The sequence below is a fragment of the Drosophila guanche genome, unplaced genomic scaffold (assembly GCF_900245975.1).
Source record: "Drosophila guanche unplaced genomic scaffold, DGUA_6, whole genome shotgun sequence".
Lineage (NCBI taxonomy): Eukaryota > Metazoa > Arthropoda > Insecta > Diptera > Drosophilidae > Drosophila > Drosophila guanche.
Window position 1 is genome coordinate 2,409 of NW_022995795.1, and position 55,817 is coordinate 58,225.

Below are 55,817 nucleotides of genomic sequence, written 5' to 3' on the forward strand. Positions count from 1 at the left end.
GCCCTCCTAAGCGACAGCACGCCAAATAACGGAAATGAAGATGAAAACGAAGCACTGGACATGATAACTGAAGATAACTTAACTGAATCTGCCAAGCCGCCACCTATATTCTTATCTGAAGTCAGTGATATAAAAGGAATGCTAGTTTACCTCGAGACTACAATTAAAAAAGAGCTTTTCTTTTATAAAGTACAACGCGACGTCATGTGAGAGTTATAAGAATACAGGAAACTTGTTAAAACTCTTACTAAAGATTCTGTCAAATTTCACACATACCAACTTAAACATGAGAGGGCATTCAGAGTTGTTATTAAGAATTTGCACTTCTCAACGGATATCGACTTAATCAAACAAGATGTGGAGTCCAAAGGTCACGCTGTTAGAAACATTAGTAATATTAAAAGTCGTGTAACCAAAGAGCCATTGAATTTGTTCTACTTAGACATTGAGCCCAACAATAAGAACTTAGATATATACAAAGTTAAACTCATTGGTAACGCAGTTGTTAATATAGAACCACCCCGTAAAACCAAAGAAATCGTTCAGTGTTATCGGTGCCAGGAATTTGGACACACAAAGTCATATTGTGCCAAAACTCACAGATGTGTGAAATGCTCTCTTAACCATCCCAGCAACGTTTGCCCAAAAGATAAAGAGCAACTAGCAAAATGTGCCAACTGCAACGAAGATCAGGCTGCTAGTTACAAAGGGTGTTAAGTCTATTAGGACCTTATATAAAAAAAAATAGTAAGCGGACGCAACCACCAGAGAAACACCAAAGATGACAATAATAAAAATGACCATGGTACATATAAATCATTTGCTCCGTTTAATAATTCGACCCAACAACCCAAAGATTACCAATCATACGCTCAAGTTGCTGCAGGAAATAGTACCTCGAACAAGTCTCTAGAAAGAATAGAACAGCTTCTAGAAAAACAATCTCAACTTACCAATAATTTACTTAACATGATAATGTTACTTGTAAATAAGATATGCAAATAAATCTAAACTTAGGAATATGGAATGCCAATGGGCTTTCCAACCATGTAAATGAAATAGCTTTATTTTTAAAAACGAATGCCATTGACGTCATGCTTATTTCAGAAACACACTTCACTAGCAAATCTTTTTTTAAAGTTACTGGATACGACACAGTAAGAGCTGACCATCCATCAGATAGAGCTCATGGAGGTGCTGCAATTCTTGTCAAGCAGGGCCTTAAATTTCAAATCATGGACAGTACTAGGGAAAACGCTATGCAGGCTGCCACAATTCAGATAAAATGTATGCACGCAGATGTATCAATAACAGCGATTTATTTCCCACCAAGATTCACAATAAAAGAACTCGATTTTAAAAACTTTTCCAAGGACTGGGAACAAAGTTTATCGTGGGAGGCGACTTCAATGCCAAACATCCATGGTGGGGATCCAGATTAACTAACCCGAAGGGATCGGAGTTATACAAATGCATACGAAACAATAACATAACGACTTTGTCAACTGGTGTGCCCACATACTGGCCAACTGATAGTCGAAAAATTCCAGATTTGATTGGTTTCATAGTATTCTCTGGAATCCCACAATCACACATGCGAGTAATGGAGAGCTTTGACCTTAACTCAGATCATTCTCCAATAATAGCAACTTACAGCACAATAGCCCATATGTTGGAAAAGCCCTATAAACTAATAACAGCCTCTACAGACATTAACGCATTTAAAAGCCATTTAGATTCAGCTATAAGCCTGGACATTTCCTTAAAAACAGGAGAGGAGATAGACTATGCTGTGGAGCATTTTACAAATACAATTCATAATGCGAGCTACAGAAACACGAATCATGCTCTTAATCATCAACAACCAAACCAATTGAACCTTTCACCGATCTTCGACAAAAAATACAAAATAAAAGAAATCTGCGAAAACGCTGGCAAGAAACTCACTACCCTGCTGACAAAGGATTATACAACAAGGCTGCATCTGAGCTTAGACAACTGCTGTCGAACTTACGCAATGAATCTCTAGCTGCGTAACTGAGAAACTTAGACCCTAATTCCAGCAACAATGAATACAACCTATGGAGGGCGACTAAATACCTAAAGAAACCAGCTAAAAGAAACATAAATATTCGCAAAAACAACGGAACTTGGTGTAGGTCTAATAATGAACAAGCGGAAGCATTTGCACAACATCTGCACTCTGTGTTTCAGCCAAACGATATAAATAATTATATAACAGAGACTGAAGTAGAAAAATTCCTTGAGTCACCCTGCCAAATGAGCTTGCCTATTAAAAGCGTCAAATATGAAGAAGTTGTGACAGAAATCAAATGCTTGAACAATAGAAAAGCACCAGGCCCTGATAAAATAGACGGTATCACCCTAAAAAGTTTACCACCAAAATGCATTGGGTTTCTCACTCTTATATTTAACGCGATTCTCAGACTAGACCACTTTCCAAGTCAATGGAAATGTGCAGAGATAGTTATGATCCTAAAGCCAAACAAAATAGAAACGGAATTGACATCATACCGTCCCATTAGTCAGTTGACAATATTCTCGAAAGTGTTTGAAAAAATCCTATTAAAGAGAATGTTGCCAATTTTGGACGAACTTTCCATCATTCCTGAATACCAATTCGGATTCAGGAGGGGTCACGGGACCCCTGAGCAATGTCACAGGGTTATTAATGATATAGTTTCGGCATTTGAAAACTAAAAATACTGTAATGCACATTTCTTGATGTTCAACAAGCGTTCGATCGAGACTGGCACAAAGGTTTGTTGTACAAGATAAAGAAATGGCTACCTGCTCCGTACTATTTATTAATCAAATCACATCTAGCTAAAATATGCTTTTACGTGCAGCAGAAAACCGATAATTCATCACTACTTCTCATCAACGCAGGCGTCCCACAAGGAAGCGTATTGGGACCAATTCTCTACACCCTATATACGGCCGACATGCCAGTTACAAACAACTGCACTGTTGCAACATATGCTGATGATACAGCCGTTTTAGCCACAAGCACATCTATAAATGAAGCTTCTGAACTCCTGCAGAGTGAGCTAAGCCTAATTGAAGACTGGTTCCTTCGATGGAAAATTAGAATAAACTCCCTGAAATCCGTCCAAATAACGTTTTCATTAAGACCAGGTAACTGCCCAAATGTTACACTTAACGGCTCACCAATTCCACAAAGTACCNCAGAGATCGTTATGATCCTAAAGCCAAACAAAATAGAAACGGAATTGACATCATACCGTCCCATTAGTCTGTTGACAATTTTCTCGAAAGTGTTTGAAAAAATACTATTGAAGAGAATGTTACCAATTTTAGACGAACTTTCCATCATTCCTGAATACCAATTCGGATTCAGGAGGGGTCACGGGACCCCTGAGCAATGTCACAGGGTTATTAATGATATAGTTTCGGCATTTGAAAACAAAAAATACTGCACTGCTGCATTTCTTGATGTTCAACAAGCGTTCGATCGAGACTGGCACAAAGGTTTGTTGTACAAGATAAAGAAATGGCTACCTGCTCCGTACTATTTATTAATCAAATCACATCTAGCTAAAATATGCTTTTACGTGCAGCAGAAAACCGATAATTCATCACTACTTCTCATCAACGCAGGCGTCCCACAAGGAAGCGTATTGGGACCAATTCTCTACACCCTATATACGGCCGACAAACAGTTACAGTTACAAACAACTGCACTGTTGCAACATATGCTGATGATACAGCCGTTTTAGCCACAAGCACATCTATAGAGTGAGCTAAGCCTAATTGAAAACTGGTTCCTTCGATGGAACATTAGAATCAACTCCCTGAAATCCGTCCAAATAACGTTTTCATTAACACCAGGTAACTGCCCAAATGTTACACTTAACGGCTCACCAATTCCACAAAGTACCTATGTGAAGTATCTCGGCTTGCATCTCGACCGCAGATTAACATGGAAAAACCACATTAAAGCAAAATGTCAACAACTTAGACTTAAAACACTAAAAATGTCCTGGTTGATAAGTCGAAAATCAGAAACCACTTTGGAAAACAAAATTCGCCTCTACAAATCCATACTGAAGCCTGTTTGGAACTACGCTATACAGCTTTGGGGAACTGCTAGCAACTCAAATATTGAGATACTTCAGCGTTACCAATCAAAAACTTTGCGACACATTGTCAATGCTCCGTTTTACGTATCTAATTCAAACATCCACAAAGATCTTAATATTCCAACAATTAAAGAAGAAATAAAGAAAACTAGTACGAAATACATCGACAGACTCCACAACCACGAAAATAATTTAGCCTTAAGTCTATTAGACAATAGCCTAACAGTAAGAAGACTGAAAAGATACCACATTCTCGATATCCCTGATAGATAAATCCAACAAACTGAAAAGATGTTATATATAATAGCAGGGCTCATTGGAAAACTGCTATTTCTGTTAATTGAATAATAATTATACAATTTACTTATTGTTTAAAAAAACAGATTGTAAATATAAAGAGAGAGAAAAAAAAAAAAAATTGATTATCCTTTGAACTGACTGGTGTGTTATCATGAATGTATGTATTTTCCTGGTCCTTGAGAAAATACCTTTCATGTGATACATGGCACGTCCTTTAAGGACGAATTTTAAGGATCTCACTATTTTCCTTTATATTAAGTGTTGAGCTTTCATAATAAGTTGACAAAGTTCAGTCATTGTGTTTCTGTTTCCATAAGTCAGCAATTTGTTTACAGTTAAAAACATAAGTTGTTCATTACTCGCACTGCGCACTTTACTTAAGCTTTTATTACCGAATTCGCTTACCCATTGCACTATGGGAAAATGTACCACTTGTTGTGACCAAACTTAATGAATTGAAAGCGAAACAAAATTTTTCTATGTAGTGTTTTGATATTAATAAGCTCATATTAATGAGACAATGGTATGTTAAATAGGCGTGGCACCACCTTCTCTTCGGTGTAAAATCGGAATTTTTTTTTATTTTGCCGAAAACTAATTAAGGAAGTTTGTTAATCAATGCAATATTATGCAATGCAATTGCAAGAAAAGGCGTGTCTCGATTTTAAAGAAATATTATTTTAAAATATAGTTTTTGCCAAAAGAAATTGTAAAAGTCCCATAGAGCATTGCAGCGACCGTTTTTTTTCAGTTCTTTATGTCACCCTTTTCGCTACTGAAGTTGTAGCATATAAGTGTGTAAACTCTTATCTCGCGCTCTATCCATCGGTCGCGCTATCCAGTCTCAGTTATATAACACTATTTTGTTATCTCTTAATCGTTGGAGAGTCTAAATATAAAGTTAAGGCTTACTAACTTACTAAACATATTGATTGTGCAGTTTACTTTCGTAACGCGTGGTATAAAGGGAAGTTTTCGTAATGGGCCGCAAGCAACATACTATTCAACTAAATAAATATTGAATAAATTCACAATTTCGTTATAATTCCCATTTCTTTCTTTTATAGTAGGTGTTTGGGATTTTTGGGATATGGTTTTATGGTTTTTTTTTTGCAAAGTAATGCACCGCATGGTACTGCAACATATTATGAAAGCTCAAAACTAAATTTAAAGGAAAAAAGTGAGATCCTAAAAATGAGCCCCGCCATCTTCCGCCCCCGCAAAAGGTCGAAAACCACCGAAACCGACAATTTTGAAGATAAAAGAAAACTAATAACGCCATTCCGTAGGAAATGGCCATATCTAACAGATCACCAAGCGAGCTAAAGGAACGTGGTGTAGATATAGATGTAGATGAAGATGTTGATGAAAAAATGTAGAAGGTAAAATTTAAAATTTGAAAGAAACCTTTAAGGTACAGATTTTCTACTGAGTAGAAAAAGTTGTATAAAAGTTGTGACGCGTAAGAAGCGTCTCACACGTCCCTTCTCGTTACTTATCCATCCATTAAAGAAGAAATAATTAAAACAAGTAAGAATTACATCGACAGACTCCACAACCACGAAAATAATTTAGCCTTAAGTCTATTAGACAAAAGCTTAACAGTAAGAAGACTGAAAAGATACCAAATTCTCCATCTCCCCAATAGATAAATCCAACAAACTGAAAAGATGTTATACATAGTTGGCACTCAGGACTACATCTAGATGTAGAAGACATCGCCAACCACTAGATATCGTTCACATTTCAGAACACAAAGTAAAAAGCCTACTAAATAAAATGCATCAAAAATATTGGATCAGTTAATCGTATTTTCCAATTTATGAGATATTTAAAACAGCAATAAAATTGGTTTTTTTCCCCTGCACATTCTGTGAAATAATGACCGCTAGGTTTCACAGCAGATTTTTCGAAAGTGGCGCCATCTATGAACATTTCTTATACGCAACTTTGATGGTCACTCTTTTTCTAATACAGAGCGTTAAAAACCTAGTCTTGGTTTTAACTTTAAAAATTAGCTTTTGGCCACTGTTTCCGCAACTCCTCGCAACCAGTTCAGAATCAAAATCTCGAAATAAAAAGCCAAGTTCTGCTGTTCGGCCGAGTCGGAATTCAAATCAATTTAATGTCTTCTTCTTTTCAATTTCGATATTCACCTATTAAATGCATGTTCTTCCTCTTTATCGTATTCACATATCACATGTATGTTCTATAGCAACAAGCTTCTGTCAGCAGCTTAATGCTACAAAGTCATCTACATCTACAGCACTTCTCACACCAGAATGTAAAAAGAGCAACAAAAGCTGCGGGACAGGGTGGGTTTAGCCACTGGAAATTAATTTCTCCATTGTGGCTATAATAATGATCCGATCGGATCCCAATTTGGTGATCTGATAGATATGGCCATTTCCTACGGAATGGCGTTCTCTTGTATCTTCAAAACTGTAGATTTGGGGGGTTTTCGCCCTTTTGCGGGGGCGGAAGGGGGCGTGGCTCATTTTTGAAATACACTGGTTTCAGTGTGAGCATACAGCAGTCCGGAGCCAAAATTTGGTGGCTCTAGCTCTTATAGTCTCTGAGAACGAGCCGACAAACAAGACGGACAGACGGACAGACAGGCATGGGTCTATCGACTCGGCTATTGATGCTGATCAAGAATATATATACTTTATGGGGTCGGAAACGCTTCCTTCTGTGCGTTACATACTACCGTTATTAGCACAAATACAATATACCCTATTTACTCTTTGAGTACCGGGTATAAAAAGGAGCATTAACAATGTGCCGCATAGTTTTTGATTGGTAACGCTGAAGTATCTCAATATTTGAGTTGCTAGCAGTACAACCAGTAGCAACCAGGAAATTTTTAGTGTTTTAAGTCTGAGTCGTTGACATTTTGCTTTAATGTGGTTTTTCCATGTTAATCTTCTTCACACAGGTACTTTGTGGAATTGGTGAGCAGTTACCTGGTCTAAATGAAAACGTTATTTGGACGGATTTCAGGTAGTTGATTCTCATTTTCCACCGAAGGAACCAGTCTTCAATTAGGCTTAGCTCACTTTCAGGAGTTCGGAAGCTTCATTTATAGATGTGCTTGTGGCTAAAACGGCTGTATCATCAGCATATGTTGCAACAGCGCAGTTGTTTGTAACTGGCAGTTCTGCCGTATATAGGGTGTAGAGAATTGGACCCAAATTCATTCAAATATTTAACACAAAAAAATGACATTAATGCCAAAAATTCGGGCTTTTTACCCATAGTGCAGCGCGCAAAGCCACAGAGGGCTTGCTAGTTAAAATGTATAACTAATAATTTCCCAAAATAACCTTGCAGTCTGAATTGAATCAGATGTTGATCAATAATGTGTCCTATGTTGCGCTTATCCTCTGCGTCTTTAAATAGCTTTTACTTCCTGAAATATATAGGACGAGTTAGTATTATGTAAATAAATTAGAATATTAGGAATACAAAATATGCAAAATTAAATAATTATTTTATTTGGTTCTGTGTTTAACGATCTTTCTCTTTATTTTTGCATATATAAATAAATATATTGGTAATTACAACTAATAACATTGACATTTATATTCTGCACTCGGTTTTGGGTTTAATTAGTATTTCCGTATTGACAACACACACTTCCGCCCAAAGACTCCTTTACGTATTACTATTGAACTTAAATCATCTGAATAAACGCGAAAATTTTTCAGAAATGTATAAGTGTTGATTTAAATTTTAAATCGATATTTTCTTATTTCATGATATTTTTGCTGCTCAAATTAAGGACTATTAACAGTTCAGTTGTTGAGAATTACATATTTGACAACTGGTACAGTGTGTCTCAATAACATGCGTGTTCATTTGGGCTATGTTATTGCTCTAGGATATCCAACAGTTGCTGCTAATCCATTAATCTTCTGCTTTAACCAATATATTAAGCAACTTTGACCATTTCGCACTCTGTTTTTGTAAGCTACGCATTTTTTGTGTACATTCCGCATAGCCAAACGAGTGCCAGGGACTCATGGGTGATGGGACTAGAAAAATAGTTTCTCATAAATGTTTTTTGTGTTGTTGTTTTATGCTTGCGTATGGCAGTGCGAAAAGCACCGAAAATATATAGAGTATACGCTTCAAAGCGATAGTTTTATGATATATTTATGCATACAAAGTTCTTAGGGCTCTCCTTCTCTATCTTGTGTGGCGGGGAAGTAAACACGTAAACTACATATGCGTGAACAAAAATATATGGTACCTCTTTTTGCTTGACACCACATTTCCAGGTTACAGATTGATTTAATGTCATTCTCTCTTTTTCTTCTTTTTTTCTTATATACAAGTTTTGCAGCAGCTTTCACTCTATACACGAAATCAATGTTTCGTCTTTGTCCGAATCGAGTAATAAAACTAAACGTAGAATAATAATATTTCTTTCGTTCCGGTAAAGTGGTAAACACATGGGTAAATAAATACAAAATTGGCAAAAGTTTTAGTAAACATAAAAGTATATACATATGTAGCTGCTTCGGAACTCTGTTGTTTTAGACAAACAAAAACTGGCCATCGTTTGGTATGTTTATAAATTAAAACGAACATAATCGTAATAATAAGCGAAGTACTTGATTAATAACTACTAAATTTAAACATTTCTTTTTCTATATGTATGTACAAATCACAGCTACAAACACTTATTTCTCAATCTTCTCTTTCGAGTGTTTCATTAGGTGGCGATAACAGGCATTGGGGGAGGAGTTGCTTCTGCTGGTGCTTGGCGGCAAATGAAAAAATATATATTTTGTTCTCCAAAAAAAAATCGTTTCCCAGTTGTGCTTATACAAAAAAAAAAACACTAATGTTAAACTCGATCGTAAGGCTTGGCTTTCATTTCTTAAAAGTAAACACTACAGTCCAGAGCAAGCTTACACTTAAAGGAGTGGATGATCATCGGATGATAATCGGATTCCTTCTACAGCCACCCCCCCTTGCGGCCAAACAGCAAGGAACTAACTGAGCCGACAAACGCCTGTGTGATGGTTTGAGGTGCTGTCTCCTCCGCTTCTGCCCTAGCCGCCGCCACTTCCCTTCTGGACGCCGCCGACCTTGGGGTGGTCGCCTTGCTGCCGCTGCCGCTATCTGCTACTCTGCCCAAATCGGGACGCACTCTGCCTCCTCCGCCGCCACCAATAGTACCCAGATCGGGCCTCTGGTTGGCCATGCCGTTCTTAAGCTGCCTACGCGACTTCTGACGCTGCATTTGCTTCAGTCGTGTCTCGCTGGCTGCGGAGGTGGAAGGTGCTCCTGTCGAGGAACTCGCTCCGTCCGTCAGTTGAGCAACCGCAGCCGTCTTCGTTGTTGACGATGTGTTCTTGGGCCTAATCTTCATCATAAGCCCCTGATCATCACTGTCATCGCTGTTGTAGGCGCTGGTACTGCTGCTGGCCGTCGTCGCAGCCACCGCCGCTGCGGATGATGATGAAGGAGTGGGTGACTTTAGTCCACGATGGAGGACACCCTTAATCTGGGCGCGATCAAAGTGTATATCGTCCACGATGCTATTGCTGCTGGTGTGTAGTGTCTGGAGACATCCACTGCTCATCGACGAGCTACTGCGATTCGCAATGCCCGCTCCGAGGCCACGCTGTGCGCTGATTATGTTCTCCAGTCCAATGCTCTCCACTTTCTCGATCAGATTCAGAGATCTAAGAGCGCGCCTCTCCAGATGCGACAGCATGATCTTCTGGTGCTGCTGCTTGCTGAGACTGCTCCTCCGCTGCTGCTGCTGATCCCCCACAATCCTGCGGCGTATCAGATCCGCCCCCGACGAGAGCAGGCCGAAGAGTGGCTCGGGCGACTGGCATCGTGGTGGCGAACCCACAGGACTATTGCAGGGCGTCACTGTGGGCGAGAAGTTTGGACCCGCGGGAGTATTCAAAGCGCTGGGTGTCACTGCCTTAATGCCCCGCTCGTTGAGCATTCCGGCCAGACCGAGGTTCACCGAGAATGTGGAGCAGGAATTCTTGCGCGAGAGTCCAGTACGTGGTGTGACGGGACAACTAATGAAAACAAACAAAAGCATCAGAAGGGGAATCTCTAGTGAAACCAGACATCCGCAGAGACAGGAAATCCGCTTACCTTGGCTGTCTTGATGTCGATGTGGAGGCCATGCGCGAGGACATCTGCGATTGCGACAAGAACGACTGATCATTGACGAAACCATCATCCGGATGCATAACCACGCTCGTTGTGTACGTGAACGTGGAGCCGGACGCTTCAAACTGCTTGCCCGGCAGATCCTCGCTCACATCCTCCTCGACATCGGACAGCGTGTAGATCTGCATGCCCAGATCGTCCAAACCTCGTCCTCCTCGAATGGTCACACCAGGACGCTCGTCCAGCAGTCCACTGAGCGTTGGCGTAGCCAGGCGCGACCAATGATGAAGCGTTTGGGAGCCCTCCATCGGCTTGATGATCTGCAGCTTCTCTGGAAGACGCCACTGATGGGTCATCGAGGCGGACATGTGATTAGAAGAGGCACTCATGCCCGATGATCCCGTCGACATTATGCTATCGGGAGTGCGTACGCCCAGCGGTAAGTTCGAATTCAAGGCACCAGCCCCCCCATGCGTCGGGGGCTCATCATAGTTGTAGGTGCCTGCTGGGGCGTAGGAGAGCATTGCGCGGCGAGCCAGAACCTCACCGGGCGTCAGACGCTTGAGGGCCGCCTCCAGTTCTCTAGCGCCGGGGGCTCCTGGAACACCAGAGGGCTGGACTGGATAGCCGTCGTCGGACTGGGAGTTAAGACTCTCGTTGGAAAGAGTTTTAACGCCCAACGACTGATTGCTACCGCCGCGATAATACGAGCCCGCTGGATAAGCCATGGAGGCCATGCGCGGACCGGAGGAGCTGCTCATGGACATGACGCCCAGGGTGGTCATCGACACATTGCCGCTGTCCATGTAGTGGCCGCTCTTGCCGGCACACCGGACCGTCTCGAAAACCCGCTTGTAGGGCGGCACGAGGCCCGCACCGGCATAAATACTGCCACCGACACCGGACGAGCCCATGCCGCCAGGCATCTGCATCATGCGGTTTATGCGATCCGCCGCCCGCTGGCTGTCCGCGGAGATGCCCGAGTCCAGACTGTTCTCCGAGTACAGTGACGATTCCATCAGTTCGCAGTGAAGTGAGTCCGGCTGCAGCATCCCGCCGCCCGCTCCGCTCGTTCCCATTCCACCCAGGAACGAGCTCCTCGCCTGAGGCTGTGATCGCTTGCGCTGCTGCTTTAGCTGATCCTGGGCCGAGTGCAGCAGGGCCAGTACCTCTTCGTAGCGCTGCTTGAACTCCACCAGCTCCAGGGCGAGCGCATTCTGGTTCTCCTTCGTCACGTGCAGCAGCGACAGATGCTCATCGTTGTCCTGTGTCAGCTGATGCAGCCGCATCTCGGCCTCGGCCAGACGGGCTGTCAGACTCACAATTTGTTCATGTTGCAGACGATTCTCTTCGCGCTGCCTCTCGCACTCGAGACTGATGTTGTCGTACTGCGAATTGGCGTCGTTCAGCTGCGCCCCGATGTCGGCCATCAATTGGCGCTCGTGTTCCTCCACTTCGTCGGTTTTGTGAGCCAACTGTGTGGCTTCGCACTTGAGTGATTTGTTTTCATCGAGCAGAGTTTTTACCTTTCGCTGTAGGAGATCCAGCGTGATGGACTTGGAAAAAGTGGGGGTTTCTATGAGATATGCAAACATTCTATTAGTATACTATTTCCAAGACATTGTCTGGGGGAATGTGCCTACCCATATCAGTGCCATCATCCGCATCGTTTGTCAGCACCGAAATCAGTTCGTTTTTCTTGTGCAGCTCGTGCAGCAGTTGGGCCCGATCATCGTTGGATGACTTGAGATCGGATTCCAGATCGGTGACCCGCCCTTCCAGCGCATTATTCTGTGTGAGCAGCTCCTTACCAATCTGCACCGTCAGCTCGAGATCCTTCTCCTTCTCTTCCAGCAGACGCGTCACGGCTTCAATATCATCGTATGCCCGAGTCATCTGGCTAACACGGTTGCCGCATAGAACTGGAATATCGAAAGTATATAAAGATCTTTAAGTTCCTTGAATGCCAATAATAAACATTCGGAAATTGGGTATAAAGCTAAAGTAAAATTCAAAATGAATCTGTTGTGTGTTAATAAGTGCCTGTTTTGTCGTTTTTACAGTGTTAGATAGTGATGCTATGATCTCTCTCTCTCTCTCAATCAATCCAGGATTCACACACACAAGCGCGTAACTGTGGTTGCCGTGTCCCCTAAGAGCGCTCTGCTATTTTTCTCAAGAATAACTCTTTAACCACCTTCCATTAGTAACTGCTCGTTTTCCTGCTCGAATGTGTCCCCTCCTCCAGCGGCTGGTGCACTGCCACTCCCCACAGAGAGCTCCAGTTCATCCTCGTACTCAAGTTCATCGTCCATGATGCAAAAGTTATCGTGTAATTGCGACCAGTCGTTTGTGGTTGCCTCATCTTGGCATGCCTTAAAGGAAAAGTCTTCCAAGCAGGTTATTGCTGTTGAAGCATCTGCAGCAGAACTGGCGCCGTCACAGCACCCGTCATCTCTCACTCCATCTTGTCTGGTCTTACTGCTCCTGGCTAAAAATCGATGCTGCTCATTAACACTGATGCTGCCGGCAGCAGAGGGCGCCCTGTTTCTCCCTTGCTCATCTGCCATCTCCACCACTATCTCCCTTTCAGCGCTTCCTTCTGCATTGTTTACGTGCGTCATGTTATTTGGTTTTATTTTTTTCTATTGCGATTGTTATTTTCTTAGTCACAGACAAATTTGTGAATTCTTTGCTTAATTTAAGATTGGGATGGATCGGTTTTCGTCTTCATTCCCTTTCAAGCTATGTATTATGTAATTTTAAAGCATTTTTAGAAATTCTTCCAAGGCACTTTTGTCGTTTGTTTAGTGGTGTTGCTGGGGTTGATTTTTTTCTTGGTCGTCGTCGCTATATTTTTCCAGTAATAGTGTTTTTCTCTCCTTGTCAGTCACATGATTTTCATTATTTGTTCGCTTTTTATTTACAACGATGCTCAGAAATGTAAAACATTTAAATGAATTGCTAAGTTAATGCGAGTTGCGGAGAGTCACAGGAGAAACTGAATAAGTGTTATGTCGATGGCGGCGCGCTGCTGTTACGCTCATTTGCTGTTACTCTCTTTGCGTGAGCAACCCACTCTTTTCATTTTTAGGAGTGTGCGCACTAACGCTTTCAGCTTAATTTAGTATTTAAGGATTCCCACAGAAACCTCGCTTGACTGGTCAATGTTATCTTTTGTTGCTTGTATTTTTAGCCATGAGAGCAGCTTGAACCTCCGTTCTCTTCGCACGGAGAGGGACTTCTTGCTTGGGCAGCGCACACACACAAAATGACAGATGCGACGCCAGCCGCGACTGAGGAGAACCCGGCAGAGCAGACAAGCCAAGGCAGCTGGACAAAACAACGCATGGCAGGAGAGGCAGTCGCTGCAGCAGCGCAGCATTTGCGGTAAAAGGCGTTTTTCCAGAGTGAAAGGGAAATGGCAATGGGAAACATTTTTGACCAAACATGTGCCACAAAAATTATCACTGCTTCTCCCTCACACTCTTTCTCTACCTGTACCCGTTTCACTTCACTACACTACAAAATATAATATCCGCCACAAGGCTGGCCGCGGCCTTTCCAGGTCCAAAGGTGAGAGACATTACCCAAACACGCAAATAACTTCGAATCTAGGCAACAAGAAAAAGACAGAAAGAGGCAACAACAAAAACCTGAGCTCAAAACTCGTGACGAAGCACACACCTATACACCAGAGTCACAAAACACAGATAGATACAGTCCCAAGGGGTCACGATTGGGGGTTTTTTTTTAGATTACTTTGCGCGTTGCTGTCTTTGCTTGAAATTGATCAACTTGGTTATTGCTCAAATCATCTTTAATCACACATTCACCCACACAATGGAGTTTCCTATGGCTATGACATTGACAATATTCCACAAATTTATTTGCAAATTCGCAATTGTGTAATTTACAGATACACGCAGTGTGACCGCGGAATTATCGATAAAATATACCGACAGACCCTCGGAAATATACCGGTATACCTTTTCATTTTAAAAATATGCTGTAAGTCCGTAGATCTTTAAATCATTTTCCGCGGCTTTGATCTTCTGTTTAATATTACCAGCTGGCTAGGACTTGGAATCATAATTCAATCCCCCACAAGATTGGCTGATTTTCATGACTTATCTTTATTGGAATGATGGCAAATTAAGGTTAAGCCCGGTACTCAGATGCGAAAAATGTTCTTGCGACAGAATCAGGGATTATATATCCATAAGTAATCATCTCTGTTTTTTGTTCGACAGAATATCTTGCCGCCAGAGTTTTGCAGTTGAGATCAGATCAGCAGAAAATATACCAGAAAATCAGCCGATGAAATACTAGAAATACCGCAGCGAAGGATACAACTAATCTGCCTTTTATCGACAAAATCCAGAAGCACGGAAGGAAACAAGCACAAGAGGGCTAGCTCACTGAGTACACTGTTTTGTGTTTGTTTACAAAATGAAATCCACTAAAAATTTAAATTTTATATGAAAGCAGGACGAGTTTGTTATTTTAGTTTTGAAATGGAGCTTCGAACAAAACAATGCTGGGGAAAGCACCGCATTATTGGATAAGTCCGTTCTGCGGGACAGATATGCAATAAACATGTGTTTAATCTCCTTATAAATTAATAAAATGAGTACCAAGTATAAGATTAATAAACTATATTAATCATATAATAAGTTTTCGTTAACAGCTTTTATTGGTATATTTATTTTTTACAACCCCCAAGGGTCCGGCCACCAACCCCCACCCCTCATTTTGCACATGTTGAGGCAGGTCAGGTTCATACGCCAAGCCACGAAATCAAAATAAAAAAATCGAAACGAATTTTCGTTCCATCGCAGTTCAGAAAGTGAGCACACCAACACATATATTATTTGCAGTGTCCTTGTGAATCAAGACAAAACCGGTTTGGAGCGCTTAAAAATCATTAGCTGCGTGTTCTACACGCACTAATACTTGTAGCTGGGACTTTGGCAGAGGACTGGGACTACGAGACGCACATTGAGCGGTGACGTTTCGCTTATAGGAAGTTGAGAGTCTACTATACTAGCTTCGTCGATAAATTCTCTAAAAGTTTTTGTAGTTTTTATGATTTTCTATTGTTGTATTGTTTCCAAAAAAAACTAAGCTTTCAGTAAATAGTAAAAAAATAGGCTAAAATTTATAAACACGCGCAGGCAAAGTGTTTATAACGCGGAAAAGATAACCTCTACGCCAGGTAAGTATTGGAGTAAAACTGTAACAAGTTACATATCTCGACGTGGCGATTTCCACCTTGTAAAGGCGGGCGGCCAAATAATCCCCCTCTACCCAAGGCTAGAGCGGTAACATAAAACATAAAAAAAAAAAATAAGCTTTCAGTGAAAATGCAGAGAGTAAACTAGGCAAACCGTCTCCGAATGTTTGTTTACCTTAGCCATATATCATAATTCACGTTCGTCAGGTACAGATTCACGATCGACAAGCATAATCGTAAAACTTCAACTGAAACCCTGAACCATTTTCCACATAAACCTGATCCCATTCATGAATAGGTCGCGAAAAACAACGTGGGACATTTTCTGCGTACAAAACCGAGACAAATTTCCACGAAAGTTGGACCAAGTTGAATCTCAGGTAAGATCTCGCGAGGTTAGCGTGGGGTAGATGGTTGATGGATTAGTGGGGATTCAATACCCGAATTAAAGTTCTGTCGGACTGCATTCAAAAATTATAAAAGCTATAGGTACGAGAGATTTTATGGAACGCAAAGTGTACCCCACAGAACGTGTTGCCGATGATCGGTTAACATGCACTTTTTGTATATACCCTGTATACCTCTGTGGACCTGATGATGATGATTATTGCTTCCTCTTCTATTGAGACCCAAATAAAATGTTTATTATGATGGACGAATGTTCTTTTTTGAGACCACCAATGGATCTTGAAGAACCATTGACGAAAGTAGAAAACAGTTAACTCTCAATGTAGCAACATCGTGTACGTTAAGTAATTTATAACCGTAAGAATCTTATTCCAAATGGCTTGGGATATAAACATTTTCGTTTTATGGATCTCAAGCACTTTAGAAACTAAGACTTTTAATATCTGTCTACTTCTTTTTTAGTGATCCTCCAATATTTTGACCTGATGACCTAATTATGTATTGAATATACCATCGGTCTAATCTCGAGTGTTATCTATGAGTACTATAGTATAATTTTTGGACAGCCCTACAAAAACTAAACGAGAAGGGACGTGTGAGACGCTTCTTACGAGTCACAACTTTTATACCCGGCATTCAGTACTACATCTGCACCTTAGCGGTGTTTTGTCAAATTGACATTTTTTCTTCATCTGTCATCTACATCTACAACACTTCTCACACCAACACGCTCCTTTAGCTCGCCCCCCTTCCGCAGACCCACACACTGCATACTCGCGGCAGAGGCAGAGGCCGCTTGCTACACGAAGCTGGACAGAGTGGGCTCGACTCGGCTATTGATGCTGATCAATAATATATATACTTTATGGCGTCGGAAACGTTTCCGTTTGTGAGTTACATACAGCCGTTATTCGCAAAAATACAATATAACCTTTTCACCCTTCCGAGTACCGGGTATAAAAATAGTGGACATTTTGTTTTGTTTTTTTCTCTCTCTCTTTATATTTACAATCTGTTGAAACAAGTAAATTGTATAATTATTATTCAATTAACAGAAATAGCAGTTTTCCAATGAGCCCTGCTATTATATATAACATCTTTTCAGTTTGTTGGATTTATCTATCAGGGATATCGAGAATGTGGTATCTTTTCAGTCTTCTTACTGTTAGGCTATTGTCTAATAGACTTAAGGCTAAATTATTTTCGTGGTTGTGGAGTCTGTCGATGTATTTCGTACTAGTTTTCTTTATTTCTTCTTTAATTGTTGGAATATTAAGATCTTTGTGGATGTTTGAATTAGATACGTAAAACGGAGCATTGACAATGTGTCGCAAAGTTTTTGATTGGTAACGCTGAAGTATCTCAATATTTGAGTTGCTAGCAGTTCCCCAAAGCTGTATAGCGTAGTTCCAAACAGGCTTCAGTATGGATTTGTAGAGGCGAATTTTGTTTTCCAAAGTGGTTTCTGATTTTCGACTTATCAACCAGGACATTTTTAGTGTTTTAAGTCTAAGTTGTTGACATTTTGCTTTAATGTGGTTTTTCCATGTTAATCTGCGGTCGAGATGCAAGCCGAGATACTTCACATAGGTACTTTGTGGAATTGGTGAGCCGTTAAGTGTAACATTTGGGCAGTTACCTGGTGTTAATGAAAACGTTATTTGGACGGATTTCAGGGAGTTGATTCTAATGTTCCATCGAAGGAACCAGTTTTCAATTAGGCTTAGCTCACTCTATAGATGTGCTTGTGGCTAAAACGGCTGTATCATCAGCATATGTTGCAACAGTGCAGTTGTTTGTAACTGTAACTGTTTGTCGGCCGTATATAGGGTGTAGAGAATTGGTCCCAATACGCTTCCTTGTGGGACGCCTGCGTTGATGAGAAGTAGTGATGAATTATCGGTTTTCTGCTGCACGTAAAAGCATATTTTAGCTAGATGTGATTTGATTAATAAATAGTACGGAGCAGGTAGCCATTTCTTTATCTTGTACAACAAACCTTTGTGCCAGTCTCGATCGAACGCTTGTTGAACATCAATAAATGTGCATTACAGTATTTTTTGTTTTCAAATGCCGAAATTATATCATTAATAACCCTGTGACATTGCTCAGGGGTCCCGTGACCCCTCCTGAATCCGAATTGGTATTCAGGAATGATGGAAAGTTCGTCCAAAATTGGCAACATTCTCTTTAATAGGATTTTTTCAAACACTTTCGAGAATATTGTCAACTGACTAATGGGACGGTATGATGTCAATTCCGTTTCTATTTTGTTTGGCTTTAGNAAGTGTAACATTTGGGCAGTTACCTGGTCTTAATGAAAACGTTATTTGGACGGATTTCAGGGAGTTTATTCTAATTTTCCATCGAAGGAACCAGTCTTCAATTAGGCTTAGCTCACTCTGCAGGAGTTCAGAAGCTTCATTTATAGATGTGCTTGTGGCTAAAACGGCTGTATCATCAGCATATGTTGCAACAGTGCAGTTGTTTGTAACTGGCATGTCGGCCGTATATAGGGTGTAGAGAATTGGTCCCAATACGCTTCCTTGTGGGACGCCTGCGTTGATGAGAAGTAGTGATGAATTATCGGTTTTCTGCTGCACGTAAAAGCATATTTTAGCTAGATGTGATTTGATTAATAAATAGTACGGAGCAGGTAGCCATTTCTTTATCTTGTACAACAAACCTTTGTGCCAGTCTCGATCGAACGCTTGTTGAACATCAATAAATGTGCATTACAGTATTTTTTGTTTTCAAATGCCGAAATTATATCATTAATAACCCTGTGACATTGCTCAGGGGTCTCGTGACCCCTCCTGAATCCGAATTGGTATTCAGGAATGATGGAAAGTTCGTCCAAAATTGGCAACATTCTCTTCAATAGGATTTTTTCAAACACTTTCGAGAATATTGTCAACTGACTAATGGGACGGTATGATGTCAATTCCGTTTCTATTTTGTTTGGCTTTAGGATCATAACTATCTCTGCACATTTCCATTGACTTGGAAAGTGGTATAGTCTGAGAATCGCGTTAAATATAAGAGTGAGAAACCCAATGCATTTTGGTGGTAAACTTTTTAGGGTGATACCGTCTATTTTATCAGGGCCTGGTGCTTTTCTGTTGTTCAAGCATTTGATTTCTGTCACAACGTCTTCATATTTGACGCTTTTAATAGGCAAGCTCATTTGGCAGGGTGACTCAAAGAATTTTTCTACTTCAGTCTCTGTTATATAGTTATTTATATCGTTTGGCTGAAACACAGAGTGCAGATGTTGTGGAATTGCTTCCGCTTGTTCATTATTAGACCTACGCCAAGTTCCGTTGCTTTTGCGAATATTTATTTTTCTTTTAGCTGGACACATGATTTAATTTTTTTCGACTTTTTCAGAGATTTTGAAATCAAAATTTCAGAAAAATACCTTACAAAAATCCGAATTTTTGCATTTCAAAGTTTACTATTTTTCAAACGGTAAGCTAAAACCACAAAGTGTTTGGGTACACTTTATGGATGCATTCATTAGCTTTAAAGAATGACTAATGACATTAAAACCAGACTTCATATACTTGAGTTGTGTGAAAAAAGAAGCACTACCTCTAAAAACAAACCGTTACAAAAATAATACCAGATTTGAAAATTTATTTTAAAAAAAGTTGTGCCATAGAAATAAAAATTGATTTTAAACCATTTCTAAGCCCCATATCTTTCATAAAAATTTGGCCTGGATCGAAGCGGCAGTTTCGTGTAGTGTAATGAGGAAAAAAAATTCGATATTGTCGAGTCGTGTAATTCAGAAGCAGAAAATACAACGAGATAGGCCTATGGTGCAAAAACTGGTTGACGTGTTTGTTCACACGTCGACCACAACAGCAACTAGTCAAACAAATAGAAACATTAAAACCACAAAGTCCATTAATTAAGAATACAATAAGCATTTGATAAGATACGCTTCATGCTAACAAAATACATAGCTAAAAGGCGAGGGATATGCAGGCCTGGTACATGCTGCACTCCAGCGATAAGTTAAGACATCCAGATTACAGGGAATATACAGTTTATATCACAATTCAGACGCACTTCCCAGATAAGTTTTAATTGTTTTCGTAAATATGTGGCCCTGAACTTCGTGAAAAGTGAGACCATAATACCAAAATAAGTGGGTCTTACAATATAAATTATCAATAGACCTAAATTTCTAAAATGGGTATTCTAAAATCGAAAAAGTCCCATTTGTTGCATTTTTTGTTGCCAATTTACCATATGCACAGCAATGAAGAATCATTGGATGATTAATGGTTATTCCTATTTCATACATATTTAATCTTACCTTTATTTGTCAAGAGACTTCGTACAACTTTGAGACAGTTTTTGCCATCGACATTCTTGGAGGCATAGTACATGAGCTCCCAGGCGCTGGCCGCCTGCAGCAGCTCCAATGGCAGCTCAAACAGAGGGGCCTCCACGGCACCAGAGATGGGACTCTGGGTAAGTGTCCCTGGAACACTGCTCTTTCGCTCCCCCTTCGAAGCAAAGTCATGGAGCAGGGCCAGCAACGCGGCAGAGACGGACATCGGTGACTCTGTGGTCTTTGGCGCAGACTTCATTTGCTGCACAATGCATCGCATGCGATCGACTGCCTCCAATTCGAGTTCAAGCCGCGTGCGCGGCGGCTCAAGACCGTTGACAATCGCCGACAAGGAAGAGCAGAAGCTTGAAATGCTTTCAAAGTCGGAGCTGCCACTTATTTCCTGTAGCTTGTCCACCGCACGCTGGCAGTTCGTCTGCAGATTTTTGCCCAGCAGTTTGTAGGTGTTTTCAAAGTGTTTGCTGGCATTGGAGGGCTGCAGGGTGATTGTGCCATTGGCAGACTCTTCGGATGTGTTGGGATCCAGGGAACTGCTCGACTTGGCGGTCAGAGATGACTCTATGAAATTATCTTCAGTCCTCAAGGTGCTATTCAATTGTGTTCCATTATCAAAACTTTGGCTATAATCGTCCGCTTCCAGTTCTGTAATGATGGGCAGATTATCGACTCTCTTGAGCAGACTTTGGCTTCCATTTAACTGGTGGTGCTGTGGTGATTCTTGTAGATTGCTTTTACTTCGATAAACAGTGTTGAGGAGTGGCATTTTGGTGAACCTTCATTGTTTTTAAACGCGAACCTTAACTTTTACACGAACTTTGACACACAATTAAAGTTTAACTGAAATTTTTTTTACATTTTGTGTCGTTTAACAGTTTTGTAAATAGGAAGAAGTTTGTTTTTGAGTATTGAGTATTGAAGATTGTGATTATTACAGCTTGTTCGAGAGTTGAAATAGTTTGTTACTTGAAAGGGCACAAGCCATGGTGCTGAGCGTTAAATTCTAATCTGGCTGCCACAACCGAACCGAGTCCGCATCGATTAAGCCATGTCTGTCCGTCCGTCCGTCCGTCTTGTTGCGCGCCTGGATCTCAGAGATCATAAAAGGTAGAGCCACCCAATTTTGCATCCAGATTTCTGTATGCTCACACTGTTACAAGTGTATTTAAAAAATAAGCCCCACCCCGCAAATCGCGAAAAATCTGCGGTATTCACAATTTTAAAAATACGAGAAAACTAAAAACGCCATTCCGTAGGGACGAACCATATCTATCAGATCACCGAATTGGGATCAGATTGGATCATTATTATAGCCAGAATGAAGAAATTAATTTGAAGTGGCTACGCCCTCCCCCTTCAACAGCTTTTTTTTATTTTTTGCCCGACGAACTAACAGAGCGTATTGGCGTGAGAAGTGATGTAGATGACAGATGTAAAAAAATGTTAAATGTAAAATTTGAAAAAAAAAACCACTTAGGTACAGGTGTAGTACTGTGTACCGGGTATAAAAGTTGTGACGCGTAAGAAGCATCACACACGTCCCTTCTCGTTTTTTTCTCTCTTATATTTCGTATTATTAGGCAAACGTCAGCTGCCACAATCTAGCGAAAGTTGTGTTTCCTTCAAAACTACAATGGCAAGTTGCAAATTTGTTTATGCACATAACTCATTATTTAACGTACAATAGGGAGAGAGACCTAAAAAAATCACAAATATTTCACAGCGACAAGAGTGGACTACAGACTGTGGATATTATGTTGAAATTTAGTTTCTAGCACTAGAGAAGAAAAGACGGGACATGACACTCGTTTCCATAAATTAGTTATACCAGCCGCTGGAATGAGAGGCATTGCGAAGGTACCCCAAGCGAGGCATCATTCCAGCATGACCAAGATCACGTAGGTCGACGTCTTCGGGATGACGTCTTCGTAAATCAACCAAAGAGTATCCCTCTACCAAGAGTCGTAGGTTGGGCCTTAGAATGCTGTTGCCTGCTACAAGGGGAAACAGTGCATCTTAAGAAGCTCTGCGGCAATGCTCTGCTGCCTAATCCATAAATGACTCGCCCCTCTGCTCTGAAAACCCATTCGAAGACCACAGCTGAGATCTGCGCTAGAAACAGAGACTAACGGTTGTGCCAAATGAACGGCAAACATAAGATGACCAACATAAAAAAACTTAAAAAAAATTATTCAGAAAGCCTAAGAGAAGGAGATGATTTAACTTATTCGAGTAAAATTATTTCATATTTGCTTCAGAGTTGAGATGGAAAAACAACAAAAAGAGCTTAATCACAGCGGTTTATCGACATTCACAGAGCGTAAGTAGCTTCCATTTGCATGCATTTGATGCGTCACAGACCTTGAAGGCAGAACCACAGGTTGTAAAAACGTATGCACAAATCCCTTATCGCATAGATAAATAATAAAGCATATGACAAAATAAGCAACGACAAGAATCCACACAAATTGATTGGTTGATGGACAAAAAACAGAATTAGCAAAGAAGTGAAATTGAAAAAATTAACCAAGGAACGAGCAAACGGCGGCAGAGGGAAAAGCTAAATAAAACTGAAAATAACATACAACGAGAAGGGACGCGTGAGACGCTTCTTACGCGTCACAACTTTTATACCCGGCACTCAGGACTACATCTAGATGTAGAACACATCGCCAACCACTAGATATCGTTCACATTACAGAACACGTAGTAAAAAGCCAACTAAATAAAATTCATCAAAAAAATTGGATCAGTTAATCGTATTTTCCAATTTATGAGATATTTAAAACAGCAATAAAATTGGTACTTTTTCCCTGCACATTCTGTGCAATAATGACCGCTATCTATGAAAATTTCTTATACGCAACTTTGATGGTCACTCTTTTTCTAAGACAGAGCGTTAAAAACCGAGTCTTGGTTTTAACTTTTAAAATTTAGCTTTTGGCCACTGTTTCCGCAACTCCTCGCAACCAGTTCGGAATCAAAATCTCGAAATAAAAAGCCAAGTGCTGCTGGTTCGACCGAGTCGGAATTCAAATCAATTTAATCTCTTCTTCTTTTCAATTTCGATGTTCACCTATTAAATGCATGTTCTTCCTCTTTCTCTATCGTATTCACATTCTATAGCAACAAACTTCTGTGAGTATGTCGTAAATGCAACAATTCAATATCTTAATGCTACGAATTCATTTTGCTTATACAAAATACTAATTGCTCCCGTCCATAAGCCCCCCTTTGCGCTAATTTGGCGTAAACAGCCACCGAAACTGGTCATTGGGACAATAGTGCATCTGTACCTCAGCGGTGTTTTGTCAAATTTTAAATTTTTTCTTCATCTGTCATCTACATCTACAACACTTCTCACACCAATATGCTCGCCGCCCTTCCCTAGACACACATACTGCAGACTCGCGGCAGAGGCAGAGGCAGCAACCGCACACAAAAAAACAAACAAATATAAGCTGCGGAACGGGGTGGGTTAAAAGACGGTAGAGGCATGGGCAGAGAGAGGGCAAAGGCAGGGGCCGAGTGAAGCAGAAGCAGAGTGTGAATGAGAGAATGTGAAAAGAACAACAAGAGCTGCGGGACAGGGTGGGTTTAGCCACTGCAAATTAATTTCTTCATTCTGGCTATAATAATGATCCGATCGGATCCGGTGATCTGAAAGATATGGCCATTTCCTACGGAATGTCGTTTTTAGTTTTCTTTTATTTGTAGATTTGGGAGGTTTTCGCTCTTTTGCGGGGGTGGAATACACTGGTTTCAGTATGAGCATACAGCAGTCCGGATCCAAAGTTTGGTGGCTCTAGCTCTTATAGTCTCTGAGAATTAGCCGACAAACAAGACGGACAGACGGACAGACGGACAGACAGACATGGCTCTATCGACTCGGCTATTGATGCTGATCAAGAATATATATATCGGAAACGCTTCCTTCTGTGCGTTACATACAAGCGTTATTCCCCACAATGCGCCTTCAGGTGCAGGTGAAGTGTTGCTAAATAGCGCAATGTCAACCCAAAAGCAATGAAAACGAGAAGGGACGTGTGAGGCGCTTCTTACGCTTCGTAACTTTTATACCCGGTACTCCATACTACATATGTTCCTTGTAACAGTGTGAGCATACAGAAGTCGGGATGAAAAACTTGGTTGCTCTATCTCTTATGGTCTCTGAGTACTAGGCGCTCATAAGGACGGACAGACAGACATGGCTCAATTCGACTCGGCTATTGATGCTGATCAAGAATATATGTATACACTTTATGGGGTCTGAAACGTTTCCTTCTGTGCGTTACAAACATCCGTTATTCCCCACAAATACAATATACTTTTCGAGTTCCGGGTATAAAAATCTAACAAAAATGTGTCTGTGCGTCCATTTCGATAGGGTTTTTCGCCACAAGAAGTATATGGCTGGTCATAAGCAGCTTTTGGGTTTAACAAACGTACCTGACACACATTTGTGCCATTTATTTTTGGGAGAAACCTAGCACCAATAAAATATAAAATTGCACGAGAGATTATTGCCTGGGCAGTGGCCATTTAATGTGCCCAATAGCTTACAAAGACACAAAAATACAATTTACGGCTAGCATTAGTGGTCCCGATCTAACAGTTGTTCACTGAAATTAGACCAACTTGATGGAATGTCAGCTAACTTCATTTTGAGTGCTTTGGTTGGCAGAAAAAGAATATTAGGTTATCTTACAATACAATCAAAACGGTCACCAAAATAATTCTAGCAGTGAAATTTGTATACGCGGCACTCAGTACTACATCTGTACCTTAGAGGTTATTCGTCAAATTTGAAATTTTTTTCTTCATCTGTCATCTAAATCTACAACACGCTCCTTTAGCTCGCCACCTTCCCCTAGAGCCACACACTGCAGAGTCCCGGCAGAGGCAGAGGCCGCACACTGCAGAAGCAGAGTGTGAATGAGAGAATGTGCAAAAAACAAATAGAAGACCTCTGATGACTGTCGCGTGAGCAAACACCTAGCACCCAGCGTATGTGACTTTTACGGTTAATTTTCTGCGGAACATAAATGGCGAGAGTATAATCAACGTTGCAACGCAACGTTTTTTTTCAGCACGACAAATAAACCGTTGATTGATGCGGAAGAGCCGCTGGATGATAATGGTGATCAATCATACCAAACTAGTTCTGGAAGCCGGCTGAAAAGCAATTTCAAAGAACTGGACTAGCGGCATTCGTGTAACTGTAGATAATAAAGTAACTCAAAAAACACACACTCGCACACACACATGAGTAAACAACTGTTTGGGTGTGGGGAGCAGACAGGAAATTACGTTAGAGAGGGTAGAGAACCGAAACGAATGGCGCTCCTTATCAGCAGCAGACAAGACGAGGAGAGGCCAAAAAACGAAACAGAGCTGCTTACGGAAAAGGGATTATGTAAAGAGCGGCCTCAGCGCGCATTGAAAAAATTAAAGAAGACGTCGTCACACACACAATAATAAGCAAGCACAAGAACAAATTCAGCTGATAGACGGGGCAAGCCCTGCCCATGGCCATACACTTAACGAACACACAACTGCACAAACTCGATGTAAATATGTAAGAGTCAGCTGGCACCCACAAACCCATTCATTAAACCCCTTTTAAATGTTAACAACAGCAACAATTTTCTTCTACATAATACCAACGAAAATAAAATAAAAGAAATAAGTAAAAAACACACGCATGAAGATATTTAAGTTTTAGTTGTAGTTGCCCTAAAAATAAATTTCAATTTGTATGACGGCACGAATATCTTCCACTTGAAAAAATTCGATTTTCTTTTTGGCACAAATATGTACATATGTGTATGTATACGGTATGAATAATCTAGCCATAAGTGTATTCATAATTTTTCGTGAAATATTTGAAATCATGAACATTTGCCTTTGGCCTCTTTTCTCTAATATATTTTTGGCCAATATTTTACGCGCGCTCGCACAATTTCACTGCCAACAAAACACACAGTTTATGCATCCGCAACTTGCACTTGTGTCTTGTCTTGGTATTCATAAATTATTAATGCAATGTATGGCACACATTCACAATTTTAAAACGTTCGTCAACGTTCGCTTTGACTAACAATTTTTAAATTTAACACAGATGCACGCGGCACATTCCTCCCGGCGACGATCGAAACGAAAATGGGGAAACGTGGAAAATCATATTGCTCTCTTTGATAAGATTGTTTATAATTTAAAAAGTCAACCTTTTTTTGCCCACCAAAGCTTTATAAACTATGCTTCCCCGCGCTGGGGAATCGATGAGCATGAAAAGTGGGTGTGGACAACACGTAAAACAGGCATAGAAAATTCAGAAATGTAAGGCAAAATCCACACCTTTACATGATATTTTCGAAAGCTTTCCGACTCATTTTTGCGTTTTATGATGAGTGGCGCTACCAGATGGCGCGGGAGCCCAGCAGTGTTGCCAACTCGCTGGTCATAAAAAGCTAAGCAAGCTTTAAAATACGCTAGAAATAGCCAAACAAAAATTTTAGAAGCTATACAAAGCTGGAGTAGTGAAGCGATATTTGCAGATTTTTAAAACTTATCAAGCTCGTCAAAAATATCGTCTCCTGCAGCTTAATGTAAAGCCTAATAATCAGATCGAAAAAACACGTTTGATAGCAAACAGTACAATATAGCTGCAGAGTGTGACCAAAGTTGAAAACCGCTTTCCGCTAAGGTTACACTTCTCAGGAAGCCGTTTGGCTTTGGGTACCTTTGTGTGAATATTGAGTCAAAGGTTAATAAAACAATGAATGCAAAATGGATCCATGCGGGAGATTGCAATTGACTTGGCTTTGCAAATATTTTCCATTTGAATATTCAGCGTCCACTGTGTGAATAAACATAGAGAGACACACACGAGACTACAAAACCGACTTGAAAAGAAACAAGAAGGGACGTGTGAGACGCTTCTTACGCGTCTCAATTTTTATACCCGGCACTCAGTACCTTAGAGGTTATTTGTCAAATTTAAAATTTTTTCTTCATCTGTCATCTACATCTATAACACGCTCCTTTAGCTCGCCACCCTCCCCTAGGGCCACACACTGCAGAGTCAGGGCAGAGACGCGGCAGAGGCAGAGACGTGTCTGCGCGAAGCAGAGAGAATGTGCAAAAAACAAATATAGGCAGCGGAACGGGGTGGGTTTAGCCACTGCAAATAAATTTCTTCTTTGTGGCTATAAAGATCCAATCGGATCCCAATTATACAAAGGCCGTTAAAACTAAAAGACATTAGGAAACTTTTGGACTGCTTTTGGATACTACTCCAATTAAATGGAATTGACTTATATTTAAGGACTAGTTTAATGCAAAAACACTCACGAAAATAATTGAGGCACTCTCTAGTCTGTTCCTTGGTCAAACCCAGACCCTCGACAGGTATGGGCAGTGCTGGGGCGGGCACAAACCAATCCTCATTCGCATAGCCCGAGAAACTGGTTAAGAAATCATTGCGAACTTTGTATTTGGGTATCTGCTCCTCCAGCAATGAAAAAATCTCCACCTCCGGCAGATTCTCACTGCTGCACACCTCTGCAAGGGAACACACCAATTAAGCGATTAGCATGGCTATGATAATTGGTCGGTTAACACCCTCCTACCGGTGAGACAACTGGCATCGCAGGTCTGTGGTTTTTGTGGTATGGATGCTGTTGCTGCCGTCGCCATTTGCATAATACGCTTCGTCTGGAGCTTGGGCAGGTGCTTGCAAAGCGTCGCCTGGGCGGAGGGACTGAGCGGCATTTGGCCGCCATTGGCCCCCAATGTTACAGATAGCATTAAATGTTGAATTATCTCTAGTTGGTTGGCCTTGGGTTTTATTCCTGGGGAGTCTTCTGCCTTTTGGAGTCTGTGTAGTCCTCGTGTGTGCTGCTGGCTGCTTCTGGTCTCGTCTTTGGCCAACTGCTTTACTTTCTAGTTAGTAAGTCGCTCAACTAAAAATAAAAACGGGAGAGAGAAATGTGTTAATTGTCTGGAAATCACATGGAACGAATAAGCCAGCTGCCAAGCGACGCTTTTTTTATTCCCCCTTTTGGCTGTCTGCCTTTCATTATTTCATTTCGAATGAGCGAAGGGAGGAATGCCGCGGGCATTGCTTAACTTTTCGCTGATAAATGAATGATTTTTATACCCGGTACTCAAAGAGTAAATAGGGTATATTGTATTTGTGCGAATAACGGTTGTATGTAACGCACAGAAGGAAGCGTTTCCGACCTCATAAAGTATATATATTCTTGATCAGCATCAATAGCCGAGTCGATAGAGCCATGTCTGTCTGTCCGTCCGTCTTGTTGAGCACCTGGATCTCAGAGACCATAAAAGCTAGAGCCACCAAATTTTGCATCCAGACTTCTGTATGCTCACACTGTTACAAGTGTATTTAAAAAATGTGCCCCGCCCCCTTCCGCCCCCGCAAAGAGGCGAAAACCTCCCAAATCTACAATTTTAAAGATAAATAAAACCACTAAAAACGCCATTCCGTAGGGAATGGCCATATCTATCAGATCACCAAATTGGGATACGATTGGATCATTATTATAGCCAGAAAGAAGAAATTAATTAGCAGTGGCTAAACCCACACTGTCCTGCAGCTTTTGTTGTTCTTTTCACATTCTCTCATTCACACTCTGCTTCACTCGGCCTCTGCCTCTGCCGACTTTAAACCACCCCCCCCCCCCCCCCCCCCCCCCCCCCCCCTCCCCCCCCCCCCCCCCCNCCCCCCCCCTCACGCAGCTTATATTTGTTTTATACCCGGTACTCGAAGAGTAAATAGGGTATATTGTATTTGTGCACAAAGTTAATGTATGTAACACACAGAAGGAATCGTTTCCGACCCCATAAAGTGTATATATTCTTGATCACCATCAATAGCCGAGTCGATTGAGCCCTGTCTGTCTGTCCGTCTGTCCGTCCGTCTGTCCGTCCGTCTTGTTGAGCACCTGAATCTCAGAGACTATAAAAGCTAGAGCCACCAAATTTTGCATCCAGACTTCTGTATGCTCACACTGTTACAAGTGTATTTAAAAAATGTGCCCCGCCCCATTCCGCCCCCGCAAAAGGGCGAAAACCTCCCAAATCTACAATTTTAAAGATAAAAGAAAACTAAAAACGCCATTCTATAGGGAATTGCCATATCTATCAGATCACCAAATTGGGATCCGATGGGATCATTATTATTGCCAGAAAGAAGAAATTTATTAGCAGTGGCTAAACCCACACTGTCCTGCAGCTTTTGTTGTTTTTTTCACATTCTCTCATTCACACTCTGCTTCACTCAGCCTCTGCCGTCCCTCTGCCTCTGCCGACTTTTAACAACCCCCCCTCCCGCAGCTTATATTTGTTTTATACCCGGTACTCGAAGAGTAAATAGGGTATATTGTATTTGTGCACAAAGTTAATGTATGTCACACACAGAAGGAATCGTTTCCGACCCCATAAAGTGTATATATTCTTGATCACCATCAATAGCCGAGTCGATTGAGCCATGTCTGTCTGTCCGTCCGTCTTGTTGAGCACCTGGATCTCAGAGACTATAAAAGCTAGAGCCACCAAATTTTGCATCCAGACTTCTGTATGCTCACACTGTTACAAGTGTATTTAAAAAATGTGCCCCGCCCCCTTCCGCCCCCGCAAAGAGGCGAAAACCTCCCAAATCTACAATTTTAAAGATAAATAAAACCACTAAAAACGCCATTCCGTAGGGAATGGCCATATCTATCAGATCACCAAATTGGGATCCGATGGGATCATTATTATTGCCAGAAAGAAGAAATTTATTAGCAGTGGCTAAACCCACACTGTCCTGCAGCTTTTGTTGTTTTTTTCACATTCTCTCATTCACACTCTGCTTCACTCAGCCTCTGCCGTCCCTCTGCCTCTGCCGACTTTTAACAACCCCCCCTCCCGCAGCTTATATTTGTTTTATACCCGGTACTCGAAGAGTAAATAGGGTATATTGTATTTGTGCACAAAGTTAATGTATGTAACACACAGAAGGAATCGTTTCCGACCCCATAAAGTGTATATATTCTTGATCACCATCAATAGCCGAGTCGATTGAGCCCTGTCTGTCTGTCCGTCCGTCTTGTTGAGCACCTGAATCTCAGAGACTATAAAAGCTAGAGCCACCAAATTTTGCATCCAGACTTCTGTATGCTCACACTGTTACAAGTGTATTTAAAAAATGTGCCCCGCCCCATTCCGCCCCCGCAAAAGGGCGAAAACCTCCCAAATCTACAATTTTAAAGATAGAAGAAAACTAAAAACGCCATTCTGTAGGGAATGGCCATATCTATCAGATCACCAAATTGGGATCCGATTGGATCATTATTATAGCCAGAAAGAAGAAATTAATTAGCAGTGGCTAAACCCACACTGTCCTGCAGCTTTTGTTGTTCTTTTCACATTCTCTCATTCACACTCTGCTTCACTCGGCCTCTGCCTCTGCCGTCCCTCTGCCTCTGCCGACTTTTAACCACCCCCCCCCCCCCTCACGCAGCTTATATTTGTTTTATACCCGGTACTCGAAGAGTAAATAGGGTATATTGTATTTGTGCACAAAGTTAATGTATGTAACACACAGAAGGAATCGTTTCCGACCCCATAAAGTGTATATATTCTTGATCACCATCAATAGCCGAGTCGATTGAGCCCTGTCTGTCTGTCCGTCTGTCCGTCCGTCTGTCCGTCCGTCTTGTTGAGCACCTGAATCTCAGAGACTATAAAAGCTAGAGCCACCAAATTTTGCATCCAGACTTCTGTATGCTCACACTGTTACAAGTGTATTTAAAAAATGTGCCCCGCCCCATTCCGCCCCCGCAAAAGGGCGAAAACCTCCCAAATCTACAATTTTAAAGATAGAAGAAAACTAAAAACGCCATTCTGTAGGGAATGGCCATATCTATCAGATCACCAAATTGGGATCCGATGGGATCATTATTATTGCCAGAAAGAAGAAATTTATTAGCAGTGGCTAAACCCACACTGTCCTGCAGCTTTTGTTGTTTTTTTCACATTCTCTCATTCACACTCTGCTTCACTCAGCCTCTGCCGTCCCTCTGCCTCTGCCGACTTTTAACAACCCCCCCTCCCGCAGCTATTTGTTTTATACCCGGTACTCGAAGAGTAAATAGGGTATATTGTATTTGTGCACAAAGTTAATGTATGTCACACACAGAAGGAATCGTTTCCGACCCCATAAAGTGTATATATTCTTGATCACCATCAATAGCCGAGTCGATTGAGCCATGCCTGTCTGTCCGTCCGTCTTGTTGAGCACCTGGATCTCAGAGACTATAAAAGCTAGAGCCACCAAATTTTGCATCCAGACTTCTGTATGCTCACACTGTTACAAGTGTATTTAAAAAATGAACCCCGTCCCCTTTCGCCCCCGAAAAAGGGCGAAAACCTCCCAAATCTAAAATTTTAAAGATGAAAGAAAACTACAAACTCCATTCCGTAGGGAATGGCCATATCTATCAGATCACCAAATTGGGATCCGATTGGATCATTCGCACTCTGCTTCACTCGGCCTCTGCCTCTGCCGATTTTAAACCCCCCCCCCCCCTCTCACACAGCTTATATAGGGTAGTTCTCAGAGACTAAGAGCTAGAGCCACCAAATGCATCCAGACTGCTATATGCTCACACTGAAACCAGTGTATTTCATAAATGAGCCACGCCCCCTTCCGACACCGCAAAAGGGAGAAAACCCCCCAAATCTACAGTTTTGAAGATACAAGAGAACACCATTCCGTAGGAAAGGGCCATATCTATCAGATCACCAAATTGGGATCCGATCGTATCATTATTATAGCCACAATGGAGAAATTAATTTCCAGTGGCTAAACCCACCCTGTCCCGCAGCTTTTGTTGCTCTTTTTACATTCTCTCATTCACACTCTGCTTCTGCTTCACTCGGCCCCTGCCTCTGCCCTCCCCCTGCTGTGAAACCTATCGGTCATTATTGCACAGAATGTTCAGACCATTGGACCATCAAAGTTGCGTACAAGAAATTTTCATAGATGGCGCCACTTTCGAAAAATTTGCTGTGAAACCTATCGGTCCCAGAATGTACCAATTTTATTGCTGTTTTAAATATCTCATAAATTAGAAAATATTAACTTATCCAATTTGTTTGATTCATTTTATTTAGTAGGCTTTTACTACGTGTTCTGTAATGTAAACGATATCTAGTGGCTGGCGATGTCTTCTACATCTAGATGTAGTCCTGAGTGCCGGGTATAAAAGTTGTGACGCGTAAGAAGCGTCTCACACGTCCCTTCTCGTTAATACTATAAATATTAGAGAAACGTCAAAGGATTTTCGTCCAAATTTTTGTCAACTCAACTACTAAATTGGCAGTCGCCAAGTATCCCACTCATTCAAAATTAACTTGGACTTGGACTTGTACACATGTGTGTGTATGTAATATGAGATAACTCGATGGAATACTCAATGGAAGGGCGTCATAAAATTTGCATTAAAGTCCATTCCATCCTTAGTTAGTCGTAGAAAAATTCTTGGTGTAATTTTTATGCACAACTTGATCAAGGGGGATGTAGACAGCCCTTATTTGTTGAGTCGCGTAAACTTTACGATTCCCATTACACCCACTAGAAACTATATTCCTTTGTTCCTTCCACTGTGTAGATCGAATTATGCCTTGCACGAACCCTTTAGGGTTTTATGCTCGGATTATAATTCAAATATATCTTTCCTGCATGCTCGCGACCGGTTCGGTTAATCGCGCCGCGCGTCATGAGGCAGCGCCCCTCGGTCGGTTGGGCGGGAGGAGGGTTTGTTGGGCGGGAGGAGGATTTGTTGGGCGGGAGGAGGACTTGATTGTGCAGTCATTGCATATCAACGTCCAGACAAGTAGATGGACCAACTGGTCACACATTTATGTTTAAAGATCTGTGTGCATTGTGTAAAACTTTACATTCTTCAATTTATCTTCTAACTTGTCTAATACGATCCGATCATAAAAACCTTCTTTTAGGCTTTGTTCTCCCATCTGGTCACAATGTGTATGGTTAAAACAAAGACAATATAAGAATATGATGGGTCTAGGCTCTCGACAAATGTATGTGTGCACACGTATTCCAGATCTTCAGACTTTCGGAAGACGTTTGCCCCCACACTATACTTGTATTACAGAATATATTCGGTATACAACATACGTATGTAAATAGTCGTACAATATTTCATACATGACTTCACCTGCGAGTAAATGTTAGTAAGGTATTCAGCGTGCGTAATGACAAGTCAATCGGAAAATAATATTTTAAGAAAATATTTTATGAAAATATTTTTGTCTCGAAAATTGTCTGCTTGGCTTGTGCGTACTAACACATGCAAGCGCATTCTATTTTACTATTTCTACGCTCTCATATGTGAGCGACCGTCACAGGGAGTGTTTTTTTGGCTTTTCGTCGCTCGTCGAATTGCAGACTGCCAATTTAATATATGAGCGTTATCCATCTTATTATTATATTGACTCTGATAAAACGGTGCCTGCAGAGCATCTCAAGCTGATTTCCGAGTGCCTGATTAACACAAACGAGTGCCTAAACGGAGTCTGCAAGTCATATTGGAGTTTCGAGGTTGATACAAAAGCACAAAAGAAACGACATATGTTTACTGAGTACACAGAATCCAACGCCAAAGAGATGCCCCAAAAAAGACTGAACTGAAAATAAAAGATACGGCTACGTGCCAATAGCCCCGTCCGCTGCACTCCAATAACGCTATGAAGTCAAGCAATTGTCTCTTAACTTTTTGCTACGCTGCAGTTCGTCGAACGTCCACCGCCTGCATTGCGTAACACAAGGCGCAAGAAAAGAAAATAGAAAATGTTGAGAGAAATTTACATAAAAGGAAAGACTGACGGGGAAGGGGGGATAGTCAGAAATAGCAACAACAAAAGAGTTTCGTGAATGAAAAACCGGCGGCGGCGTTAAACGGTAATAGTTTGGCAGTGGCTGCAAATGTCGATGACGCTGCTACCAACTTGTCAAACATACTCGCACTCTGTCACACACACACACACTCACGCATCATTTCTCTTTCCGTTTTTCCAAGCGTAAAGCGCGCAATTGTCAGCCCAGAACACAAAGAATAAAAAAGTGGAACTGAAGTGGATGGGATGGCATAATGCTCTAAAATTAATTTCGAAGCCACGGCAACCCTCAAATGCTTGCCAAAAGATCGACAAATTTTTTAAAGTTGCGTTGGTTGTGTGGATGGCGATCGTTTCCCACAAATTTGTTTTGGGCTATTTTCACGATTTACGATTTAAAATACGCACACACAAACACGGCACAGTGGTACACACACACACTTGGACATTATTACCGTTCACTTATATAAGCCGCGACAACGCTCATCTGCCGCCCAGTGGGGCAGGGTCATTAGACGACGTTTCAGTTTTTCATGTGATTTATTTTTAAGGGGTATTCCTATGCCTTCAACGGCGATTGCTTAACCCCAATGAATCAGCTGGGCCATTATTAGACGGGGCTTGGGTGGGGATGCTGCGTGTGGGAGGTAAAATTATCACACACACTAAGTTGCGTGGGCGCAGCTGTATTGTGATTTTGAACTCCCGTTATAAAACATTGCGGTCTTCATTTCATTACATTACACTTTGTTTTCATTCCAGCACAAATTCATAATAGCCTTTCCGTACAACGATATTAACCTCCAGACCTTAGGCCATCGAATTATTGAATTTTCAATTTTGCCCTTACTATGATTTGGCATTGTTGTTGCTAGTTCTAATACCTACATTTGTTGTAGCTGTGCGATTGTGTTTTCCATTTTTTTCATCAGCGTGCTGCTTACACACACACGCGCAAGCGATAAATTCAATCGTCACATGGAATTTTCTTTAAGTTTGCTCGGCAATACGCGCTCGTCAATGGTTGCAAATTGTTAGCAAGTAATTGAACTATTGAATATAAAAGTTGCGTTTGTGTGCGTGTAGGGGAGCAACGAATTAAAATAATTAATTTAACTAATTTCGCTGCTCGAGCAGTGGTTATCCGCAGATTTATCGATAGACCGACACTCAGAAATATATCGTAATATACCGTATCATTTTTTAAATAGACTGCAAAAATACTTTGGAAACATCGAACTTAACCCACTTACACCCCTATATTTAAAAGTTGTTTGCGTTCTACAATTCTTGTACATTTTTATTATTTATTTATTTTATTGTATGATGGCCTAATAATCGACTATTTTTTTATATATTGCTGCTTTGAATATTAAGTCTCGCTTTTGATCAAATGCTATATGTTCTGAGATTTGCGGTGATTCTAAGAGTAATATTTGGTGATATTAAAGTAAATTATGATTTTTGTTTTGTTTTATCCAAGTCAGCGATCTATCCCGTGCAGCATCTTTTCTAAAATGTTTGTGGCTTATTTATGGGTTTTTACTCAAGAAATCTATAATTAAAAATAAAAACGTTTTCAAGATATTCGCACATAAAAATGTTTTGTTGAATTAAGAACCCCAATGGTATAGCGCATTTGTCGTGGTTAGGAATGCATAATTTATACGTTTTTAAATATATTTATTGGTGTATTTTATTGTATTTTAATATGTGCACCCTAGTTTTCAACTTGCGTCGAAAAGTCTTTGAAAACAATTGAAAATATTCTGATCAAATATGATTTTTGTAACGAATAAGAACAATATTACTGCGAGTTGCCTCCACATCGAAGAAAAAACACTCTACATCTTCCTCCTATTCTTCCCATCAATCATCTTCGGTGCTCTTGCGCGTCAGGGCCACCAAATCGGAGGTGCCCACAGAGTCCGGAAACATTGAGTGATAGTTGACGACGGGCACATATGCCGCCGTAATTACGCGTCCGGCAAACCATCGGCCATGCAGCGCATTCACCGCCAGTACCGCAGTCGTTGTGCTCGGACACTTTACGTATACGGTGCCTGTGGGCGAGGCGGTGTCCACATGGATGTGCAGCACTCCACCATGCTTGGCGCACTCCTCCAGCACATCGTCGCGTATCTCCACGTCCCATGTGGGATTCGTCTCCGTGCGTGCATCAAACATATTCGACAGTATGAAGCACTGTGTGGCTATTGATGGTGTCGCCTGCTGCTGCTGAACCGGCGCCGGTTGCGGTGCAGTGGCCAACAGAGCATTGGCCGCCGCCTGTGGCACGGCAAGACCCGCTCCCTCCGCCAGCTTGAACATCAACTGCAATCGCCCTGTGGCGCCGAGATCAATGCCAGTTCGATCCATCTCATCCGTGTCCAGCGAGGTGGTATTCATATCCAACCGCTCCGTCACATTTCCCACCTTCATGGGACGTCCAGCGAGCTCGAAGCCATTCAACTGTTCCAAAGCCTTTTTGGCATCTTCAGCATTGTGGTACTGCAAAATGGAACAAAAAAGCTATTTGTATGTATAACTTTTAGATTTGAAATTGTTAAAACATACCGTAATAAATCCGTAGCCCTTAGAGCGATTAGTCTCCGTGTCCATAATGAGTTGAATGGCATCGATCTTGCCAAATGGTTCGAATATCCCCCTTAGCATTTCCTCGGTGATGTCAAAGTGGAGCGACCCCACATACAGGCGCATGGGACCCACGTGGCTCTTGGGCTGGAATGCAGGCGTTGCATTCTGTAGGCGATTCTTCTCAGCCTGCGTGTGCTGTACCATGATGGGCACGCCGAGCAGCCGCTGGCCGGACAGACCCAGAGCCAGGGCCACCGATTCGGGATCCTCAAACTCGATGTAGGCAATGCCCTTGAAGCGTTTCGTCTTGTTGCACGTAATCAGACGCACATCGCGCACTTTGCCCACGCTGGAGAAGAACTCTTCCAGATCGCGAGCGCGGACACGTTGCGATAGCTGAATGCAGAACACAGTTCGAGCATCCCGCTCCTCGGGACTCAGCTCTGTGGGAGGCGTACGATCGCCACCACCGCCAGCGCCGCCGCCATTTGGTTGTGATCGCCGACGAGGCGAGTAGCTGCCACGACGGCGACTGCTGCTTTTGGGGGGAAAGGGATGTCTAGGTTAGATTGGCACACGCTGCATTTGCTTACTTATACAATAAACTTACGTTTTATCTCTTGATCGCGAAGGACTACGCTTGCGATCACGCACCGGACTCAATCGTTTACGAGGCTGTTCACGAGAGCGACTGCGTCGACGCTTGTCCCTGGATCGATCGCGTTGTACGGACGGCTTGCCGCCGTCACGACGATCGCGAGAGCGTCGATCTCTCTCACCACGATCGCCATAGCGTACCCGACGATCATCGACGCCAGCACCACCTCCTGCTCCTCCACGCTCTTCTCTTGATCGACTGCGACGTGATCTTTCCGGCTTCTCCCGTTCCCGCTCGTTGTCGGGACGTTTGCCAGGACCAGCATCACGATGACGATCGCGCTCTCTTTCTTTCTCCTTGTCGCGATAGCTGTTGCGGTCACCGCCGCCGCTACGATCTCCACCGCCTCCACGACCACTGCGCTCTCTTCTGGATTTGTTATCACGCACACCGCTGCGACTGCTGCAATACAAAAGGGAAATCTCTTAGTGGTTATAGAAACTTTTTTCAGAAATTTGTAAAATCTTACCGCGATCGTTTCGTTGGCTTTTTGTTTGATCTTGCGCCTCCGCCTGCGCCACTGCCACTGCTGTTACGTGTTCCATTGTGTGAATGACCATCGTTGATCTCCGCCTGCACACCACCACCGCCGCTGGGACTGCCATCACTGCCATTGCTCCGACCGCGTCTTCCACGTCCACCGCTGCTCGCACTGACACTCTATACACAGATAGGTTTCGTTTTTGTATGTTGGTTTCGGATATTGGATTGGGTATTGGATATTGAGTTTTGGATTTTCGGTTAGGTGTTTGGTTTTGAATTGGGCATGGATTGGGTGAGGATCGTAAGCAATAATGTACATACAAATAATTTAAAATTTTTGGGTTGTGGGTGGGGTTTTGTTGTGGTTTCGTACGTTACGTTGTTGTCGCGTTGGGTTTTTGATGTTGGTTGATTTATCGATTTATTTCATTTGTTTTTGGTTTTCATAATATATTATTTTTCAGTTTTCGTATCATTTTTTTTTTGTATATATATTTTTAAGTATATATTATTTTTTTGAATAAGAGAAAGCAAATTAAAGTAAATTAGTTAAATTTTTGTGTATCTGCAAGTATATAAAATAGAAATGCTTAAGTCAGCAATGATCGTGGGGGATCATTGCCAATTTATAGCCATAAAACAGAGACAGAGAGATGTAGAAGTACACAAATATATGTTAAGAGAGATCTTATAAAATAGTTTTCATAAATAATATATACACAAATAAATGTGTATATATCTGATTATGGCACACACACAGATCAGAAGACGGTTTCATGACGACGCGCGAGAAAAGTTGTCTCCACATCATTTCTCATCTCATTCTCTATCACGGTTTTGGTTTTTGGGGAATGTTTGTTTTTCTTTTTTTTTATGTTTTAGCGCTGGCTAGTGGTTGAGTAGTGGAGGTGGACTTTGGTTGACTTGGTTCTGTTCTCATTTGAGACGACATCCTCTACACATAGATATAAGGACATAGACATTATATAAGTACAAGATGATAATGCTATATATGGTGAATTGTATAGAAAATAGCTTATTACTTTTTCACGGATTCAGATTCAGTTCTTGTTTAGACCTTAGATTGTGTTTTCTTATTAAGACATGCATTTCTTTGCACTTTCTCTTAGAGACTGACTTTCTTTCGTTCTGGTCTGTCTTTTGTGAGTGAGAGTAGTAGTAGAGTGGAGTAGTAGTAGTGCTGCCTGCTGCCCCAGACAAGTTAGGTAGAGTTTATCTGAAATTTAGTTCACGTTCAGTTTCATTTGATTGGATGCATATACAAAAAAGCAGTAAAGTAACGAGAATTGTAAATTTGAATTGTTGGTGTGTTGAAAAAAATTATCTCGAAACTTAAACAAATCATACGGTAGTTTTTTCTGAAACACCAAAAAATGCCTAGATATGTTTTGATTTCATTTGTTTTTTGAGTACTTTTTTTTGTTCTTTTTACATACATATATTTTGTTTTTCATTTGATTTTTTTTTTGTTCGCAGCTTCTGTGGCACATTCAAAACTTACCAAATGGTCTCCAGCTTTTTGTATTTAGAATGACCAAAACAATCTCTAGCAACAATATTGAGCTTATACGATTCTCTGCAAAGACATTTCACCCTTCAGGATTATTCTAGCATTTTTTTTAAATTTTTTTTCATTGGTTTGTTTGTTGGTTTTTTGGGGGTGGGGGAAGGAGTTATGTGTAAGTTAAGAGAGAGCAGAGAGGGAGAAATAAGAGCAATCAACTCAAACTCAAAGATTTGCAGATTGAGGCTTTTTTTGGCGTGTGTGTGTGGGGGAGGGGGGGGGGGGTGCTATGTATAATGGACAACTAAGAGAATGTTGAATATAACTAGAATTCAGATAAAAACTCCTTATCTGTATCTGTTGAAAAAAAAAAAATTCAATTTTCGGGAACTTTTTGAAGTTTTTTTTTTTATTTAGAGTTGGGTTCATAAGATATATCAACAGAATAATAAACACATTCAATTATTTTGACTTTTAATTTGAAACTAATTCCGATTTAAGAATTATAATATAAAATTGATTTTCAACTATTCAAGTGTTATTTCCCCTCGAAACTTTTGGAAAAAGAGACAGATTGTTAATAGTTTAAGAGTACCCAAAACCGTTAGTACTACTCTTTAGTTAAGACAGAGTGATCTTTAAGGGAGAGCTTTTACATTACTGCTTATCTGCTTTTATTTTGAACCGAGAAAGATTGAGTTTTGTGGGTCGCAAACTTCTTACGTTTGAAAACATCTGGAGAGAGAATGGTCTACCCTGATATGATAAGCTTGTAAAACGGTTGAGTAAATAGAAAACTGAAGAAAATGCTGAAAGAATCTGGGACAGTCCGTAGAATGTGTTTTATTGCAAGTCCATGAAAAAGAGGAACTTTGTTTTTGTGATAAATTATGCCACCCACAGTACCCCTCGAGGGGACTTGTCTGGATTCACCGTTAAATGTCTCGCAGCATAAAGTAAACAACGCATACAACATACACATGCACCCATAAAAGGACAGAGTTTCGCACGAACACACACTTTGTCGCTGGAAAACAATTTTCCGTGTGAGGGCGGGCGCAAGGTACGAAAATTTATGAAGAAAAAAAGAATCACGCTCTGCAGTGTTTCGCTTGCCGATTTCAGTTTATGAAAGAAAAATTGGGTTAAAAAAATCGATTTAAGACAGTCGGCCGCCACTTAGTATGCATTGAATATGTAATATGTATACGTTTGTGTGTGTGCCCGAGACGACGACTTACATACAAACACAAAATGCACGTACGAACGGCGCGCGCTATGTGGGTGTCTATGTAGAAAAGAAGTATACAAACATACATGTAGAGTAACTGTTTTTCTTCGCAGTGAAAATATCTTCATTTTGTTGTTGTACAAACCATTTGCTTTGGCTTAATTATATGTTCAATACTTCAATACTTGTGAGTATGAAGTGGGAACTTACGCTTTTCTGGTATGGCGCCTCAAGCATTGCCTCAACATCAAAGTCCTCGGCCATGTTCAATTTTTTTCTCTTCCGCTGCTGGCGCGGGGTGGTCGTCGTGAAAAAGTCTCCTGGTCGGTGTCTAGCACGTTTGAAGAAATCAAAATGTTGTGGAGATTCGCAGCGCAAGTCGTAAAACCACTTACGAACTTTTATTTCAGTTTATTTCAAGATTAAAATTCAATTTTTTCGATTTTTTCACTATAGCGTGGCTGTCAGTGTGACCGCGGAATTATCGAAAAAGTAAACCGACAGATCCTCGGAAATATACCGAAATAAAACCTTTCAGTTTCAAAATATACTGTAAATATACAGTATCTCTTAAATCACTTTCCCCGCCTTTGATCTTCTGTTTAATATTACCACTGGTTAGGACTCTCAGTTTAAAACTGTAATTTTACTCGAATCATCGTTCAATTCTACACAAGAGTGGCTGGTTTTCATGACTTATCTTTGTTTATAATTGAAATATAAATTTAAACTAATAATAATTAATTATTATTATTAATAATTACGTTTGAGTAAAAAAAAATAAAACTCAAAAATAATAATTAACATATTTTGAACAAAAAAATAAAACTCAAAGTTAAATACTTAAAGAATTATGAGAATATTATATTATTATATTACTATATATATAGTAAATAGCAGTGGACCAAGTGCATCTGAGGAAGGCCGGAGGTAGCCATGTATGGGTCGGAATGCTTCCCGTTTATCAGCACCACATACTCCTGTCGCTCAAAATATGAAGTGAAGCAATCTATCAGGCCGGAGTGAATCCCTAGATGAAATAGCTGGTCGTGAATCTACCCGCCATAAACAAATGTTGATTTTGAGTAATGCATGACCACTTGAGGAAAGTGATCTTTTTAGCTATGATTCGCTCAAAAGCTTCGTCACATTACAATGTTTGGCAATTGGTCCTATATATATCTGATATATATATATATAACCTATATCAACCTATTAGCTGCCTTTCTTAAAAACGGGCATGACCTTGGCTGATTCTCACTTTTCAAAGAATTGGTCCGTGACAAGAGACCTTGTGAAGAGGATCTTAAGAGGATCACAAAAAGCAACACTGCAGTTGCAAAGCAGAAAGGAAGAAATGCCATAACTGTCAAGCTTACAAGACTTGTCACAATAAGTCACAATAAGATACAGACAGTGAGCCAATATTGACCACCGACGGATTAGAGTTTAGTATACCTAAATCATTCCAATCAGCATAAGGCTCAAAATTTGATCTAAAACGAGAAGGGACGTGTGAGACGCTTCTTACGCGTCACAACTTTTATCCCGGTACTCAGTACTACATCTGTACCTTAGCGGTTTTATTTCAAATTTTACATTATTTCTTCATCTGTCATCTACATCTAAAACACTTCTCACGCCAACACGCTCCTTTAGCTCGCCCCCCTTCCCCAGAGGCAGAGACGCGGCAGAGGCCGCCATTGCAGAAACAGAGTGTGAATGAGAGAATATGAAAAAAACAAATATAAGCTGCGGGACGGGATGGGTTTAGCCACTGCAAATTAAGTTCTTCATTCTGGCTATAATAATGATCCAATCGGTTCCCAAATTGGGGATCTGATAGAAAGGGTCCTTCGCTACGGAATTTCTTTTATCTTCAAAATTGTAGGTTTCGGTGGTTTTCGCCCTTTTGAGTGGGCGGGGCTAATTTTTGCAAAAAATAAAAACAAGTTAGCTATGCCAATAGGTCACCTAGACTCATAGCAGAAGGAAGAGAGCTCGTCGATCTTTTCTATACCGGTTGTATATAACGCACAGAAGGAAACTTTTCCGACCCCAATAAAGTATATATATTCTTGATCAGCATCAATAGCCGTGTCGATTGAGTCATGTCTGTCTGTCCGTCCGTCTGTTCGTCCTGATGAGCGCCTAGTACTCAAAGACTATAAAAGCTAGAGCCACCAAATTTTGCATCCAGACATTACAAGTGTATTTCAAAAATGATTCCCGCCCCTTTCCGCCCCCGCAAAAGTCAGAAAACCTCCCAATGCTACAATTTAGAAGATAAAAGAAAACTAAAAACGCCATTCCGTAGGGAATGACCATGATCCCTGAATTGGGATCCGATTGGATCATTATTATAGCCACAATGAAGAAAATAATTTTCAGTGGCTAAACCCACATTTTGCACATTCTCTCATTTACACTCTGCCTCCGCCGTGACTCTGCAGTGAGCGCCTCTGGGGAAGGGGCGAGCTAAAGGAGCGTGTTGGCGTGAAGTCTGAAGAAGTCTTGTAGATGTAGATGACAGATGAAGAAAAAATGTAAAATTTGACAATAAACCGCTAAGGTACAGATGTAGTACTGAGTAACGGGTATAAAAGTTGTGACGCGTAAAAAGCTCTCACACGGTCCTTCTCGTTTGAACTTATGAAGCGCCAAAACGATCTGGGATTGACTTTAAGTCCCTTCTCAAGGTCAGAAATTTACTGATTATATAAAAACTTACTCAAAAAGGCAAACTCGCGCTTATGCTGCACATATGTATTTACTACCTCGCCCAGTCGAGGTATATTTGCATTCCTGTTGGTGTGAGAAGTGTTGTAGATATAGATGACAGATGAAGAAAAAATGTAAAATTTGACAAAACACCGCTAAGGTGCAGATGTAGTACTGAGTGCCGGGTATAAAAGTTGTGACGCGTAAGAAGCGTCTCACACGTCCCTTCTCGTTGTTTAATTATTTATATTTTTTTTTTTGAGGTTTTAAGTTACCGCTCTACCCTTGGGTAGGGGGGATATATTTGGCCACCCGCCTTTACAAGGGGGAAATCGCCACGTCGAAATATGTAACTTGTTACAGCTTTGCTCCAATACTTACCTGGCGTAGAGTATCTTGGGCTTAATTAACAATGATGGCGATTTTTTTGTCAACAAAATTTGTCTACGCGCGCGTTTTTGTTTTGCTTATCTAGCCAACAGTGTTGGTTGTTTAATTAGAAAACTTATAAACCGATTTTAATATTCGGTTTAATAACAACATTTATTTTTCTACAAGATTTGCTAAGATTAAGGACGTCCTTTTATTGGATTTCTTATTAAATAAGCTTTAAGCATACAGTTTGGTACATAGAACGCAGCACGCCTGCAGGAAGGTAGGCCGTAGGCTTTCCGTACAAATTGCACAACTTTTCCTGCTTTATTCCACAAATAATATTACGTACAATACAATATACAATATTTTCCACAAATAATGTATTTTTTCTTGGGACGACACAAATTAACACGCAAACAGCTGATTGGTTCGCACAAAAAACCATCAAAAATATAACTGAATAATTCCCAGAAATATAATAAAACAAAAAGAGAAGTGAGAGGAATGAGAGAAACATGCCGCTTGTGCCAATTTGTTGTTTAAAAAATTTTAACAATCTGTTAACGATTTTTTATGATTGACTGACTTGGTCAAGTAGAATTTTTGTATTAAATTTATGACTTGGACAGAAGGTAGAGTAGCGTTCTCGTAATCAAAGTAATACGAGTACGTGTAATACATTTATGGAGTTCAGTTGCAGTGCTGCAAAAAACATGCCACTGAATAAAAGCGCTCGATTAAACGTTGAAATCAATCGCATTTTAAGTTCAAAGCCGGTTAGACTTGTTCCAAAAATAACTCGGATCTGCATTGTTCTCAACCGCAGGTTGCAACATAACACTCATTTACATATATACTAATTAGTGGTTCAATTGTGCATACTTTTTCAGTTTTCATTTGACCCCAATACAAGTTCTTATCACAATTACTATGTATAATCCAAAAAACACTGACCTGGAGCGCGATTACTTTCCCAGCTATCACACCATACGGTTCCAAGATCAGACCGCACCCAACTTGTCAGTACAAGACAATTTCGTACAGCTGACAGTAAAACGTGAGCAAACGAGAAATTAATTAAATTCATTAAAGATCGCAAATGAACCTCAACTCCCCTTCCAGAGGGTAAAGACTTGACGGACAAGCAGGCAATAAAAGTGGACCATTTTCGATATGGCGGCCAGGACGATCGGCAAATTGTGGATGCCTTTTACAACGATTCCACCAGTGAATCCTCTCCGCTTTTTGTGTATGTCCATGGGGGCTACTGGCAAATGCTGGACATAACCCACTCCTGCTCCATGGTCGGTCCCCTGGTGCGTCGTGGCTACCGGGTGGCTGTCATGGACTACAATCTGTGCCCGCAGGTGACCCTGCACCAGCTGATGCAGGAGTTTACCAATTTTCTTAACTGGATCTTTGAGTATGCCGAGAAGGCAAATATCACAGAGATTCATTTTGCTGGACATTCGGCTGGCGGGCACATGCTGGCACAGATCCTAAACGCTCACGAAGTAGTCACCCCCGAGAGACGTCGGACTATTCGCTCGCTGATCTTCATGTGTGGCGTCTACGATCTACGCGAGCTGTGGTCCTTGGAAAATGTAAATCCCAGCAACATTCTGGGACTGAACGCTGACAAGGCTGTGGCACTGTCGCCCATTCTGTGGAATTATACGGATGCCAAGTCCTGGAGTTTCACTAAATTCCACGTGATGGCCGCAGAGCACGAGAGCATGACATTCATCGAGCAAAGTCGCGTCTTTAGCCAGGTTTTGGAGAATGCTGGCTTTCCCACAAACTTCAAGCTGATGCAGAGATACGATCACTTTGATATTATCGAGGAAACGGCCAGCGATGACTCGGCCATAGCCAAGTATCTGCAGGAGATTTTAAAGCTTTAAACCCGGTGTACTCGCAAGTGGATAAGATCAGATTACTCTCAATTATTTTTTCTTAGTGTTTGTTTAAAACAATCTTAACTTAATAGTATGCTCTGATAAATATGTACACTGTGTTATGGATTTTGTGTGTCTGCGCGTTGCATAGGCCCCTCGGTACACCCAGGAGGGGATCGGGTCAGTGCAGAACACACTACAAGAATTACAATTACAATGCAATTTTGTTTGAATTAGAAAATAATCAACTAATATTGGGCGAATAAATAACTTAAAATAAAACAAAACTTAGGTGGCCGGCAGCTGTGGCTTCGGCTGTCCCGCAGATGCTGGCTCCAATCGGATCCAATCGGACTATGACTCTTCGTCGGAAATGATAATCTCAGCAGAAATAACGCGTTTCGGCAAGGGATTCGAGCTCTGTTTGATTTTCTGTGCCTTTTCCTGTGTCTGTGCCAGTAGCAGTTCCTGGGCCTGTGCCTTATCGTTGACGACGCTGGCATTCAAACTAGAAACGGATATAATCTTTAGTTTCCCATTGGGCGGTGCATCATTGGGGTTGAACGTGGACTTGGGGTTGGCCTTCGCATCGCTGTCGGCAGTCTCATCTCTCGTTATATCTATCACATCCTTCGAAGCCACCAGCGCATCTGTCTTTGGTGTTGCTGTTTCAGTCGAGGTTTCCGCTTCAATCTCCGAATCGGCATCGCTTATGTCGCCGTTTACCTTGAATTTGTCCACAAATTCATCAAGATCCTCCTCATCTTCGTCATCCTCCTCTGATTCAGAGTCGTCCTCCTCATCATCGGCATCCTTATCATTGATTGCTCCACCAGCCGTGGCATCATTGGGCGGGCGTGCTGCTGAGGAACCATTCAGCAAAGCGGCAGCCTTGGCTGCTGCCTGGGCACTGGTGCACGGCTTGTCATCATCATCTATCACAGCTGCAGCGGCTGCCGCTTCCTTTTGCTTCTTGAGACGCGCCTCGCGCATGATCTCCGTATTGACATCCTGCTCCCTCGAATATCTACAAAGAGGAAAACATCGCCGAATTAGCAACGCAAGTGGAGGGAAGATAGCATTCGAATTGCTCACTTTGCCAGTACATCACTAATCTTGGTGTGCTTCTTGCTGTTTTCCTTGAGCTTGGCCAACAGTTGTGGGTCCGTGGCAGCCGGATCCTTGACACTGCCCGTAAAGTGATTGGCCGTCTCATACAGATCCCTCTTGCGTTTCGACTGCAGCAGTCGTCCCACCGAAAGGAAAGCATCGCTGGCTGTAAATGGGCACAAAGAGTTAGGACATCATAATTTTCATGGCCTTGTGGTTGCTGCGTTCTTACCTATTCGCTTCATTTCGAAGGAGGCCAGGCCCATGTTGTTCATTTTGTTGCAATGCTCGAGCAGCTGCAGGACATCGTGGTAGTCGGGGAACTCCCGCATGCGATTCACAAAAGACGATAGCGTGCGATTGAACTGGGGATAGGGACTATCCTCGAATCGGATCGGTTGCTTCAGCTGGCGAAAGGCACTCTTGCTCTCGCCGGTTAGATCACAGATTTTTTCATAGATTTCGCAGGCGCGCTTCTTGTAGCGCTCCATCGTCAAGTAGCTGGAGTTGTCATCATCATCCCAATCCACCTCGGCGTTCTCTAGCGCGTGGATCCTCTTATTTATCCTATGCAGGGCAATGTTCATTCTCCTGATGTGCGCATCTGTGCGTTTGTCGATACACGGGGATATGGGTTCGGGGACAACATCACAGGCTTCCTCCTGCTCGCGTCCCTGATTTGACTCGAGCGTAGCACGTGTGGGCGGGTAGATTGGAGCCACTTCTATGGCTGGAGTGTTCTCTGGTACTAACACTGCATCTGGCTCTGATTCTGATGCAATCACCACCTTCGCCTTGCGTCTAGCCTTCAGCTCCTCCACCACACCGCTGAGGTGCATGTAGACCATATCCGACTCGGCTTTGATTCGCTCAATGGCCGATTCCAGTAGCTTCCGGAACCCGCGCGACTTGACAAAACTCTCGTGCACACTGTAATAATATTTGGTGAGCTTTGTTTCAATGAGTCTCGTCATTTCCTTGGATTTATCAGACTCTGCACAGAGTTGCAGCAGTGCCTCGTATTCCGGAACAAAGGGCAACCGGTCTGCAGGCTTCTCTGCCGAAAGCTTCTCCAGCGCGGACATCTCTGGCGCTGGTGATGGCTTCTGCTCGGATGGCTGCCTCGCGGGTGGCGTCTCAGGTAGATCGTCCAGGTTGACGACTATTTCCGCAGGTGGTTTAGTCTTTTTCACCTGGTTTGCTGACGTGACTGTTGGGGAATTGACTCTGGGTGACGCTGGCATACTCCTGTTTGGTTGTCTCTGTGCCGCCGGCATTGTCTGTATTGTCTCCTGCTTATCTGTGGGAGGCGTGGTAGGCGGTGACTCCACCAGCACAATCGTTGGCGGCGGCAGCTGGTGGTCCCGCTTCCGTTGCTGCGTCTGTTGTTGGAGTTTCTGTTCCTGCTGCAGATGCTGCTGGGCCAGATGTCGGCGCCAGTCCTCGTCAGATTTCTTGAGCACTGTGATCGGCTGGATTCGCTTGATGTTATTTGCCGGCGGCTTGGCGGGAACTGGCGAGATGCTCGCGCCGGGCAGGGAGTTCAGCTTGAAGGCGGACGCCTTGGCCAATTGTTGGTGCTGCAGGGCTGTCGCTGCCGGCGGCGGTGTGGTTGTGGGCGTGAGCTGAGGCGTGATGCTTGTGGTGGGCGGAAGATTCACCAGCAGCGGCTCGTTGAGCGCCGCTGAACAGTGCGGCGGCGTGGCCAGCAGCCGTTGCGGTGGTGTCGCACTGGCCGTAAACGACTGCAGATGGGATGTCAGCGGAGGAGTGCCCGACTTGCTTTTGTATGGCAGCGTGCGAGCGGCTCCAGCGGCCGGGTTGGGCACTTGCTTCATTGTGAGGCCATGATGAACACGGGGCACGGGCGTTATCTGTAGCATGGATGGAGCTCGGACTGCTGGTGGATGGATCTTGGCTGCAGGACTGTGGGCTGGCGGGGGATGCGTTGAAATCAGCTGCAGCGGCGGTGGTGTCTGCTTCTGTACGAGATGAGCGGGCGGTGGCGCTCGCTGCATTTGCTGCTGCGGCTGTTGCTTTTTCTGCTGCATCAGAGACGTTCCTGCTCTAGCCGGTGCCTTCTGCAGTGTGGGCAGCTGTTTCTGTGCCGACGGAGTCTTCTGCACCGGCTGAATCGTGGCAGCCCGCTGCGGCTGGTACTTCGGTCCACTAAGAACAGCCTGCTGCAGCTGCTGAGCCATGATCTGTTTCTTATGTTGCTGCTGCTGCAAATGCTGATGATTCATTTGTCCAGCGTTCATCTTTTGCTGCGGCATGCTCAGCCTGGCCGTGTTCTTCGTTTGGGGGCCGGCAACTGCATTGAGCTGCTGATTCTTTGGAGTCACAGCCGCGAGTGGCAGCTGCTTTTGTGGTTGTTGGGTGGACACAAGTTTGGGCGCAACTGCCGAAACTGTTATTTGATTACTGGGCATCGGCTTCAACTGGTTTGTGGTTGTCAACCTTGGCTGGTTTGTGGGCATCTGGTAGCCCGGAAGTGGTGTTCCCTTCATGCGGTAAATGGAAGTCTGCTGCACCTGGAAATTGGGCGACGGCTTCGCTTGGTTTGTCGCTGGCGATATCTTCATCTGAAGCGTAGGCGTTGTCTTCAACTGGTGACCGAGCGGTGTAGTCTTCACCTGATGAACGGGCGTCAGCTTCATTTGTTGGGCGGGTGTCAGCTTCAACTGCTGACCAGGCACCAGCTTCACCGGCAGAGTGGGAAACGACGGCTTCGCCGTCTGCTGATTGGGCGACGACACACTGGTTATCATAATGCTCTGTCCGAGTGGTTTGCTGTTTGACGGATAACCAGCAGCTTTCTGAGACATTGTCGTTTTCTGTGGCTTATTCTTGTTGATGTTGTTGCTGATATTGTTGTTAAAGATGTTGCTGTTGTTGCTGATATTGTTGTTAAATATGTTGCTGTTGTTGTTGTATTCATGCATGGAAGCAATCGATGTGATGACCATCCCATTGCTGCAGGCGGCTGCATTCTTGCCGTGCTTTGTGATTGTTATGCCACTGGGTATGTGCATAGGTTTGAGTGGCTGAAATTCGGGTGGATTGGATGTTGTTCCTGCTGCGGCTGTTGCTCCGCTAAGTGCTCCTAGTCTGCCGCCGCCTGACACGGATGCTTTTGGTATGTTCATCAGCTTATCCGGCAGGCTCTGTTTGGCGGTCCCATTGCGGGGCCTATCCAGGCGTCGTCGCTTGGCACCGGATGGATACTGCAAGAGGGTTAAATTGGCTTGAATAAGATGGATTGCAACTGTAATTGAGCAACCTGTTGGCTCGGAGATTTTCAAATTTTGAATGAAAACAAAACCGCAAAAAGCTGGCGCCGGATGAAGTGTTGAGCATGCTTTGACACATGTGTGCGTGTGTGCTTGTGTATGTGTGAGTTGTGTAGAGTAAGAGAGCGCGCGTAATGTGCAATTCTTTGAATTTCGAAACTGATTCAATGGTTCTCCTCATAAATTACGTCTTAAATAAAGCTACTCCGGGGGAGAGAGAGAGAGAGAAAGCGAGAGAGACTAGTATACGCACACAATCAACTGGTTTCACCTATTGTAATGAACATTATCGGGCTCCCATTGCAATTGCAAGACATCGAAACTCTACACTGGCTGGGTCTGGCAGCACCAGCACTCTACTCACTTGCACTGGTATATGTACTGTTTCGCTCTCAATAAAAGCAGCGCGAAAAAAAATTTGTTTCACATACATTGTAACACATATTCATACACTTATGCACAAACTGTACTTTTCAACACATAAAATCAACACGACCGATTATAGCTTTACCTCATCCTCCGACTCCGAGCTTATATCCACACAGATAGGCGACGTAGCCATGGTTTTGCGTTAAATACTTTAACACTCAATTTATAGTTTCTATTCGCACCGTTTTGATAGTTTTACTTGACATTTGGGATATCTTAGTCAACTATCGTTGTTGCCAGCTCGTTTTTCACGCATATGTGTCTACTCTGTCTGTGTCGCCTGAACGCTCTCTATTATATGACAATCCATATATATTACGGCCTGCTTAAATTGGCTATGCGTGTGTTTGTATGGTGTTGCTTTGCATTTGTTTTTTGGAGAGTGTGGAGAGTTTGGATAGAATAGGCTCTGACATTTGCCGCGCTGCCGTATCGTTTTCTAGTATCTCGGGTATATTTTATTAAGCTATTTTTGTCTATCGAATATATTCGATAGTCGATTTTTGTTTGTAAATAGAGTAGAAAGGTAGGCGCCTATGTTTAAATCAAATCCCACAAATTTAACGAAATGGGAGAGCCGTCTTCAAGGCGGATGAGCTGCACTGATCACTCCATTCAATTTAATGAAATCATCTCAAAATAATTTAAATTTCTGCGATTACATTTATCGTATAAGGAAATTTGGATTTTCACTTAAAACATATTATCCAAATTATTCTGCTTAAGAATATGAACTAAAGGCACTCCTGTATTTTCATGTTCGATATTACAACAAATTTATAAGAGTACTATCGATACTCTCGATGTTTCCTATTGCAACATCAGGATTTGTATCGCTATCCGTACATTTTAATCCATTTTGCTGGCCCAGCAACTTTGATCGATTTATAAATATGAACAGCAAAGTTTCGTAACGTGGGAATTTTCTGCGCAGCAATGTTGCTGTTTCGGTTGGCAACATGATGCGGTGCACCGTGCTGTTCACAAAAAAGACAGAAAAAAATACCTAAAGGGTGCCAAGTTTAAGTTCAACTGCACAAACATTTTTATTGGCAGACGCTTATTACTTTCCTTGACAAGGCTTTCAATAAAATCGAGATATCTGGCCTTAGTCATAACTTAATGGGCTTGATGGCATTAGTATCAGGCCACAACGATTCGAATTTTAAAGCCCTACGTGGTACATAAACTCCAGCAAACATGACAGCATTACTCCTCAATACACCTACATACATATGTATGTACATACATATATTCTTTTCAGTAAACCACTTATAATCGCTTATACATATGTCATTCAAAGTAAGTTCATTATTTATTTTGACATTTAGTACCCTTGGGTACTAATCAATGCAAAAACAAGTCAATCTCTGTTCGAGAACCATCAAACGAATTTTTGCAGATTACACTATTCGACAAACTTTTTTCCTGAAGGAACCAAACCGACTTTTTCTGATATATATCGGGCATTAAAATTGTTTCATGAATTATGGTTTTTTTCTATAGCAGACATTTTTTTGAAGCATATTTGAAGCCTGGTATTTTTGCAAATGGGCAAATTGAAACCCAGTGCCATCAAAGGGTTAATCAATCGTACTCAATGGTCGTTTCACACACACCTACAACGCAGAACCCTTCCAGTCGCACTATTGGCAGCATTGTTACGTTTCCCTTATTTTTCCGACGAGACCTTGTATAGTTGCTTCATGGAACCGGGCCTGGTTCTCGCTCGATTACCCTTCGACTATCAGTAGCTAGTTTATCACGGCACTAACCAAATAGTATAACCACTATACTATTTGGTGTGCCCTCGATTACAAGTAGCAGTACCAGTAAATAAATAAAAACTAGGCGGAACGTGTGAAACTTTTATACCCGGCACTCAGTCAGTATTTATGTGCATATGTTCATAATAATAGTAGTTCCGTACCTCACCACTTTCAAAGCTATTTTCAGAAACTTATAATCTTTCAAATTAAACTGAAATGTAAGCAATACAAATCAGAAGAATCCCAATACATTTGCAGTCCATATTCTTGTTTTTCACGATTTTTGTCGAACACTCATGAAAACTGCAGTTCATAAAAATAGGGACGTAAAAAATTTACAAAAACTAAAAGAGAAAACAAATTACTTTCAAAAAGCTTAATCTTAATTTATATATTCAATATTTTCACGAAAGAAATGTGTGGACATAGCGGTACTTTTTTTTTGGAGCGTAGAAGAAACCATTGTTCGGTCGAGTAGAAAAGACCGACGCTTTTGACTAAAAACTGAAATCAGGAGGTACAATGCAATTGAAAATTAAGTTGGATGTGCTCTTACTATGTATTCAATAATTTTGGATAGAAGAATAACCTTGAAAATAAGAGTTTGTAGATGACTGATTACACAATATTTATCTTGTCTGGACGTTGATATGCAATGACTGCACCATCAAGTGGCCCATGCGACACCAAGCCAAAGCCTGTTACGCGCGGAACCCAGCAGAACGCAGCCCTCCTCCCGCCCAACCGACCGAGGGGCGCTGCCGCATGACGCGCGGCGCGATTAACCGAACCGGTCGCGAGCATGCAGGAAAGATAGATGTTAGGCTAATATTCGAGGAAAATTATAAGTAAACACAACTAAACTAGAGCAAGTATAGCTAAGCAAGCAAAACTATCAAAGTCAGAAACAAGACAAAGCTAAAATAAAACTAACTACGTGAGAGGTAGGCTAGTATAACAGATTTAAGAAGAGGAAGGGAGTTAGTTGAGGATATAATGTGGTAGAGAGAATTATAATCCGAGCATAAAACCCTAAAGGGTTCGTGTGAGGCATAATTCGATCTACATAGTGGAAGGAACAAAGGAATAAAGTTTCTAGTGGGTCTAATGGGAATCGTAAAGTTTAAGCGGCTCAACACGTCAAGGGTGTCTACATCCCCCTTGATCAAGTTGTGCATAAAAATTACACCAAGCATTTTTCTACGACTAAATACGGATGGAAGATTTATTAAAAGAAGTCTACTACGTTAGGATGGCAGTATCACAGTTGCATCCCAGTTGAGGCCCCGTAGGGCAAATAATAAAAAGTTTTTCTGTACTGATTCAATACGGTCCTGATGTATGTTGTACACATGATCCGTATTCTAAAATCGGACGAACATGCTAGATATAGAGAGTCTGCGTTATATAGGGGTCATAAAATTCCTTTGACCACCTCTTTATAAACCCAAGCACACCCATGGCTTTATTTACCATGGTTTAAATGTGTTCAGAAAACTTTAACTTAGGGTCTAGTTTAACACCTAGATCATCAACCAATGTAATTCTCTCAAGAGAACTACCGCAGAGGGTGTAAGGAGCCAGGAAGGGGCTGGAGCGATAAAAAGTCATTACATTGCACTTCGAGGCATTAAGTTGTAACATACTTGCACAGCACCATGACTGAAAGCTATTGAGATCAGATTGCAAGCGAGAGTCAAATAAAATGTCCTTATACTGGACACAGAGCTTAACATCATCCGCATACATAAGTACTCAAGAATTTGTTAATACAGAAGGCCATTAATAAAGAGTGTGAAAAGTAAGGGGCCTAAATGGTTACCCTATGGTACTCCAGTAACCATAACAGGTAAAGACAAGGAGTTTTTGAAAAGGGCCCTTTGAGACCTAGAACACAGGTAGCTGGAATTCCATCTCAACAGATTGGGCGGAAACCCTAGAAGGTCGAGCTTTTGTGCAAGAAGAGAATGGTTTACAGAATCGAATGCCTTACTGAAGTCAGTGTAAATAACATCCGTCTGCAAGTTACCTTGGAATCCTTTAATGACAAGGGAGGTGAACTCTAAAAGATTAGTAGTTGTTGATCGTCGCCGTATAATTCCGTGCTGAGCTGGAGATATAAGTGATTTGCAGAGATATATATTAGAACATATTAGGAATAGCGGATAACTTAGATATACCACTATAGTTTTTAGCGTCGACTTGCTACCTTTCTTATGGAGAGGAATTATAAAGGATTCCTTCCAGATGGGGGGGAAAGCTAAAAGAATGGATGGATAGAGTGAATAGTTTAAGCAAAGGTCCGCACAGAGACTCGGCACAGTACCTAAGTACACAGTCGGGAACTCCGTCAGGGCCCGGTGAAAATACCGGCTTAACTAATTAAAGTTCATGAATTAAGGAGCCTTCATTAAACAAAGGGCAGAAAATGCCATTGTACCTTGTAAACTATATGGATACATATGACCTGGGTAGCTTTCCTGGGAATAGGTGGTTTGAAAAAATTGTGTGAAGAAATTGCTTAATACGAAGTTCCGCTTATACACTTCCTGTCCTGGTAAGTACCGGATCTCTCTCGCTTTTCGATCATACTGATCCTTTGATCTCTTTTAGGCCTCATGCGCATTCTTCCGGACCTCATCGCGGATGATCTCCTGCTGGTCTTGCCTTGCCACAAGTAATACTTGCGCGTCGTTAAGGGCTCCCAGTTTCCTTTCTAATTTGTAGTCCCGCCCGCTGGTGAACATGTGCTGCCCGAACAGCACGAAGTATGGCGACGTGCCAATAGCTGTGTGTATCGCACTCCTGGCCGCACCCTGTATCTCCGGCAACTTCTCATCCCAGCGTGTGTGATCTTCGCTGACATAAGTCCGGATTGCTGCGGGAATGGTCTGATTCACGCGTTCTGCCGCGTTCGCCTGTGGTGCATAATTCCCAGATTTCATGTGAGTTATACTTCTTTTGGTCAAGAAGTGTGTAAACTCGGCTGATACAAACTGCTTTCCGTTGTCTGTGTTGTAACGGACACGGGAAGTGTCGTCTCGTCAGCACTCTCTGTCTACTAAAAGTTTGCCGGCTAGGCTCAGGGAAAATGGGGTGGGTGGTGTGCTGCGAAAACGAACTCCGTCACCTAACAAAATCGTAGACAGATTTACGGGAACTGGGATCGGAATTACAAACCCGGACGGAACTTAAGGTCCACTACCTACTGTGAAGA

The 55,817-nt window shown here is 42.0% G+C and overlaps 4 protein-coding genes across 11 annotated transcripts; 1 reads left to right on the plus strand and 3 right to left on the minus strand.

The window, feature by feature from the left end:
* Nucleotides 1-8,498: 8,498 nt before the first annotated feature.
* Nucleotides 8,499-35,656, minus strand: LOC117591562 (trafficking kinesin-binding protein milt). Of its 4 annotated transcripts, XM_034284870.1 has the most exons (6): nucleotides 35,399-35,656; nucleotides 28,213-28,545; nucleotides 27,935-28,144; nucleotides 12,218-12,496; nucleotides 10,557-12,150; nucleotides 8,499-10,477 (listed from the first exon to the last, which is right to left on the minus strand). In XM_034284870.1, the coding sequence occupies exons 2-6, from the start codon at nucleotides 28,388-28,390 to the stop codon at nucleotides 9,391-9,393; spliced, it is 3,348 nt and encodes a 1,115-aa protein (XP_034140761.1). In that variant the 5' UTR covers nucleotides 28,391-28,545; nucleotides 35,399-35,656; the 3' UTR covers nucleotides 8,499-9,390. The 4 variants fall into 4 exon arrangements, with proteins under 4 accessions (XP_034140761.1, XP_034140758.1, XP_034140762.1 ...); XM_034284867.1 differs by lacking the exons at nucleotides 27,935-28,144; nucleotides 28,213-28,545; nucleotides 35,399-35,656 and adding an exon at nucleotides 20,546-21,423; XM_034284871.1 differs by lacking the exons at nucleotides 27,935-28,144; nucleotides 28,213-28,545; nucleotides 35,399-35,656 and adding an exon at nucleotides 14,415-14,505.
* Nucleotides 35,657-36,055: 399 nt separating this feature from the next.
* On the minus strand, nucleotides 36,056-41,487 carry LOC117591563 (RNA-binding protein 39). 4 transcript variants are annotated; one of them, XM_034284872.1, is made up of 6 exons: nucleotides 41,401-41,459; nucleotides 41,216-41,336; nucleotides 38,236-38,426; nucleotides 37,719-38,168; nucleotides 37,088-37,667; nucleotides 36,056-37,021 (listed from the first exon to the last, which is right to left on the minus strand). In XM_034284872.1, the coding sequence occupies exons 2-6, from the start codon at nucleotides 41,267-41,269 to the stop codon at nucleotides 36,380-36,382; spliced, it is 1,917 nt and encodes a 638-aa protein (XP_034140763.1). In that variant the 5' UTR covers nucleotides 41,270-41,336; nucleotides 41,401-41,459; the 3' UTR covers nucleotides 36,056-36,379. The 4 variants fall into 4 exon arrangements, with proteins under 4 accessions (XP_034140763.1, XP_034140764.1, XP_034140766.1 ...); XM_034284873.1 differs by having other exon boundaries at nucleotides 41,405-41,421; XM_034284875.1 differs by having other exon boundaries at nucleotides 37,088-37,643; nucleotides 41,216-41,487.
* A 3,473-nt stretch (nucleotides 41,488-44,960) lies between these two features.
* Nucleotides 44,961-46,107, plus strand: LOC117591561 (kynurenine formamidase). The gene is made up of 2 exons (XM_034284866.1): nucleotides 44,961-45,158; nucleotides 45,224-46,107. The coding sequence occupies exons 1-2, from the start codon at nucleotides 45,032-45,034 to the stop codon at nucleotides 46,003-46,005; spliced, it is 909 nt and encodes a 302-aa protein (XP_034140757.1). The 5' UTR covers nucleotides 44,961-45,031; the 3' UTR covers nucleotides 46,006-46,107.
* LOC117591560 (msx2-interacting protein) lies at nucleotides 46,048-51,232 on the minus strand. 2 transcript variants are annotated; one of them, XM_034284865.1, is made up of 5 exons: nucleotides 50,914-51,231; nucleotides 50,028-50,336; nucleotides 47,342-49,994; nucleotides 47,095-47,275; nucleotides 46,048-47,026 (listed from the first exon to the last, which is right to left on the minus strand). In XM_034284865.1, exons 1-5 carry the CDS (start codon nucleotides 50,962-50,964, stop codon nucleotides 46,354-46,356), a joined length of 3,867 nt encoding a protein of 1,288 aa, XP_034140756.1. In that variant the 5' UTR covers nucleotides 50,965-51,231; the 3' UTR covers nucleotides 46,048-46,353. The 2 variants fall into 2 exon arrangements, with proteins under 2 accessions (XP_034140756.1, XP_034140755.1); XM_034284864.1 differs by having other exon boundaries at nucleotides 47,342-50,336; nucleotides 50,914-51,232.
* Nucleotides 51,233-55,817: the final 4,585 nt, after the last annotated feature.

Coding starts and splice junctions, on each gene's coding strand:
- LOC117591563 (XM_034284872.1), bottom strand. CDS start 41,269: ATGGCCGAGGACTTTGATGTTGAGGCAATGCTTGAGGCGCCATACCAG. Junction 38,169..38,235: donor AAGCCAACGAAACGATCGCG/GTAAGATTTTAC, acceptor TTTGTATTGCAG/CAGTCGCAGCGGTGTGCGTG. Junction 37,668..37,718: donor TCGCGATCAAGAGATAAAAC/GTAAGTTTATTG, acceptor AATCTAACCTAG/ACATCCCTTTCCCCCCAAAA.
- LOC117591561 (XM_034284866.1), top strand. CDS start 45,032: ATGTATAATCCAAAAAACACTGACCTGGAGCGCGATTACTTTCCCAGC. Junction 45,159..45,223: donor CGTACAGCTGACAGTAAAAC/GTGAGCAAACGA, acceptor CTCCCCTTCCAG/AGGGTAAAGACTTGACGGAC.
- LOC117591562 (XM_034284867.1), bottom strand. CDS start 21,347: ATGCCACTCCTCAACACTGTTTATCGAAGTAAAAGCAATCTACAAGAA. Junction 12,151..12,217: donor GGATGATGGCACTGATATGG/GTAGGCACATTC, acceptor CATATCTCATAG/AAACCCCCACTTTTTCCAAG. Junction 10,478..10,556: donor TCGACATCAAGACAGCCAAG/GTAAGCGGATTT, acceptor TGTTTTCATTAG/TTGTCCCGTCACACCACGTA.
- LOC117591560 (XM_034284864.1), bottom strand. CDS start 50,964: ATGGCTACGTCGCCTATCTGTGTGGATATAAGCTCGGAGTCGGAGGAT. Junction 47,276..47,341: donor CTTCGAAATGAAGCGAATAG/GTAAGAACGCAG, acceptor GCCCATTTACAG/CCAGCGATGCTTTCCTTTCG. Junction 47,027..47,094: donor ATTAGTGATGTACTGGCAAA/GTGAGCAATTCG, acceptor TCCTCTTTGTAG/ATATTCGAGGGAGCAGGATG.